Source organism: Ziziphus jujuba, chromosome 11, assembly GCF_031755915.1.
Source record: "Ziziphus jujuba cultivar Dongzao chromosome 11, ASM3175591v1".
NCBI classification, from domain to species: Eukaryota; Viridiplantae; Streptophyta; class Magnoliopsida; order Rosales; family Rhamnaceae; genus Ziziphus; species Ziziphus jujuba.
In genome coordinates this window covers 18,074,858-18,145,092 of record NC_083389.1, presented here as the reverse complement: position 1 = coordinate 18,145,092, position 70,235 = coordinate 18,074,858, and the positions used below count along the sequence as shown (strand labels likewise).

The 70,235-nt window shown below is 32.0% G+C and overlaps 6 protein-coding genes and 1 long non-coding RNA gene across 23 annotated transcripts; 5 read left to right on the top strand and 2 right to left on the bottom strand.

Moving 5' to 3' along the window:
• The first annotated feature begins 2,890 nt into the window (after positions 1–2,890).
• LOC107432898 (L-ascorbate peroxidase 2, cytosolic) lies at positions 2,891–6,055 on the top strand. 3 transcript variants are annotated; one of them, XM_060812490.1, is made up of 10 exons: positions 2,891–3,056; positions 3,289–3,447; positions 3,566–3,740; positions 3,846–3,911; positions 4,716–4,740; positions 4,852–4,934; positions 5,034–5,113; positions 5,296–5,398; positions 5,499–5,557; positions 5,700–6,055. In XM_060812490.1, exons 2-10 carry the CDS (start codon positions 3,329–3,331, stop codon positions 5,716–5,718), a joined length of 729 nt encoding a protein of 242 aa, XP_060668473.1. In that variant the 5' UTR covers positions 2,891–3,056; positions 3,289–3,328; the 3' UTR covers positions 5,719–6,055. The 3 variants fall into 3 exon arrangements, with proteins under 3 accessions (XP_060668473.1, XP_048320651.1, XP_048320650.1); XM_048464694.2 differs by having other exon boundaries at positions 2,895–3,126; positions 4,716–4,764; XM_048464693.2 differs by having other exon boundaries at positions 2,897–3,056; positions 4,716–4,764.
• Positions 6,056–15,230: 9,175 nt separating this feature from the next.
• LOC107432897 (probable LRR receptor-like serine/threonine-protein kinase At1g67720) lies at positions 15,231–22,900 on the top strand. The gene is made up of 15 exons (XM_048465433.2): positions 15,231–15,753; positions 16,431–16,959; positions 17,295–17,800; positions 18,001–18,133; positions 18,257–18,328; positions 18,444–18,512; positions 18,589–18,660; positions 18,872–18,940; positions 19,462–19,616; positions 19,713–19,954; positions 20,774–20,900; positions 20,969–21,037; positions 21,159–21,345; positions 21,629–21,764; positions 22,300–22,900. Exons 1-15 carry the CDS (start codon positions 15,675–15,677, stop codon positions 22,633–22,635), a joined length of 2,781 nt encoding a protein of 926 aa, XP_048321390.1. The 5' UTR covers positions 15,231–15,674; the 3' UTR covers positions 22,636–22,900.
• Positions 22,901–34,948: 12,048 nt separating this feature from the next.
• LOC132799860 (uncharacterized) lies at positions 34,949–36,111 on the bottom strand. Of its 2 annotated transcripts, XR_009634772.1 has the most exons (3): positions 35,973–36,111; positions 35,349–35,387; positions 34,949–35,221 (listed from the first exon to the last, which is right to left on the bottom strand). It is a non-coding gene; the product is annotated as an uncharacterized LOC132799860 (long non-coding RNA). The 2 variants fall into 2 exon arrangements; XR_009634771.1 differs by having other exon boundaries at positions 34,949–35,387.
• A 3,288-nt stretch (positions 36,112–39,399) lies between these two features.
• Positions 39,400–45,539, top strand: LOC107432900 (protein EMBRYO DEFECTIVE 1674). 11 transcript variants are annotated; one of them, XM_048466044.2, is made up of 7 exons: positions 39,400–39,592; positions 39,720–39,812; positions 40,663–40,784; positions 43,010–43,151; positions 43,268–43,341; positions 44,176–44,320; positions 44,668–45,539. In XM_048466044.2, exons 3-7 carry the CDS (start codon positions 40,759–40,761, stop codon positions 45,118–45,120), a joined length of 840 nt encoding a protein of 279 aa, XP_048322001.2. In that variant the 5' UTR covers positions 39,400–39,592; positions 39,720–39,812; positions 40,663–40,758; the 3' UTR covers positions 45,121–45,539. The 11 variants fall into 11 exon arrangements, with proteins under 11 accessions (XP_048322001.2, XP_060669026.1, XP_048322000.2 ...); XM_060813043.1 differs by having other exon boundaries at positions 40,617–40,784; XM_048466043.2 differs by having other exon boundaries at positions 40,614–40,784.
• Positions 45,540–48,527: 2,988 nt separating this feature from the next.
• LOC107432899 (receptor homology region, transmembrane domain- and RING domain-containing protein 1) lies at positions 48,528–53,274 on the top strand. Of its 3 annotated transcripts, XM_016044103.4 has the most exons (7): positions 48,597–48,735; positions 48,921–49,069; positions 49,275–49,505; positions 49,777–50,172; positions 50,774–50,871; positions 52,595–52,653; positions 52,833–53,274. In XM_016044103.4, the coding sequence occupies exons 2-6, from the start codon at positions 48,946–48,948 to the stop codon at positions 52,616–52,618; spliced, it is 873 nt and encodes a 290-aa protein (XP_015899589.3). In that variant the 5' UTR covers positions 48,597–48,735; positions 48,921–48,945; the 3' UTR covers positions 52,619–52,653; positions 52,833–53,274. The 3 variants fall into 3 exon arrangements, with proteins under 3 accessions (XP_024922596.3, XP_024922595.3, XP_015899589.3); XM_025066828.3 differs by lacking the exon at positions 48,921–49,069 and having other exon boundaries at positions 48,528–48,735; positions 52,878–53,274; XM_025066827.3 differs by lacking the exon at positions 48,921–49,069 and having other exon boundaries at positions 48,528–48,735.
• Positions 53,275–54,455: 1,181 nt separating this feature from the next.
• On the top strand, positions 54,456–60,941 carry LOC107432901 (nuclear transcription factor Y subunit B-8). Of its 2 annotated transcripts, XM_048465272.2 has the most exons (7): positions 54,456–54,766; positions 54,970–55,242; positions 55,425–55,554; positions 55,835–55,840; positions 55,964–56,038; positions 56,188–56,238; positions 60,471–60,941. In XM_048465272.2, exons 2-7 carry the CDS (start codon positions 55,028–55,030, stop codon positions 60,513–60,515), a joined length of 522 nt encoding a protein of 173 aa, XP_048321229.1. In that variant the 5' UTR covers positions 54,456–54,766; positions 54,970–55,027; the 3' UTR covers positions 60,516–60,941. The 2 variants fall into 2 exon arrangements, 1 of the variants encoding a protein (XP_048321229.1); XR_009634860.1 differs by lacking the exon at positions 56,188–56,238 and having other exon boundaries at positions 54,471–54,766; positions 55,425–55,840.
• LOC107432896 (zinc finger CCCH domain-containing protein 63) lies at positions 57,306–63,796 on the bottom strand. The gene has a single exon (XM_060812693.1). The coding sequence runs from the start codon at positions 63,357–63,359 to the stop codon at positions 62,100–62,102; it is 1,260 nt and encodes a 419-aa protein (XP_060668676.1). The 5' UTR covers positions 63,360–63,796; the 3' UTR covers positions 57,306–62,099.
• Between the last annotated feature and the right edge of the window lie 6,439 nt (positions 63,797–70,235).

Sequence of the window (70,235 nt, the reverse complement as noted above, 5' to 3'; positions counted from 1 at the left end):
TATCAAAGATTTCTATTTATTTTTCTATTTTTCGAGTACACATTGATTCTTTATAAAATTTGCATGTCTTTTAAAATTTTTATTTTTTTTTAATTGAGAGAACAGGCGACGCATTCTCTTCAATAAGGGTCGCCCGTTCTTGAATTGTGAGATCAAACGACGCATTATGGTCGAAACAAAAAATAATCTTTAAATAATCTTTAAATAATTTTTAATTGTTCATTGATCTAAAAACAAAAAATAGTTTTGTCAATGCTCTTCTCAATTATTTACATATATGTGTATAGACGAGACACAAAATATCTCAAGACCTAATTTGAGATAGGATACCGAATATAGAATTCTAATTCAACAAGCATTTATTGACCAATTTATCTACATAAGTATGTTAAATGAGCTTAACTTTCATGTGTTTGTGGCCAATGACAGCTTACTTGTTTTTAAAAATTAAAAGTCTATTAAATTGCTTTTTCTTTAAAAATTTAAAAAAAAAAATTGAAGGAACAGGCGACGCAATTCCATTAAAACAAGTCGCCTATTCCATGTTTTTTTTTTTTAATCTTTAATTAGTTTTGTTGATTGCTCATCTACAAATTAAAAAAGAAAAAAAAAGCATTTTGCAAAGTTAAAAAAATTACTAAAACCAACTTTCAAATTCAAAAAAAGTTAAAAATTGGTTGGGTGAAACGGCAACACAACTATTGACAAATGAGTCGTCTTTTCGTATATTTGGCGACTCTTTGTTAAAAAAATGCGTCGCCTAAAACTATATTAACTGATTTTTGTAATATTATTACATCCAAGTCATTTAGCCTGGTGGTGTGGTGATTCCTTAAGAGTGTAAAAGGTTTTGGGTTCAAATCTTGGCATGGCCCTATCCAAGTCATTTGGTCTGGTGGTGTGGTAATTCCTAGAGAGTGTAAAAGGTCCTTGGTTCAAATCTTGGCATGGCCTTATTTGATTTTATTTTTTTTTATGGGTTTGTAAATGTTTAAATAAAAAAATTGAAAAAAAAAAAAAGAAAAGGTGACGCAATTGTTGAAAATTGCGTCACATTTTCATCTTCTTAAAAGAATGCGTCGCCTAAAACCATATTAGCTAGTTCTTGTTGTATTATTACATCCAAGTTATTTGGTCTGGTGATGTGGTTATTCCTTGAGATGTGAGAGTGCCTGGGTTCAAATTTTGGCATGGCCTTAATTGATTTTTTTTTTTTTTATGGGTTTGTACATGTTTAAATAAAAAAATTGAAAAAAAAAAAAAAGAAGAAAAAGCAACGCAGTTGTTGAAGAATGCATCGCCTTTTCATCAATTTGGCGACTCTTTCTTAAAAGAATGCATCGCCTAAAACTATATTAGTTAGTTCTTGGTGTATTATTACATCCAAGTCATTTGGCTTGATAGTATGGTGATTTTTTAAGAGTGTAGGAGGTTTTGGGTTCAATTCTTGGTATGGCCCTATTTGATTTGATTTTTATTTTTTATGGGTTTCTAAATGTTTAAATAAAAAATTGAAAAAAAAAAAAAAGGCAACACAGTTGTTGAAAAATGAGTCGCCGTTTCATCTATTTGGCGACTCTTTGTTAAAAGAATATGTCGACGCAGTTGTTGAAAAATGAGTCACCGTTTCATCTATTTGGCGACTCTTTGTTAAAAGAATATGTCGCCTAAAACTATATTAGCTAGTTCTTGTTGTATTATTACATCCAAGTCATTTGCTCTGGTAGTATGGTGATTCTTTGAGAGTGTTGGAGGTCCTAGGTTCAATTCTTGGCATGGCCAGATGCACAATCTAAATAGTGCGTTGCCTATTAACTTAGCTCAGTTATGTTGCTCTCGATAGTTTTTTGATGCACAATTTTACTGACACATTAATCTCAAAATTGTGATTTTATTTTTTCAGATGCATTTGTTTCGTAGCATCGCTAAGTGAGTGTTGCTATATATTAATTTGATGTGTCGTATATTTATTGAAATTTTACTGATGCATTAACCTCAGAGTCGCAATTTTATTTTTTCAGATGTATTTGTTTCGTAGCATCGCTAAATGAGTATCGCTATATATCAATTTTCGCATAATGGGTGAGAAAGCAAGAACGAGATAAGCATCAGTAGTCACCACCGCAAGGAGAAAATTTCAAAGTAAATATTGATGCTTCCATCAAAGCATGCAATTAGAGGATTGGAGTTGGAGTTGTTGTACGGAATGTTGTTGGAGATCTCATGGGGCTTTAGCTAAACCCTTTGTGGCTTCAAGATCAGTCCTCCATGTTGAGCTTATTGCTATCCGTGAGGCAATAATTTTTTTATTTAGAGGTAGATTTTAACTGTAGGGAAATTGTGAATAATTGCTTTGGTGCAGTTCATTTAGTAAATGAAGAAAGTATTGGAAATCAATTGGATCCATATTGTTCTCTAATAATGCAAACCTAGTTTGCTCCTTTACTTATAAGAAAACTAATCTGTAGCTCATTGTATTGCTAACTATACAACTAGTTTAAATACCTTTGAATCCTGGCTTTAAGTTAGCCTACAGCGGCTAAATCATGTTCTTCAGGCTGATGGTTGTATTTCGGTCTCTTAATTTATAAAATCTCTTTTTATATCAAAAAATAAAAAATGAAAAATAACTCCTCAAACTGACACAAAGCTCTCCCACGGATTCGTAGCAAAAAAAACAAAAACTCTCCCACAGATGCGAAACCGCCAGTCAAGCAATGCCATCCGTAATCTGTGACACGTGTTCTTCCATAATTGGTTTTCCGCTTTCATAATTTCCCGCTTCTAGGCGGCTAACCAACCGCACACAGTCTTAAACCAAAGCATGATACCGGCCGCTCAGAAAAAAAAAAAAAAAAAAAAAAACGTGGCAAGTACCCAACCGGATAATTAAAATGATCAGCGGGCCAAATTGAGCGCTAGAACCTTCTTGTCCTAAACGCTTTCACCATATAAATACGGCCCACTTCGGCCTGGACCAACTGAAACTTGTGTTCGTTCGACTCGTGGCATTTTCAGTTTCTCATCCTTTCTAGCGAGATCGTCATCCAGAAAAGGTCTGCAAATTTGAACTTGTTTTTTATCCCAATTTACCATTCCTTGCTATGTTTGGTTCCCGAGAAAAACGTAAGAAACTAGTGCAAAGGGAAATAAACAACATTATGCTAATTTACTACACATATCTCTCTCGTGGCAGAGTAATTTAAGTTTGAATTTGATCACTCAGTTTCCAGTCTTCTTTTTTCTTTTTTCTTTTTTTTTCTTTTTTGGTTACTTTGAATTGATCAGAAATCTGAATCGGCGACAAGATCGATCGTATTTCTTCGTCATGGGAAAATCATATCCGGCTGTGAGCGAGGAATACCAGAAGGCGGTAGAGAAATGCAAGCGGAAGCTCCGAGGACTCATCGCTGAGAAGCACTGTGCTCCTATAATTCTAAGATTGGCGTAAGACGAGCTCTGTTTCTTTTCTTCCTATAGTTTAATGGTTTTTTTTTTTTTTAAATTTTTTTGTGGGTTTGAGAATGAATGAGAGTTTGAAGGTTCGATTTTTGGTGATATGCAGATGGCACTCAGCTGGAACCTTCGACGTGAAGACGAAGACAGGAGGACCGTTTGGAACCATCAGGCACCCAGCGGAGCTGGCTCACGAAGCCAACAATGGCCTTGATATTGCGGTCAGGCTCTTGGAACCCATTAAGGAACAGTTTCCCATTTTATCTTATGCAGACTTCTACCAGGTATTTGTTTAAAAGCCCATACAGCCAAAAACTTGAAATCAAAAAGTTTTGCTTCATTATTATTATTATTATTATTTTATTTGATATGTGAACTGTAAATTGAAGTTGGCTGGAGTTGTTGCCGTAGAAGTTACTGGAGGTCCTGAGATTCCTTTCCACCCAGGAAGACCGGTTAGTGAACCTTCTAATTATTCATATTGTTTTATATATATATATATATATATATATATATATATATTGCTGTTGGTAATTTATTCAATTAAATTTGTTGCTATTTATTTCACTAGGTAAATTATAGGATTTTTTTTTTCCCGTTTTATATCGTTCTTTTCTTTTGCGCTTGAATTACTTTAACTATTGGTCGGCCTAAGGAATTGATATGATGAAATTAACTTCCCTGTTTTTTTTTTCTTTTTTTTTCCTTTTTTTATTGTGGGTGAATGTGATGAAATTAACTTAGTTGAGTTTATATAGCTGTCCATAACAACGCCAAAATGTTATTATATTGGACATGATGAGGAAGAGCCAGATAGTGATATGTCTTTGGTTTCTTTATTGGCTGTGCAGTTTGGACAAAATCGCATTTGTTTTATTTCTTAATTTTTGTCACTCAAAGGCTCTATAACTTTGTATTGGTTATTTGCATGTTCCTTAGCCCTAAGTCTAATCTCTAAAATGTTGTATGAGGAAGAGTTCTAGTATATAGCTATCGGTGCAATCAGCAACCATGTCACAAACTTTATATTAGAGACATTTGTGTAACTTTCAAATATTGCTTTCCTGACCTTCTTGCTGACCTTTCACATAATGAATAAACGTAAGTGGAATGATGTGCCGTAGTGTCGAAGATTTGTTGCATGGTCAAAACAATTAATTCTGTTCTGCACTTCTAGTTATTAATGGTGTTATTAGCATATGGAGGAGATCCTTTAATATTACTTTGCCTCACTAATATCTAAAAATCTTTTATCTCAGGACAAACACGAACCACCACCTGAAGGTCGGTTGCCTAATGCCACTAAAGGTTTGTAATTAAATTCAAGATCATTACAAGTGTATGATGACAAACTGAATGATGACCTTGATATGATTGTTGACAATAAAAATGTAGGTTCGGACCATTTGAGGGATGTTTTTGGCCACATGGGTCTAAGTGACAAGGATATTGTTGCCTTATCTGGTGGTCATACGCTGGTCAGTCGATTAGTAAAGTCTACCTGCTATCTCATTATTACAGAATCTTACCATCTTAATCATGCATCATATTACTTTGTCTTTGGGATTTTTTGGCAGGGAAGGTGCCACAAGGAGCGATCTGGATTTGAGGGACCCTGGACAACCAACCCTCTAATCTTTGATAATTCCTATTTCAAGTAAGATTTATTCATCATTCTCAGCTTGATTTGACTTGGTGCTATTTTATTCAATTTGATGTTTATACCTGATATAATTGTATAACCATATGTTTAACATTGTTTTGCTATTTTACTTTGGCAAAGACGGTGATGTAAATTGTACACTCAGTAATGCTGGTAATTTTCTTTTTAAAAAATAGGGAACTTCTTAGTGGAGAGAAAGAAGGTCTTCTCCAGCTGCCATCAGACAAGGCTTTACTGGAGGACCCAGTCTTTCGTCCCTTGGTTGAAAAATATGCTGCGGTACTATCTCATTATACTATAGACTTAAATATCTTGGATTCCTAAGAATGCCATGATCGAGATAGTTAATAAAACTTTGGCTGTGGTAATTTTGATCTAGGATGAGGATGCGTTCTTCGCTGATTATGCTGAAGCTCATTTGAAGCTTTCAGAGCTTGGGTAAGTAGATAACAACCTCATTATTTCTTTCTATATATTTCTTCTCTAATTTTTCCTTGAATTAGTATTTCGTTATCTGTGGTCTCTTGTCTTTTACATTGATTGTAAATTTGATTAATTGCTTTCACATTTCCATTTTTAGCTTTGCGGATGTGGAGTAAAGAAATTGGAAACAAGGCTGGTCAAGGCTCTTGCCTGGTGTTTGGTGTTATGTGTAGTCTATTCCTCCCGTTTGGTATCTTAAACTAGATAGTATTGTCTGAGAGCTTGTATCGGTAGCTTTTGCTTTTCTGTTTATGTTCATTGAGCTTGTTTCGTGTTGAATTTGGTGTAATACTTGATGACAACGGGTTATTCAAAGTTGTGCAGTTTGCATATCTGTGTTGCAGAACCTGCTCACTTCCTGAGGGGCCGACTTGTAATTAGATATAAAAGCACGTTCATATATCTTAGCTTGGTTTTCCGGAATGAAATAGTATGCCTTCTGGTTTGTGTTCATTCTAGCTAGTTACATATTTTTAAGAAGCAATATCACTGTCCATCTATTAATTATTTTTTTTTTTTTTTTTTTGAAGAATTTTCATATATACTGTCGATTTTTAATTAGTTATAAATATATTCTTTCAAAAGATTTAAGCCTAAAAATTTGGGCAATAATTTTGTAGCCATTAGTTGTAAGGGTAATTTGGCCCAATGCAATCCAATTTGCTAATATATAAATATACATATATATTATTTTGTCACTTTTGGTGTGTAAACTATAAAGAATACTCATATAGCCCTTATTTCAACTTCTCCAATGTTCTCATTACCCCCAAAAAAAAAAAAAAACTTATCCAATGTCCGCCTCAGTCTTGCATCTCACATGCTGTTTTATTTAAAATAATAATAAATTAAAAATAAATAAATACGCTTGCCCCTTTTTTGGCTAAGCCTACAAGGGAGTTTCGGAGTTGCGCAGCTCGTTAATTATCGAAGAGTCCTTTAGTAATTTTGCCGTGGAAAGTATTTTTTCTTAAAAATTCATATAGGTTTTCTCAACCCAAAAAAAAAAAAAAAAATCTGATTTTGGGGAAACACTGGGTAATAGATTTTTTTTAAGCATCTGTTTTTTAGATCTATCCAAACCAAAATTAAAAATATAAATAATTAAATTATATATATTTAAATTTTATGTTATTATCTGTAATTTTATTTGTAATGCAGTATGCAAATCTTATAACTTATCATTAAGCTTTAATTTACTTTCAAATGTTTACGTATTCTTATATATTAGCTTCTTCTTCTTTTTTCTTTTAAACAATATATACATTTTAGTAAACCAAGTATTTTACATAATGAAAACATTCAACAAGCCAAGGTTGTTGTTCAAAATTTAAAATTCAAAAATTAAAAAAAAAAATTTTAAAAAAAAAAAGGAAGAAGTTCAAAATTGATCAACCAAATCAATTATAAATTAGACTAGGTTTCATATATACGATGGTTTGGTTTTGATTAAAACAAAAACCAATTAATTACAAATGGAATTAGATTGGTTATTTATAAATTAAGTTAATTCCCAACCGAATATTTTCTATATTTTTTCTTAGATATGAATTATGAGGGCAAAATACATTCTAATAAGCAACATAAAGATTTTTTGAAAAAAAAATAATAAAAATAAAAAAGGGTAATGCTAGTGGTACTATAAGACAACCAAATAATTAAACATATAATAAACATATAAATCTGATAAACATTTTGAGTGATTTCTTTGGTATCTCTTTCTAGCGTTATTCCACAACAACAACGAAAGAAGAAGCAAGTGAAAAACAGTTCTACACGTTTATGTAAAAGCTGTAAAGTTGAAAATTTCTAACGGGACCCTATTGAGCTCATTACGCAAATATTTATTGGGCTCCCAAGGTAGCATTGGGCCAAATTAATTTAAGTGCAGGCCGTATTGAGTTTTAAAACCACTCTTGGTCTTTGATCTGAAATGGAATTTCGTAATGAATGAACTGGACTTTTTTTGTCACGAGGGAGCTGACCCTATAAGATTTGTTTTGTAGCTATGATTGTTTTAGCTGTTTATTCCTTTTTATTATTATTATTTTTTATTTTTTTTCTCTCTTTTTTGGCTTTTATCAATTGTAATGTCGGTAAAGATGCTTTTCCACGGTCATTCCCCTGATGGTATTCTGTGGCATGGATCTGAAGAGATTGCACTTGCTATCTTGTTGTTGACCTGGTCAAAAAGATTCAAAGCTCAAGCACTTCTATTCCTATGTATGGGTTCGCTGTATATTCTTTGCTTTACGCTAGGATATGGGTAGCATTTTTGGCTTTACAATTGGTTATTGGCTTTGCAAACCAAAACCAAATGTATAAAATATTATTGGAACTCTAAAAACATGTTTCTTTGATGAAAGAACATGAAACTGTGTTGACAATTAGTAATGGTTAGAACTTTACAAATTAGTTCTATTTTTTCATGCATTGAATTATGGGATTGAAATTTTAATTAATTTAAGTCCCAAGAATTTTCTAGGCTTGTGTGTAGAATTTGAGGTTCGATTTGCAACTGATAAATTTGTTGTTAAAATATAATTGTTGTGATCAATATATATATATATATATATATATATGTATGTTAGAGTTCGAATCTCCTATTTCTATAGAAAAAGTGAAAAATGAAAAACAAATGGTTGTTGGATAGCAATTATTTTTTATATTAAGGAGTGGCTATACGGAGTAACATATTATGAATTGTTACATCAAGATCATTCTAATATATGCACATTGTGAAAAGCAAATTGGTCTTCATCATTTCACTAAAAAGTTGTGCATTTGTACAAAATTTCAACCAAATCATGCCAATTACAAAAAGCTTAATCGGAGCACACAACCACCAGAAATGCCATCATTAAAATATACAAGTCAAGTGGTTGCCCTAGGTATCCTTAAGCACTAAGAAATGTGTATTTTTGTTTATTATACCTAAAAGGTGACCAATGAAAGCTGAGAGTGCCCCCAGTGCCATTTTGTAGAGCTTGATTCCAAACTCCAAAGTCCAGCAGGTAAAAGTATAAAAGCGGAAGCATTAAAAAATGGGATAAATCGATCATCTTTTTATAAAGTTTTGATCAAAGATGAGCATTACACTTTGACAGAGGGCAAACCACTTACTAAAAGTATTTATACAATGAAGCAAGCATGTGAAGCAGTCAAGAGATTTTTTTCATATATGTATATATATATATATATATATATATATATATGTATATACATATATGTAATTAAAGTTGGGTTAGTATAACATGATATTTTTAATATTATTTTTTTTATTTTTTAAATTATATTATTGGTTAAAATTTAAAAATTGATTAGATATAGATTTAGTAATATATTTTAACTTTATTTTAAAAAAAATAAATTCTAATAAGATCTAATAATTAATAAATATAATTTTAAATTTTAAATTTTAATAGGATTTAAAAGCTAAAAAAAAAAAAAAGCATTTGATGTTAATTTTGATATAAACCTGATTTGAACATAATCGATATATATATATATACAGTCATATCATATCAGTATAGCTTGACGGTTTTAACATTAAAATCTTCTTTTATTGGCTTTCATATTTCATAAAAGTTATGATTTAAAATTTAAAAATGATTAAATATGGATTTAGTGATATATTCAAATCATATTTAAAAAAAATGAAGTCTATCGAAATCCAGTAACCAATAAATATAATTTTAAATTTTAGCTTTTAATATAATCAAATAGTTAAAAAATAAAATTTGAATGTTGCTTTTAATATTAAGAACTTGTTTTAGGCTTGTCTATATATACAGTAAAATCTCTCTATAATTAAATTGTTGAGACTAAACTAATTTTATTAATATAATATGCAGTTAAAAATTCTATCTTCTAACACATCCTTTGCAATTCTTAATTAATCAATTTATACATTTTTCTATTATGAAAGAATTTAGAAATAGTTTAATTTAATATATAAATATAATCTTGTAGACCACGGTATTGAAATATAAAAAATTTCATGCAAAAAGCTTTAAACATGCTGGAGAGGCTAAAAATATTTTGGCTTCAACAAAAAATTTTCCATAATCGTTAGTTATTACATACTTTCAAGTTTTAAAAAATAAATTAACATCCCAAACAAATTTATATAAATATTTTATATCATGTTAATCTTTTACCATATATTATTTACAATATCCAGATAAGTATTATTATTATGTGCAAACAAAATTCTTTAGAATTATTTTTAAAAACTTATAACTTATTATAATATGAAGTTTATTTTTATCTATAATTGATTTAAATAAAGATCAAATTTTTTTAGAAAAATGTTATTTTCCATTATTAGTGAATAATCATAAATGAAATCTAGATGCCAAATGATAATTTAAATTATTACTATTAAATAGTTTGTTTTTAAAATCTTAACATAAAAATAATAAAATTATATTTCACAATCAAAATCTAACACATATACTGTTGATAATCATCCATAATAATAAATAATAAATTTTAATTTTTTATGATCAAATGGATGCTATTTCATTATAAAAATATTTCATTGCATATATATATATATATATATATATACAAATTTCAAAATTGCGTTGCCAATTTGGAGACTTTAAATTTGACTGATTCCTATTTAAGCTTCCCATTTTTTTCTTTTTTACTTTGTTTATATATATATATATATATATAGAGAGAGAGAGAGAGAGAGAGAGATACATATATATTTTTTATTTTGATCCATGAACTGCTCCACGTTGTGGCCTTACATATTGATTCAATTAAGGTATTCATGAATGTTCTCTTTATTTAGCATATAAATTTTGTTAAAATGTGCCGGATAACCTTTATATTTACAAGAATTACACATTCATACTTACCAAATATAATCATACCAGATTTACTTAAAAATAAAATTAACTTAATTTTAAAATGATTATTAAGCTCATTTCTTTTTTACAATAAAAAAGTATGCATAAAGTGCTAATGTTTGTTAGCGTAGATCTCCTTGTCAAAAAGAAAGTTTACACATCATTCAAAAAGTTACAGTGGGAAAATTCCTTTTTTTGAAAAGAAAGAGTTAGAACAATTTTCAAAAATAGTAAATGTATTATAAGTTTTAATTTTCAAATAAATAAGGGAGTAATGAAATCTATGATATACATATATATTTGAAAAGAAAAACTTATTAATGGAAAAAAAGGATGCAGAACATAGTTGAAGTAAATCAAGATCTTTTAAATAACTTTAAGCTTTAAAAGTAGGAATTAAAATTACGATTTTAACAAATATTTAAGAAACTTAAAAAAGATTTTAACTAAACAAATTTAAAAAATCAAAATATAAAATTTCCTTGGTCATTTCTACTTCTTGACAAATAGATATTAGGTGTAAATTGTTATTTATTTATTTATTTGGCTGAGAGGACTGATCAACATGTAAGAATTATCATTAGTTGTTATTATTATCTGAATTGTCCTAAATGAAATATCATATAAGAAGTGTACTAATTTTCAATGTATAAAATGTGTAACTGGCATAGTAAAAACTATATAACAAGGAATTTCTTTTATTTTTCTGTCAAAAGATTCAGTTGACAAATGTTAGTGGTGCTTTTCATGGTTTGTTTGATTGACAGTTTGACAAATGGCTCCTTGGCTCTTTGGCTCCTTATGGTGTTCTATACATCTCCATCATGCAACTTTGACCACTTAATCTGTGTTTTAGCATAAAAAGTGAATACATAGAAACTTGTGTAAAATAAACACAACAATTGTACAAGAATTGGAACAAAATATTCACTTGGAATTGGAATCTTCTTTTAGCTAATCAACATCAAACATCCAATAAAATTTGTATGGCATCCCAATGACACCCCATGCCAAATCAAAGCCACACACAAAATAAATAATAATAATTAGCAGATAAATGACTTTATTTATGTCAACTTCACAAAATATTCCAAATTTCCAATGCCAACCACACCCATCTTCTTAATTATTTGACACTATTTATTTTACCTTTACTTGGCGTGAATATATAATATAATAATCTTATGTGAGACCCTCTTCAAGACTATTAGCCTTTGCCTTATCAATAAATAAATAAATAAAAGACCATTAGCTTTAGTTAAGCTTGTATCAAACTATATTTAGTTTTTGATAAACAGTAAATTGATTTTAAAACTAAAAAGTATTTATTTTTCTACTTCCACTAAAAAAGGTGATTTTTCCTATGCTATGATCAAATAAGAGCTTATATGCTCGTAATGGGTTTTTACTTTTTCTCCACACTATCAAAAAATATATAAATAAAAAGGTTTTTGCTTTCCTCTCCCTCCTTCCATCAAAATTCTAACAATTCTCCATAAACATGATTAAAAAATAAAATACTAATAAATAACATCAATAGCTAGAGATGTGCCAAAAAACTAAGCTGGCTAAACTGACCAATCCTATCTAATTAATAGTATTCTAAATGGTGGGAAAAGGCATCGTCTAGGCATGATGCTTTTAGATAAGTCTCTTATAGTAACAAGGTTTAGAAAAAAGCAATCAATGCTGGGTTGAACGTCTAATACGCTCCTAGGTCCAAGGCTTTTTGTTCAAAGTTTTTTTTTTGTCCTAATATTATTTTTAAAAAAATGTTAAAAAACAATTCATAAGAAATTAAAAAATAAAAATAAAAAATAAAAAATATTGTTAAAAAATGAAAACTTTTTTAAGATTAAGTTTTTTTTCTTAAAAAAAAATAGAAACATAATATATAAGGATGAAAGAATTAGACAGAAAATTTAACAAAAAAAGGAAAAAATGAATTAGAAACTTTACTAGCAAATAATACTAGTAATGCACATTCATGGATTGCCGAAAATTGTGATGATGATGAAAATGATGATAAGATGGAGAATGATATGTTACCACTTAAAAAAGGTTCTAAAAATGCTCAATTTGAAATTAAGGAGCCTAAGGAAATTGATTTTGTATCGGATGACATGTAAGATGAGTTGGATAAGATGTAAATATTGAATTAGAATCCAATAAAGAATTAGATAATAGTTAGATTATAGTAATAGTTAAAGTATGTATTAATCTATGAATTCTTAGATACTGATAGAGTTTTAAAACTAATTTATTGTTGGAAATTTGGAAAACATAAATTTTTATAAATCTATTATGATCAATTACATATTAATTCATATTTATTGCCCATACAAAGGTAATATAAACTTATATATATATATATTTTAACATTTAAAATATAAATTATTTTATTTATTTAGTAGCCTTATAATAATTAAAATAATAATATAATTACGAAATACCTTTTTACGCCTAGACATGTATAAACTCATAAGGCTTAAGATTTGATCTTGCCGCCCTCGCGACACCTTACATCTTTTAAAACATTTAAACTTATTTGAATTAGTTATTTTATTGTAATTATATTTGTTAAAACAAAAAAAGAAAAGAAAGAAACTGCTTCAAACCAGAAGCGATTAAAATATAAATAATTAAAATACATATTCAAATTAATAATATTTTTGTTTGTTTTATTTAATATTTATATTCCTCTGCATTATTTAGTTAAAAAATAATAGTTGTAACCAATTTTGTTTATTTATTCTATTCCAAAATTAAGTATTTTCATTTTTAAAAAATGTAATAAGATTTTTATAAAAAGTTTGACTATCTTTTTACCATAAAAATACCAAAATCTAAGGTTTCATCTATTTAATATTTTAAATTCTAAAATTTAATCTTTACAAACTTAAGTCTAAATTTAATCCAAAACTTATTCTCTACACTAATTCAATATAAAGCGATATTATTGCTTTGGATATAATTGGATTTGATAGAAATCAATTTAAATTTTGAAAGAAAAAAATACTATTTTTAACTATTAATAAATAATTATTTATAAAATTTGTATTTCAAATAATAATTTAAATAATTTATTTTTTAAAATACAAAACCAAATTACTAATGAAATGGATTTATTATTGCCAAAATAAACATCTCTACAACTAACTATAATTGAATATTGACTTGATACGTCATGACCAAACCGACCATGTCCGACAGCCTGGTCAATCCCTTATCCCAAATTCCAGCCACTACGGGGACCCTACACATTAAATGAGAAAATTAATAATTGTTTCGCAGGTAAACGCTCAGAGCAGCTTCTTCTTTCATTCCTTTTTCACATCTCTGTCGTTTTCAATTTCCTTAGAATCAACACAATAAATCATTAGTTCCTTCAGAAGAAGTCAAGAAACATAATTCTTTATTTCTCTATTCCTTCATCTATATATATATTTTTTTTCATTTTGATCAACGATGATTGATTCTTTGTTTTTTTTTTTTTTTCTTTAATCAGAGGGTAAAGAAGTTAGTACTAGATAAACATGGTGCATGTGATTGCTTGGATTACATGATCTTTTTATGCTTGGTTTTTTTTTTTTTTTTGGGGGTCAATTATTTTTTTGCTTGGTTGTATGTGTCTGGAATTTAGAACTTATAATATAATTTTCTTCCCTAAACTAGTCTTGTTTGGTCATATTCTGTCCAAGAATATCCACTGCATTTATTTATATTATATTTTTTGCCAAAATCGTGATTGTTTTGATGCCCCTCATCTTTGCATGTATTGCAATCCCTCTAAATCTAATCATATATATATATATATATATATAAATTTCTCATTTTTGCAATTGCCAATATAATGAGTTAAAAAGAAAAACCTTTTTAAAACAAGTAAAAGAAAGTGTAAACTTGCTAGCAGTTAGAAAATAACGAAAAAGAAGAAGGTAATAATAGGGCCATTAAATAATGTGACAGTAAAAAACAAAACATATCCTAAATTTTTGAAAAGGAAATACAATAACACTGTTGTAAAAAATATATATATTTGGTAAATAGCATCATTTAAAAAAAAAATAATTGATCAATTTACAATTTATGGGATTCAAATTTAGATTTCCAGGTGATTATTTTGGAACAAGAAAAACAATTTTGAAATTTTTTTTTTTTGAAAAAGACATTTTTTAAATGAAAGAAAAAGAAGATAAAATTGGCGTCATCATATTTGTATACAAAATTTTATTTATTAATTATTATGTTTTTGGAAGAATACGAAAAGCTCAATAAGACTTGACCATATTATTTGGGAAACAAAAAAATCTACAATTATACAATTCAGATTCAGATTTTCCAGTTCCAGGTGGAAGTTAAAAAAATAAAAAAATAAAAAAAAATTGAAAATTGAAAATATAAAGAAGAAAGAAATGCGTGGAGCACAGTACAAAGGAAGGGAGCGTGGAGGAGAGGGAGTCCAATAATCAACAGAAGGAAGACCGAAATTAGACGGAGTTGAGGCAAGAGAAAGTGAAAGAGGCCATAATAAATTAACCAAAAAAATGATGATAATAATAATAATAAAGCAGGAGAGAGGAGGAGATGATATGATGTGACGTGGAGCAAAAACAAATGGTGGGGGGATGTGGACCCCATCTAGCATGGACGAATCTCGTCCTTTCGATTGGTGCCGTATATGTACCAACTGCTGAACTTTTCCACATGATAGTGTGACATTCCTTCACTCTTCTCCCTCTTTTCTTTTTTTTTTTTTCTCTCTCTCTAACCACCATACCCATGACTGCGCCAGTCGCCTCCTTGTCTTCCTTCGCAGTGCTTTTCACACCTGTGGCTCCCACATTCCCCCTCCCCACCACCACCCCAATACAACACCACCACCAGCTTTCCTACTCCTGCAACGCACCGTCAACAAACCTCCTCCGCCTCCCTTCTCTCTAAAATCGTTCACATTGTCTCTCTCTCTCCCCCCCAAGAGAATCCACTTCTTTTTTTTTTTTTTTTTTTCCGGTTTTATTTTATCCATTTCTCAAAATGCCCTTCTCGTCCTCAATGGCAGTTTAGCCTTCTCTCTCTCTCTCTCTCTCACCTTTTTAATTTTTATTTTATTTATTTTATTTTTATTTTTTTCTTATCTTCTTCTTCTTCAGCCGTTTTCGTTTTTCACTTCGTTTCTCTGTATTTTGTTTTTTTTTGACACTCCAAAAATGGCGAGCAAGCTTTTCGTCTTCTTTCTCGTTTCTGCTCTACTTCTTGTCATGGATTCATCCTTTGCTCAGATGCCAGGTATGATTCATGAAACACATATATATGTACACGTATCCGTATATGTGTTTTGTAGCGTCGTCTTTCTCGTTCCTCTATGATTATTGTTCTGAGTTTTTGAATTCTTTTTTCGGTGCTCTGGATTTGGAGTGCTGGATGTTCTTTCAGATTCTCTGAGTTTCGACCTCCGTTGTGGAAAAAAAAAAAAAAAAAAGATTCTCTGAGGAAATTTGATTCTTGCTTTAGTGGAAAAAAGAAAAAAAGAAAAAGAAAAAAAAAAGGTTCTTGATTACCTAATATTCTTCACGGAAGAACAATCTTTGCTTAGTGTGGCCTATCAAATATAATTCTCTTTTCAGTGTTTAGAATTTTTTTTTTTTCCCTTTTTTCTTGGTTTAAATGATGATTTTAGCTGACCTTAGCTCCTAAGTTGAAGTTGATAGAATTTCCTACTTCAATCAGCTACACTAACTTTAAACTGCGATCTTAATTGTTCTGTTTGGATCGGAAATTTGGAATTTCTTGAAGTTATAAAAGAATTTTCTGGGTCTATGTCATTGTCTGCAGTAAAAATAATAATAATAATAATAATAGTAATTGCCAGAAACAGTTCAAGATTGGATTGGATTTTTATTCTTTTCAAACAAAAGCATTTCCAACCACTGCTGATGTTTACTATAATAATCTTGTCGAAGCAGGGTTTGTGAGTTTGGATTGTGGAGGTAAAGAAGGCTTCAGAGATGAACTTGGACTCGAATGGAGTCCTGACAATCTTAAGTATGGAGAAACAACGAATATATCAGTCGAAAACGAGTCCCGAACACAATATATGTCGCTGAGGCACTTTCCTGCAGATTCAAGAAAGTATTGTTACACGCTTAATGTCTCAAGTAGGACTAGGTACCTTATCAGAGCAACATTCTTGTATGGTAACTTTGACAACAATAATGTTTATCCAAAATTTGACATTTCTATTGGGGCAACCCATTGGTCCACCATCGTTATCTCGGATGCTAATACTATTGAGATGAGAGAGCTAATTTTTCTAGCTTCAAGTCCTACTGTCAGTGTGTGTTTATCCAATGCTACAACAGGGCAGCCTTTTATATCCACCCTTGAGCTTCGGCAATTCAATGGTTCAATGTACTATACAGAATTTGAAGCCCAGTTCTACCTTAGTATCTCGGCAAGGATAAACTTTGGTGCTGATAGTGAAGCTCCAATTAGGTATGCTAAAAAATATCAGGTTTTGGAAGTTCTTTGCGACCTGCTCTACTGAATGCATTTTCATGTGATGCACCATCAAGCCTTATAATAGGAAAAAATATATATATATACGTACGTTGTTTTAAGTATTTTTTATACTTGAAATGCTTTTCAGCTTAACAATCAGAAAGTTGATTTAGAAAGTTAAATTGGTGAAAATGATAATACTTATGTTATTGCAGGAAATAAAAACTTGCAAAAGTTTTCTACCTTGCCACTTTATCGTGATGTGAGAATTATCTTTTTCATTTTTTCTTCGTTTTTATTTCTAAAGAAAACCTGTTTGTTAATTTCAGGTATCCTGATGACCCTTTTGATAGGATATGGGAGTCAGACTCTCTGAAGAAAGCAAATTACCTTGTTGATGTTGCTACTGGAACTAAAAAAGTGTCAACCAAACTGCCAATTGATGTTAACAGGGATGACAGACCACCTGTAAAGGTTATGCAGACAGCTGTGGTAGGAACAAATGGATCATTAACTTACCGGTTGAACTTGGATGGCTTTCCTGGTCCTGGATGGGCATTCACCTACTTCGCAGAAATTGAAGATCTTGCTCCAGATGAATCCAGAAAGTTTAGATTGGTGCTTCCGGGCAATCCTGAAATCAGCAAGGCTATAGTTAACATTGAAGAAAATGCTCAAGGAAAATATCGTCTCTATGAGCCAGGATTTACCAATCTTTCCCTTCCTTTTGTATTATCTTTTAGGTTTGGGAAGACATCTGATTCTTCCAGAGGGCCTCTCTTGAATGCAATGGAGATAAATAAGTATTTGGAGAAAAATGTCGGGTCTATAGATGGTAAGTGCAATGCTCATTTCTTAAGTGCATGTATCATTTTACTTCTTGATCTGAGATCTAGATTTTCGGGTACAGTACAGTTACTACTTAAGAGGTGTGGTGTGGTTTGGGTTTGTTTATGTAGTTTGTTTTCTTAGGCACCATTTTCCGATGAACTTTTGAACAGGCATCTCTAATACTGGGGTTTGTATAAATTGTAGGGGACATTATTGCTAATGTAGTTTCAGGCTACTTATCAGCAGACTGGGCCCAAGAAGGTGGTGATCCTTGCCTGCCAGTGCCGTGGTCTTGGGTTCAATGTAACTCAGATCCACAACCAAGGGTAGTTTCAATGTAAAGGTTAATTCTTTTTTAAGGTTTAATTGATGTCATTATGCTTCTGCCAAATCCTATGCTTCTTAAAGTAGAAATTTCTCCAATCCAATCACAACTAATTTGTTGATTCATATTTGGCAGTTTTTTGTCTAAAAAGAATTTGACTGGGAATATCCCTTCAGACTTGATAATGTTGAGTGGACTAGTGGAATTGTAAGTTTTTGCATAGCATATTGTTTTTTCTGGATGATGGTTATTGTTTGCAAGTCTAGTTCCATGAAACTTGATGTTGATAATAGTGCCATATCCATTTATCTTGTGGTTGCAGATGGCTTGATGGGAATTCACTGACTGGTCCAATACCTGATTTCAGTGGATGTGTGGACTTGAGAATTATGTAATGTCAAGTGACTTTTCCTTATAATCATGTATTTATAAAACTTAAGCTAATCAAAGATCTTTGCTTTGCATAGTCATCTTGAAAACAATCAATTGACGGGTCCACTGCCTTCCTCCCTGTTGAACCTGCCAAATTTAAAGGAACTGTAAGTTTTGTGTTACATGTATGTTAGTTATGTCTGTTGGAGTAATGCAATATGCATAGGTTATTTATGGGGTGGCTGATTTTTTATTTTATTTTATTTTATTTATTTTTTCCTGTGTATGTAATGGTTGTTGCCCTCTTCTTCTTCCTTTTATTTATTTATTTGAGTTAAAAAGCTTATGGGTTTGGTTTACCAATTATGATAACTGCAGGCATGTGCAAAACAATTTGCTTTCTGGAACAGTGCCGAGGGGTCTTCTCAATAGAAACTTAGTTCTGGAGTAAGTATTACTTGCTGCATGTAAATTTGAAGGCCATAAAAGCATCTGCATGTTGAAAAGTGTACAAAATTTAGCATGCTGACATATATTAGTAATTGATCTGTCGAGCATAAACTTTTATTTTAATTTTTTGCTAAATAAGCATTGAATTGTTCTATAAATTATTAATTGTGTCCATGCGTTACAAGCTGTCTTAAAACAATAGCTTAGTTATTGGAACTAACTTAACATTAAAAGGAAATTTCATTAAAGCTATTTAGGACACCGATATGGTAGGATTCATGAGTTAGGAAGAAAGTCCCTAAATACATTCTTTTGGGCCTTCCAATTTGTTACCGTCCATGTAATTAGAGAATGACAGATGAAATGCAGAGATGGTGTGAACTTTTATTGTTATGAGAGTTATAGGGCTAGGTTTGCACTCGTGCTTCATGATGCCTAATGTTGGTTGATCAAAACCATGTATTCATTTCTTTGATATATTTATCAATACTCCTACATCCTTCTTTTGGTCTATGCAGCTATTCTGGAAACATTAATCTTCATAAAGGGAGTGCAAGTGGGAGCCGCGTTAATATTGTTGTTGGTTCATCAGTTGGTGCTGCTGGTCTGCTTATAGCTACTATTGTGTCTTTCATTTTTATTCGCAAAGTGAAGAAAAGACATCCTGAAAGAGGTATGAATCTGGATTCAAGTTAAGAACCTAGATGTCATTGACAAGTGAAAAAGGAAATGAAACTAAATCAAAACAAGTTGCTTAAATTTGTTACAGATCAGCCTAGACATACCCTACCCGTTCAAATGCTTGTATCCTCCAAGAGCAATGCTCCCGCAGAAGCTGCACATTGCTTTACCTTTTCTGAAATTGAAGATGCTACAAAAAAGTTTGAAAAGAAAATTGGTTCTGGAGGTTTTGGAGTTGTGTATTATGGGAAGATGAAAGATGGTAAAGAAATTGCAGTGAAAGCTCTAACCAGTAATTCCTACCAGGGAAAGCGAGAGTTTTCGAATGAGGTACTTATTCCTATTATTGTAACTCATCTGTATAATGAAAGTGTAATTATCTTTCCTCCCCCCTCCTCTATGTAGATCCTTAAACCTTTCTGCTACTTGTACTGCGTTGCTTCTATATTTGGCTTATTTGTACAACCATTCAAACATAAAGTGGTGGTGTGAGATTGTTTGATAACTTTAGCATTGAACTTTGATGAAAACACCTAGAAAGTGAACAGAAGGTGAATTAGAGAAAGGATGGTGCGCAAGGTTATGAGGGAGCCCTTTTACATATTCTGGAAAGTTTGATAGCTATTATCTAGATATGTGTGTCTGGAAAGTTTGACAGCTATTATCTAGATATGTGTGTCTTTTTTTTTTCTTTTTTAAAAAAAAAATAGAAAACCTTAAAATTATGTTTTGTTTATAATTTCTTATCCTTTATTGGCAAGTAGTAAGTAAAAACAGGAAAGAAATTTGAAGTTTTCTTATCTTATTTTCTCCTCTTAATATAATATTGTGGTACGTTAAACTTAAATATCTTATTGTATTGTGTACGTTAGGACTATCTAATGTTTAACTTGATTACATGGTTGGGTCCACTTCTTAACAGCTTAACTTTGTAATTAGTGGTAACTATAACACAGTATTAGAACTCTGTTGTTTATAATTGAACACAAAATTGGCAAGGTCTTTGGGTTCGATATTAACTTGATCCACATAGTTTGACCCACTTTCTACCATGTTAAGCTTTTTGGATTAGTGGTAACTTGACAATCTTGTTTATTAAACCTAATAAACAGGTTCTTAGGAACTGATTCATGCTTCTGCTTAATATAGGTAACTCTTCTTTCAAGGATACATCACAGGAATCTGGTACAGTTTCATGGATATTGCCAAGATGATGGGAGAAGCATGCTTGTTTATGAGTTCATGCATAATGGAACTCTCAAGGAACATCTTTATGGTAAGTTTACTTGTAATGAAGTCAATCTGTTTGCATTTCGATGGCCAACCTTTACATTTTGTTTGTAGGTCCATTAACACGTGGACAAAGTATCAACTGGCTCAAGCGTCTTGAGATTGCTGAAGATGCTGCTAAAGGTTTATAAGCTATAGGATTTTGAAGTACTTAATTTATTTGTTTGTTTGGTTTTTAACTGTTACAGAAGGCTTTCCTTTAAAATAGAGTTGCACTGACTCATGTGTTTCCTTGCTTGTTCAGGGATTGAGTATCTTCACACAGGCTGTGTTCCAGCCATTATTCATAGAGACTTGAAAAGCAGTAATATTCTTCTTGACAAAGACATGAAAGCAAAGGTTTCAGATTTTGGTCTCTCTAAACTTGCCGTAGATGGAGCCTCCCATGTGTCAAGCATAGTTCGTGGCACAGTAGGCTATCTAGATCCTGAGTAAGCCCTTTATATGTTTCCATAAACATCTTCTCTATGGTTAAGATCAGTTTAAGCATCATGTTTTACATGCGATAGAAAAGATTCTGCAACAATCATATATGATTATTCCACATTGAACGGCTTTGTGGGTAGAATACTCCAGTTTATTATTTATTGGTGGTAAAAGGTTTTTCAACAGAAAATCATGCTTATAAAGACAAGACCAAACTCAAGTTTTGGTTCAAATTTCTACATGCTATAACTCTTTAAGATAATATATAATTTTTTCTTCTGTATGCAGGTACTATATCTCTCAACAGTTGACCGATAAGAGCGATGTGTATAGTTTTGGTGTCATTCTTCTCGAGCTGATATCTGGTCAAGAAGCAATATCTAATGAAAATTTTGGTGTTAATTGCCGTAATATTGTCCAGTGGGTAAGTCTTTCGTTAGGAAGGGTAATTTAAGAGCTAAGAGCTTGTTTGGCCATCTCCTATTTAAAATAAAAAATAAAAAAAATTCTGGTTTAGACACCCAATTTTGTGCCTCTCAAAGACGATTTTCATTTTTGAAATTTAAAAAGCAATTTTGAAGTACGTGGTCAAACGAGGGCTAAGCTTATGATTTACATATATATTTTTTTTCCTATGAACAATTCACGTTAATCTATTATCTCTATGCCTAGTTGCATGATAACACCCTTTGATATTATTACCATTCAAGGCCCCGTTTCCTTGTGGGTTTTCCTTACTATTCTGGTGTCCTTGAAGGGGGCCAAAAAAAAAAAAAAAAAAAAAAAAAAGGAAAGTACCCGATGCAAATCTGATACATGGTACAAAAAGTAATATATTGTCATTTATGTAACTTCTGAGAATCTAATATACATTTTATGTTTTTAAATTGGGCGACTCTTTTCTTCATTTTATTGCATTTAACTTATTAGTGACTATGTTATCTGCTTTTATAACTCAGGCAAAACTACACATTGAGAGTGGTGACATTCAAGGAATTATTGATCCCTCTCTAGGCAATGAATTCGACATCCAATCAATGTGGAAGATAGCCGAGAAAGCTTTAATGTGTGTTCAACCGCATGGATATATGAGACCATCAATTTCAGAAGTTCTCAAGGAAATCCAAGATGCCATATCAATGGAAAGAGAAGCTGCAATGGTAAGAGATAGTAACTCTGATAATACATCGAGGAATTCTGCTCATTCGTCACTGATGTTAGGTTCTCTTGATATGGGTGGAAATGACAATTTCTTGTCACTTGACGATACTATCGCACAGCCAAGCGCTCGGTAGTTATTTTGGTTGGTGTATCAAGTACATAATTTTTTATTTTCCGTTTCTTTTCTGGTTGTGTTCTTTCTTTTATCCTGGATTTGCATTTAAAGAAAACCCTCTTAAGCCATTCTGCCATGTGTAGGTTTGGGAACCACCTTCTAACACCCAACCAAAAGAAAGAGGAGAAAAATATGTGTATTATTTTATGAAGTTGTAAATTTTTGTTGACAAGTTTTTTCCATAATTGATGCTGTAATAGCTGTATTTATTTTTTGAGTGATTACAGCTTTGCCATTAGAAGTCGCCTTGTAATTAGAGTTGGAAGTTATATGTGACATGTTCTTAAGATTCCGTGTTCACGGTTTAAATAATAGACTGTCGAATAATCAAAGGAAATCAAGGTATTAAGAGCCCTTTTGGTATTAATTTTAACGAAGTTATATAAAAATAATTTTATTAGATTTGGGTGTTTGATAAAACTACTAATGCTGCATGTATGCAATAAATTTATTTATCAAATATAAGTAATACATGTAAAAATATTATTAATTGAAATATTGATATTATTTAAAAATGAAAGATTAATTTTTTATTAGATTAGTGAATAAAAAAATTATTTATATATTAATATACATCATTTGATAAATATTTTGATACTTTAGCATTACTCAAACTAATTAGTCTTGTTTAGTAATGTTTATGTTTTTATTTTTCTTTGGCACGTACAAGAGGTTTGAAATCTTCACTTTCCTTCTAGAGAGGTTTGTTTATAAAGATTTGGTATGATTGAAAGTCTTGCAAATTTGAGAGGATTATGGGTCCAATTTTCCATCCCAAACCAAAAAGCTCTGAGCAGTACTCATGACAATCTATCGGCGTTACAGGTTTTAGATTACCTAAATACTCCTAGCATAAGAACCAAGTCAAAGCTTCGGGAGTGATGGTGAAGTGTCCGTTGATGGTGTGGTTTCAACTGGTTTGTCTCCAAACAAGACTCTTAACTCCCTATTTTGTCTCGTTGGAACGAATTAGTGTTGGACAAAAGTTTTTGCCTTCCAGTTCAACAGGATCTGTTTCATTGGGCAATGTCTTTTTTTTTTTTTTTTTTTTTCCCCCTCTTCTTTTAGCTTAAAAGGGAGTGTTGTATTAACTAAAAGACGACAAACATATAAAGGCACACTGTCAAAAGGATCAGGTTGTGGTGAATATATCACACTCCTGATTTCAAAGGGCAACGTTTATGGAACGAGGAAATCTTCCAAAAATTATTGCGGCAGGATTTTTAGAACCGCCACAGCTTTGTTACTTATTTGATATTGGAGAATTGTATGTCAATGCCTGCTATGAATTATTCTAAGCAAATTAAGTTGTTTCAGCTTGAAGAATTGCCAGAAAATTGTTGTGCTTTTAAATGAAGACAACTATGCTAACACACCCATTTACTTTATGGTACATGTTGTTTTCAGTTTTATTCTCTAGAAAATTTCTAGAAAGTTAATACGTAGTTCTTTCTAATTTTTGGGTCATGGATAATTTTTATTTTTATTTTTATCATTGATACTTTGGTATGATTTGTTGACTTGTGACTATAGGCTGGGGTAAACTGAGTTGAGCCATTTGCCCCTTTTGGACTGTTGCATTGAAATATAGTGGCTGTTGCATTGTAATCTTTTGAAGATCAATCACTTTTTAAAACACAAAGCTATGACCAACATTATATTTATGACTTTTGCTTCTTTTGATTTAAAATCTCCATAGTATCTTATCTATTATCCACATAGAATAAAATTGCAAGAGTAGTAATCGATGTAGAACTTTAAAATAACAGGGCAATTAATTAGAAGCACCATTATATACCGGTCATAGCAATAAACATCAAATTGTTTTTGAACCATAGAAAATATATAATATCCAATACAAAACGCATGAAGATATAATGGAAATATTTTTTCTTCTAAAGAGTAGTAGATAAAGGAACCCATATGATAGAAAACTATCTCAATGCGTGGAGATTACACATCAGGAAATTGTTTTCTATTACGCGCTTTCAAATTTTTAAGCGCTGACTCAGTGTTTCTGTAAGTGGGTTTATAATAACCAAGACTATACCTCATTGTGTTGAAAATGAGCTGTTCATCTAGATCCAGAATTGAGGAAAGCCATAAGATTTCTGAGATTTATGAAGCCCCACAACTTGAGCTAGTGGCAAATGAATAGAGTGCGATTCATCTTTCCTAACTAAGACTACTGGGAAAGGTGATGTCCAATAAACACATCAAGGAAAACATGGTTCAATCAATCATTTGCTGAGTTTGGTTTACCAATAATCCGGTGTGGGTGGAGACAATGGTCGCAAATATTTTCCTCTTTTGTTTCAAGATGATGGTCGATAGAAACAAAATTTGGAGGAAAAGACCTTGGTCCATAAATGGACACATCTTGTTTTGAGAGAATGGAACCCTAAACTCTCCTTTGAAGACTTGAATTTCAATTTTGCTAAGCTCTCCTTTGAAGACCTGAATTTCAATTTTGCTAACTTCTAAGTCCAAATACATGGACTTCCCCTTCAATTCATGACTAGAACTAATGTCTTGAAGATTGGGGGTCTCTTTCAAGAAGTGCCGCAATGCGAGTCCACCTCCAGAACTAACATCGTTGGAATGAAATACATGTGAGTTCAAGTCAAGGTATAAAATCTCTAAGCCCGTCCCAAGAGGCTTTTTTCATAAATTTGGTAAAGGAGGTACCTGGGTTCAATTCGCTTATGAACGGATGGTGGAATTCTGTTATGTGTGTGGAAGAGTAGGACATGGCAAAAATTATTGTAAAAACTTCTCAGTCAAAACTAATACTCATGAAGGGGAACAATTCAGTCTTTCAATTTGGGCTGAAGTAGACGCCTACATGGTGGTAAAAGAAGGTAACACACTAAAAAGGTTCAAAATACCTAGATGGAGATCTTCGATACATTCTCAAGAGACATAAATCTTGACACCAAGAATGAAGATGCTCATGTGAAAGCCAGAGGTAACGACAGGTAAGAATCGGAGTTGGAGTCTAGGGAGAATGGAGAGTCAACTCAGTCGAGGTCGAACCTAGGTGAGGATCACTAGGTACTATAGGACTCAAGAAACGGCAGCAAGTAGGACCTTACAAGAGAAGGACACAGGGACAATTCACAAGACCTAAGTGCACAACCTATAAGCTATGATGTTACTCCTTAATCAAAAAATACAGATAAGGTTTTTGAATTTGGGAAAAAAGGGGGTTCAAGTCCTCCTAAATTTACTGTGGCTTCCAATGAAGAAAGAGCAAACCCTTAGGATCCAGCCAAAGATCCAAAGCCTAATATTAGATGGATTGAGACATTTTACAATTAAGCCTACATTCCTAAGTGATATGGCTAAGGATGAAAAATCAACAGGCAAAAAGAACAGAGAAGCCCCGCAGATCCCCCACAAAGGCCCTAATTCTAAAAAGAAAACCCAGTATAGTTATTAGGGATGCTTGTGAATCTTCTGGGATGGCTAAGAACCTTTTTTTTCTTAAAATATAGATAATCTTACTGAGGTCGAATCAAAACTATCACCCTCAAAAATAAAAATCAAGGATCTAGCGAAGGAGATAAAGAACCGAGACTGTATGACAGAGAAGCTTGATATCGAGGAAAAGGCTTCAGGTTTGGAAAATCTTAGGCCAAGCAGGCACACCTCATCATGCCCCCCACATCACCATGAATATTCTTTCATGGAACTACCGTGGTCTTGGAAGAGCCTCGGCAGTGCATGGTCTAAAGAGCCTCATTAATAAATCTTCCCCACTTTGTCTTTTTCTCATTGAAACCAAAGCGGATGAAGTCAGAATGTCAAAAAATGCAAGAGGGCTACATTTGGATAATAGCATAGCTGTTGAAGCTGAACAAAAAGCAGGTGGTTTAGCACTGTTTTGAAAATCTATATTAGGTTGGTCAGTCATTCATAAGTCAAAATAGATTATTGGAGTTTGCATAATTCTCCCGAATGGGTTAGAGCGTAGCTCCTGGTTTCGCTATTACCCAGCAGAGAAAGCTCTAAGAAGGAATTTTTGGACAGAATTAGTTGAGGTAGTTTGTTCTGGTAGTGACATTTGGTTGTGCATGGGAGACTTCAATGATGTCACATGCCAAGAAGAAAAGTTTGGAGGGAGAAAAGTGACAAGCAAATCAAATCACTTTTTGAAGAATTTCATTTCTGAATTGAGGGCCCTAAACCTTAGTTTCAGTGGTACAATCTACACCTAGTGCAATAGAAGATAGGGTAAAGCAAACATTAGAGAACGTATTGATAGAGTGGTAGCAAGTCCAAACTGGCAGATCATTTTCCATCAAGCTGGGGTTTTTCACCTCCCTCCTGCTAGCTCAAATCATATCCCAATTCAATTATCCCTGAAGCAAGACCACCCTTTCACCTCTAGACCTTTTCGCTTCTTGGAGGTCTAGACCCGTGATTCCTCTTGTGAGAGGGTCATCAGAGAGGCATAGAATTGCATATTGACAAGTCGGATAAGGGTCTCTTTTTGTACCAAAATCTCTAACACAGCTAAAGTACTCGACTAATTGAACCGAGAAACTTCGGATTTTGTGAGAACAAAATCAAGGCCCTTGAAGTTCAACTTTCCCAGGTTTATAACTGTCCCCCCATTGAGGAGAATTTAAAGTTACAATAGGCAATTCAATCTGACATTGATGAATGAAGGCTAAAGCTAGAGTAAGTATGGAGACAAAAATCTAGAGAACTTTGGCTAAAAGCTAGGGACCGCAACTCTAAATTCTTCCATACTTCTAAGGTTGCTAATAGGAGGTAGAATTTTTTAGCTGCCTTAAAAGATGATAATGGGGATTGGCTTGGGTCTAGAATAGATATTGGAAACTATCTAACAAAGAAATTCTCTAAGTTGTTCCAAGCGGAATCTACGGTGTTTTGCAATTGTTTAGAAGACTATACTTAGGGAGGTGTCACTGAAGTTGATAATGTTTTACTCGAAGCTATTCCTTTAACAAAAGAAATATTAAGAATAGTCAAGAGCATGCATCCCATTAAAGCTCCTGGATCTGATGGGATACCTGCTCTTTTCTTCCAAAATTATTAGAGTATGATAGGGGATGACGTAACTACCATGATTTGAAATGCCTTTAGATCCGCTATCTTTCCACCAGCTATTAATAGAACTTACCTTGTGCTTATTCCTAAGACCAATCAAGTCTTAACTTTTAATCATCTCATACTGATAAGACTTTTTAATACAGTGTACAAGATCTTATCCAAGCTACTAATAAATCAGATTAGGCCCATTTTAGATAAAATCATCTCCCTTTACCAAACTACCTTTATCCCTGGTAGATATCGGTAAAAACCTTATACTAGCCAATGAGATTATTCATTCAATGAAGAAGAAAAAGAAGTGGTAATGGCCTGGTGGGAGTTAAAATTGATATGATGAAAGCATATGATCGGGTCGATTGGGGTGTTCTAACAAGAATTTTATCCAAGTTTGGGTTTTCAAGCAAGCTTATTGATTTGGTGCTAAGATGTATATCAATTGATTCAGTGGAATTATTACTCAATATTAGTGTTTTCAACAAGGTGAACATGGAAAAGAGCATCAGACAAGGGGAGAGAGTCTTTCCCCCTTCCTATTCATCCTTTACTCTGAATTGCTATTCAAAATACTTAAACTGAAAGGAGAAGGAAAAATTCACGGAATTAAGATTAGCCAATCTAGCCAAGCGATATCCCACCTGTTTTTTGTAGATGATATTTTACTTTTTTGCAGGGCTAACCTTGATGAGGTACGAGAAGTGAACAATTGTTTTAATATGTACTACAGCTAGATGGGACAGAAGGTTTAACTTTTCTAATCTGGCTACTTTTTCTCTAAAAACACTCAGAGCAAGATCAAGGCTAATATAAAAAAGATCATTGGAATGGATAAGCTTTCAAAAGATTCAAAGTATCTTGGAAACCCAATATTCATTGATAGAAATTACTCTAAGGCCTATGAGGAATTAAAGAGAAAGGTGGAAGCCAAACTCCAAGGATGGAAAGCTAAAATTCTTTCTCAAGCAAATAAATTCACACATATTAAGTCTGTCATAAGTGCCACTCCATTTTATGTCATGATAGCCTATAAATTCTTGACGAATTGGTGTCGAGACATCGAAAGAATGGCTAATAGGTTCTTGTGGAGAAGAGGGCTATCTGGCAAGAGTTTCACCTCGATCTCTTGGTCGAAGTTGTGCAGGCCATTATTTTATAGAGATCTTGGTCTGAGAAGGCTAAATGATATGAACTTAGCTATCTTGACCAAATTGGGTTGGTCATTAGCTACAGAAGCCGACAAACTGTGGGTTAAAGTGTTAAAATCTAAATATTATGCCAGTAGTTCATTCATGAGGTGCCTTAAGAAGAAACACAATTCATGGTCCTAGAATAGCATTCTCCTATCTACGAAGCTAATCTTAAATGGACTATGCTACAGAGTTGGTCAAGGGAATAATATAAACATCTTGGAAGACTTTGGATCCCCAATAACCCAAACTTTGAACCAACCCCCAGTTCTGATGAAGTTAGCCTTAAATGTGGAATGGTAAATTCCCTTAGGCTCTCGGATGGCAATTGGAATTTGGAGAAGCTGCACAATTTGTTTAATAGAAGCACTGTTGAGAACATCTACAAGATTCCATACACAAACCAAAACCAAAATTTGGAAGACAAGTTAATATGGAAAGGAAATTTCAACGGCTGTTTTACTGTCAAATCAGCTTACAAACTGGAATTTGAGGATAACTATCCGGTATCTGCATGGTGAAAATACCTATGGATCTCGAAAATTCATGAAAGGCTCAAATTCTTCTTATGGAAATTAGCTAATTATGGACTTCCAACTACTTCTAACCCCTTCTCTTACAGCATAGCTATTGAACCAAAAGACTATATTCATGGTTATGGCATTCTTGAATCTGAAAACCACTTGTTTTTTCATTATCAAGTAGCCAAAACAATCTGATTCACTATGCCATGGAGCATTAAATGTGCAGCCTTTATTGAACTTTTATTAGAAGAGAAGCTACATATACTGTCTAACCCTGTTGGAGATCTACCGGTTTACTCTAATGATAAAAATGACTTTTTCTTGTATGCCTCTATCATTCTTGACCAATTATGGAAATAAAAAATAGTACTATAATGGAAAACAAGACTTTCTCCTTAGAAAGCACAAGGGCCCAGCTGAAGTTTAGATATGAGGAGGCTACTAAAGTAATTATTGTTAAGAATTGCCTTGAAGGTTCGATCTCCCCTCCCAGCAAAGTGACGTGATGCAAACCACCACTACATTATATTAAAATTAACACTAATGTAGCAATTAAAAATGGAGTTAGCATGGTAGGTATCGTTGCTAGAGACCACCATGGTGAAATGCAAAAAGTCATGGCTACCCATTTTGAATATGATAACCCATAAGTTGATGAAGCTTTTAGGATATTCCAAAGCTTGACTTTGACTAGAGAGGAGGGTTGGTCTAGAATTTTGTGCGAATCAGAAAGCCACTTGTTTTTTCATTATCAAGTAGCCAAAACAATCTAGTTCACTATGCCATGGAGTATTAAATGAGCAGCTTTTGTTGAACTTTTATTAGAAGAGAAGCTACACATACTATCTAACCCTGCTGGAGATCTACCGGTTTACTTTAATGATAAAAAATGACTTTTTCTTGTATGCCTCTATCATTTTGGACCAATTATGGAAATAAAAAATAGTACTATAATGGAAAACAAGACTTTCTCCTTAGAAAGCACAAAGGTCCAGCTGAAATTTAGATATGAGGAGGCTACTAAAGTAATTATTGTTAAGAATTGTCTTGAAGGTTCAATCTCCCCTCCCAGCAAAGTGATGTGGTGCAAACTGCATTACATTAAAATTAACACTAATGCAGCAATTAAAAATGGAGTTAGCATGGTAGGTATCGTTGCTGGAGACCACCAGGGTGAAATGCAAAAAGTCATGGTTACCCATTTTGAATCGGATAACCCATAAGTTGATGAAGCTTTTAGGATATTCCAAGGCGTGACTTTGACTAGAGAGGAAGGTTGGTCTAGAATTTTGTGCGAATCAGACGTCTGAAACGTCATCCTCAACTTAAACAATTCAAATTTTCAAACCAAACAGTGGTCAGCAAAAGAAAAAATCAAAGACATCTTTCAACTAAAAAGTTTTTTTCAAGTGTTGTTCATCTTATCCCCTAGGAAGTCAAATTTTCTAGCCTATTTTGTATGTAACTCGTGTCTAAAAAATGATATCACAGGCACCTTATCCCTTAATACCTTACCTAGTATTTTCTCTTCTTTTGTTTCCCAGGAGAGTGGCTATGAGACCACCTCGCTTTTATAAGCTTTGGCCTAAAGCTTTTTGCCAGCCTTTGGGTTTTTGGTTATGAAACACGTTATTCAGCCCTCAAATAAAAAAAAAAAAATAGTAGATAAAGACCCTGCTTAATTCACTAGGAACTAATATATTCTAACTTGAAAAGAACATGGATTCCCATTCACCAATTCAAAGACAATGACATCATCCACTTTTAGATTATTGTTTTTCTGCTAATCAACATAGATTCTTTATTTTGGTCTCGACTTCAAAATAGTGGGCCAAGTTCTCCCATCTAAAATATGAAGGTTGATGTTGATAAATCCTTGGCAAAGGTGTTCTTCAATGAGTATTTGGAACATACTGTGGAAAAAAAAAAAAAAAGCATTAAGCATCAGTATCAAACCTAGAGTGGCAATTTACAATGCCTTTTCTGGTATTCTCTAGGATCTGCCTTTTAACAAAACAGGGAATTTTCTATTAAATGGGAAATCAAAATAGAAACAGAGCAAATATCCATATTGAAAATGGGATCGAAGCGAATATGGGGATTGTATTCTTTGCCCCATATCGATCCTATATATATTATTTATAAAATATATTTTATTTATTTTTTACATTTAACTATAATTATAATAATAATTGAGAATAAATTTTATAAATGTATATATTTTTAAAAATATTTATATTTTTTTATTAAAAATATTTATTACTGTTATTATTGTTATTATTATTTTAATAGTGGAGAAACGGAAATCCCTATCCCAATCTGTTTCCCTATCAAAGAATCTTTTCCTCGCTCGAATTAAAAGACAATTGAAATTCGAAGCAAATATGAAAATACTTCTAGAAGGCAGGATGTGGTATAAAGGAGGCCATCTCAGCTCCCATTTATCATGTTGCAATACCTAATTGAACCCAAAGATAAGGCAAAGGAAATATATTTATTTAAGGAGGGGTTTCAGTTTACTACTAGCTAGTTGTTAGAAAACATTTAAAGAGTTTTCAAGCTCATCGTCCAACAATAGCACCCACCTCACTCCCATCCAGGCCACAGTAAATTCGCAGTCCCCTCCTCCAAATAGAATGATTAAGATTAACACGGATTCTTCAATCAGGAAAGCATTTGCAAGGCTCGGGATGTTTGTAAGGAATCACTATGGAAGAGTCTTGAAAGTCAAAGTGGCGAGGAAGAATGTCAACATCCCTGAGGCAGGCGAGGAAGCTGCAATCCTTAAAACAGTTTATCTCGCTATTGAAGATGGCCATTCCTGCCTTTGCTATGAGAGCGATGCGAAAGCCATTGTACAAAGCCTTAACAATCCCGATAAGTGCTATGTTCACTGGTCTAATATTGATTTTATTAGAAAAATCTTGGATTTGTGTCCTAGGTTTAAGTCTATTTATTTTGTTTGGGCCTTAAGGAATTGTAATCAGTTAGCACACCTTACTGCGCATTAGGGTGTAACTAATGATAATTGTGGCTTAATCTTTACTTTGCTGAATTCAAACAAGTTTGTAGAAATTATGTTTTAGGATTGTGGTACCATCACCACAACCTGACTCATGGGCAACGTGCCTCTTTGTGTGTATGTTTGTCTTCTTTTAGTTAATATAACATCCTTTTTTTCTTAGCTAAAAAAAAAAAAAAAGAAAGCTAGTTGTTAGAAAACCACTAATATAAGATGGTTGGACCCCTACAACAAACAATGGGCTTGGAAGCTTCTTGTTTTTGAATGGCTTTACCCAACCTGACCAATTTCAATCGGCTCTTGAGTGTGTCTCTAAAACTCGTCCATATTCGACCCAACCGAATACCCTTTATTTACCCATAAATTCTATTGCTGGCCACCCATCTCTTTTCTTTCTATTTAAATGTTGATACATAATCCCAAGATCCATCATAACTCCTTAGAACCTTTCTAAGTTAACAATAATATTAAAATTATCAAAATATTTATTAAATTTATTATTTATTACAAATAATATGATAATATTAAATTATTTATTTATTTATATTTAAATTATATAAAATATTAATTAATAATATTGTATATAAATTTTGTAAATATTTTATTACTTTAGTATTGTTGCCAAGTTAAACACTGACATTGTTCCATCAAATTTCAAAACTTATTTTACACACCTCATATTAAACTCCTTCTCAACTTTTCCAACTTTGGTCTCCACAGGATCTATCAAATTTTTTCCTTTTTTTTTCTTATTCATTTATTTTTGCCTTGAATACCTCAACATTAAATATCTCTTACTCTCCCAAATCTATCCCCCTGTGCTTTGAATACCACCCTTTTGCTTCATTGTTTTTCATCATCTTTATCAAATATTTTTTATTCACTCACTCAATCACCATTCAAACAAATCTACCCTAATCCAATGCACGAAAACCTCTAATTGCAGAGATGTCCACACCTTAGGAAAAGGGAAAGTGACGGTAGTTGAATTGGCCATTCACCATATGATTGAAATAGCCCTTATTTCTCAGTCAAGTCGACTATCGATTGAGAGCAAATAGAAGGTACCTACCGTAATTTTTTAATTTATTTTATTTTTAATTGACATGGTAGGCTTTTTATTTTCCGTGTCAAAAGCCCATTGATTGGACTATTTGTACTGACCTCTGCCATTCCTAAAGGGGCCAAGTGGACATGGAACATGGACAATTTCTTCATTTTTCACATTAAAAACATATTTCTTCGTTATTATTATATATATTTATTATTTATTTATTGTAAAGGACAATCATCAATAGCAATTAGGTTATAAAAATTTTACAAATCTAATAGTTATAGATATTGTCTTCCATAGTCATTTTTTACCATATCATTTCTTTAACCAACAACTAATGATAATTTCATTTCATAGCTTTTTTATTTTTATTTTTATAAATAGCTATTCTTGTACCCATCATATAAACTAAACATTGTCTTAATTCTTGTACCCGTCATGTAAACTAAACATTGTCTTAAAATTCTATGTAGTAGAATATTATCCCTAATGCTTATCATGTTATCATTATTATTATAATTATTATTATTACTATATATGTATACATATATGTTAAATGTGTTTATATATATAAATATGTAGTTTTGTTAATATGAATAAGGTTGCCCAATTTATGTTGAAGGACATATAATCTATGCTGAGAGTTTGATCAATTATAATTTATATGCAATCATGATGAAGAGCGCGGACATGAGCATTACTGTGTATATATATATATATTTTATATTAGTTAGCATATATGCTTATACACACAATTTTATGTGCATATATATATATATATATATTTGATATTTACAAATGAATTCTTATATTTATTATATACTCATAAAATTACAGGTATAGGTTAATTTTATCTTTTTTTTTTTTTGGGTAATGTAAATAATGAGTCTTCTGGTGAGTATTTTTAGTCTAGGTGGTACAGAATTGTGAACCATTAGGGCCTGTTTGTTTCACCGGATTGGACAGGATTGTGTCCCAATCCGGTGTTTGAAAGGAACAAACGAAGAAGCGGATAAGTTAACCGCTACAGTAAAATAATCCCCCGAGAGGAGGATTAAGCTGACCCGTCCTTCCCCCTGGGTCAAATTTCTGTCCGGAGCTGATCGAAGGCGTTGCTGGTGTCTCTCGAGTGCCTCTGCCCAGATCAAGCGTGCCTCTGCCCAGATCAAGCTCTGAATATGTGAGTTTGCCTTCTTCTTTCTCTTCTCATTGTTTGTCTGCTTCTTCTTCTTCATGTTTCAGTTTATTTTTTTTTTTTTTATTAGATCTGCCCATATTTCTCTTTTTTGATCTGCCAGAAAAGACTTTTTCTTTTTCTTCTTCTCTGTTCTCGTTCTTCTTCTTCTTCATCTACATTGTTCTTCTTCTTCTTGGTTATTCATACTTCCATACACATTCGGGCCATATTTTTCTTCGTTTGTCTTGTTCTTCGATCTGGCAATTTGTTTTTTTTTGCAATTTTATTTTCGATCTGGTGTACAAATGTGGAGGAAAAAATGTCTTCTTCTTCGTTCTTCTCTTCGATCTGGCATTGTTTTTTTTTTTTTTTTTTTGCCATTATTTTTCTTCTTCTTCTTCAACCTGGGAGTACAAATGTGTAGAAAAAAATTCTTATGCTTCTTCTTCTTCTTCTTCGTTCTCTGATTCTGGGTGCTCCATCTTTCAATCTTCTTCGTTCTCTGATTGTGGGTGTACAAATGTTTTTTTTTTTTTTCTTAACCATTAAATGCTTTCAAAATAGTCATTTATCATTCATGTATGCTTGTCTAAACAAAAAAGAGAAACAGAACCAAAAACATAAATTACCATGTGAAGCAAGTTGTTCTCTGACCTCAACCGCCCAGCCTACCGAAAGAAAATTCAATAATTAGAATTTCATGTTTCATTAGAGAACAAATATAACCAGCACACAAAACCATTCAGAGACATCACATAATTTTACAAGAAAATGATACTAAAATACTTAAAATACAAAATTATGTAATCTCAGGGCAGAGTGCAAACATGAATAAAATACTCTAAATTCTAGAAAATTGATTGTTCTTGGAATCAAAATCAAACAAAGCACTTAATAATTGGTGGTTGAAACTAATTAAAAAATGCCTCCTTGTTCCTTTGTAAGGCTGCAGCAACTTGAATACATTTAAAAGACAATTGATCTTTCGTATCAGATGCTTCTTAAACATTTTAAAAAGAATTAATCCCTTTGCAATGTTTATCTAGAGACTATTGGCAAATGAAGAATACAAACTAATAAACATGCCATAAAATTGCGCAATGCAATTCTAGACTGAAGAAGGTTCTGGAGTGATGGACAACAAAGCATGATTACAAAAGATAATGTTGAGGGAAAACCTTTTAAAGAAAGTGGAAAACTGAGATAAAGAACAAAACAGATAGACAAATAAACATGTTCCATCTTTGACATACCACTTCATTTGTCTCGTTTTCCTCTCCTTTCAAAACAGGATTCTGCAGAAAACTGTTGATAATCTTTTCTGTACGACTACCAAAAGGTGAGTCAGCTGAAGTGTTTTTTGACATAAAATTTTCATGGACTGAACCTGTAGTGTTATTTCCATGTCCAAGCATGCCCTGTGATGTGTCGTCTGTTTGTTTTGTTGCCAACTGCATGATACTTCCCATTGGGTTTTGGGTTGAGGAAGCATTTATTATATTCATACCACCTTGCAAAGAACTTGAAATGGCACCTTGGTCGATGGGTAAATTGGGTTTTCTTTTTTGTTTTTCCTTTATTTATTTTTTTTTCTCCTTTCCCTTTTTGGGTCAAACAAACTATGCCATCATCATTTCCTCTCCAGCTAATTTTATCCATCGTCAATTACAAAATATTTTGCTAGCTTTCCTTCAATAAAAACAACAAATTGGCTTTTATGGTTCAAAGAGGGTGAGTTAGAAAGTATTATTCCTTCCCTCGATAAAAAAGCAAGTTACTTTATGGAGAACAATAATGACTTATGTAAACTTTAAAAAAGTATATATAAAATATTATTCAATTATAAATATTTCTTTAAATTTTCCACATTCTTTTTGTCCCAAACCACTGTACATATGCCAAAACTCCTATCAACGATTATAGAATATTACTAATTATCTAAATATAATATTTAAAATATTAATTATAAATTTTAAATCATTATTCGATGGCCCAGTTATTTGTTTCTAGTAATCTTTTCAAGTATACTTGTATCCAACTGGTGGATGGGCTAGTGGGCAACGTTGTGATACAGGGTCATTTAAGCCTGGCACACTTACTATGATTGAGAGGCGACTATCTGAGCTGTGTCCTAATTCGAGACTGCGAGCCAATCCACATATTGAGTCGAAGATGAGAAAGTGGAAGAAGCAATATGGTATAATATATGACATGCTGAACAAAAGTGGATTTGGATGGAATGATTCTCTTAAATGTGTGGAGGTTGATAGTGAAGAAGTTTGGCAAGCATATGTGCAGGTTTTGAATATTATTTGAAAATATATGTTAATTTCAATTTTAGTTTGTTATCTAGCATTTATTTTTTCTTAGCTAAACGTTGGCTTTTTGTATTTTAGATTGCCCCAAGTGCAAAAGGTTGGAGAGGAAAATCTTTTCCTATTTATGAGAAGCTTGCTAATATTTTTGGGAAGGATCGGGCAACCGGACGTGGAGCACAAACTCCAATTGATATGATAAATGAAATAAATCTGGACACTGCAAATGAACCAATTGATAATGTCGATTCTCCAATGTCTGTGAATCGAGGAGGTAGTGAACCATCTACACAAGTCCAAGCAAGAGGTAAACGAAAATCTAGATCGAAGGACGATGACATTGTAGCCGGGTTAGGCAATGCAGCAGAGAAATTATTTGATAAATTGGCTGCAAAGTTGGAAAAATCCGAGGCTTATTATCCACAATATTTAGCTATGGAGCTTGACAGGTTAGGATTTGAGGCCAGTGATAACCTCAGAATCTCTAAGGCAATGAGATCGGATCCATCGAATATAGAGGTTTTTAAGGTTATTAAAACGGATGCGAGGAAGATTGCATTTGCTCGTGACTTTTTGGATAACTAATTTAGTTAAGTAGTGGACTACATATTTTCTGTTTATGTATGGGAGGATGATAATTATGAACAATTAGGTTTGAAACTTATGAACTTGTTGTATGGTGGTGGATGTTTGTTTCTAAATTTGCATGTAAGGATAATTTTATGATTATGTGTTATGTTTTAGAATATTCATATGCGCGTGATTGAGTTGATTTATTGATTTTTTAATTGTATTACTATATTATATTATAATGTATTCTTATATGCAGGAATATTAAATGGCAAAGCGAAGAGTTTATGTTGTGTTTAAAGGTAGAGAACCAGGGATATATAATTCTTAGCCTGAATGTCATCAACAAGTGCAAGGATTTAGAGATAATTTATATCAAGCATATAATACAACCCAAGAAGCTGAAATTGCATATGTTGAGTATGTAGAACAACGGATGCGGAATCGTAATGACGCAAATCTAATACGAAATACCACCGCACATACACATGCTCAAATGAACAATGAATGGCGTAATGGTTTTATAGTAGGTTTTTTATTTGGATTGTTAGCAACAAGTGTATTTACTTATTTGTTTTATAAGTAAATTATCCTTGTAAAATCCAATATATTTATATTTATGTAGTACTTGTTATTTGAATTGCTACATGTGAAATCTCTATACATATACGTATAACTTGGATATGGATATTCTTATATTATCAACAAGTTCTTAATTACATATACTGTTAATTATTTCTTTATTTGTGAATAATTGTTATTTATGATTTACCATACTAAAATTTTATTTTTATTGGTTTTGGAAACAATATATTTATGTAATTTATGGGTTGAAAAAATATTCAATTGTCTTATGCATACCATTAAAATATATTCATTTTTAATTAATTATTATTTATGGCATACTATGTTTTAAGTTAATTTTAAGCTATTTCTAAAGTTATATATTAATATTATTCGTGGGTGTATACAACAAATTTTGTATATTTTGCATGTATGTATAAATATATAAATATATAAATATATAAATGTACAACTTTAATTAGATGTAATAATTTTTTTTTCATATAAATTTAACTTTTTATATTTTTATTTTTTTAAATTAAAAATATAATTACAAAATAGTCCTATCCAGTCTGATTCAGCACCAAACATGGTACAATTAGTCCATCATTTAGTCCGGAACTATACCAAACATAGTACTGCACTAATTATCCTGTCCGATCCTATCCGATCCTGTCCGATTCTGTCCGATCCGGACCTATCCGGCGTACCAAACGCCCCCTTAGCAATTTTATCTTTATAATTCGATAAGAGTCTACAAACTGTCCAATCCATCATTATTCAGCTGTCCCTATCATCTTTTTTCACAGTGCATAGCATTTGAAACTTATACCAAGATTCAAATAGAGTTTACCAAGAATCAAACCTACAATTACTGCAAGCAAATGTGATAGGTCCATCCACGTCCTACCATCTGATCCACTCCTTTGGTTTTGGTTAATTTTGCCTTGATTAACTACATTGTCCACTTCTTCTTCTTCCCAAAATAAATAAATAAACTACATTGTCCACACAATACTATTAACTAACCAGTAATATTATCATAAATTGATATTAAATTAGTTATAATATAAAATATAATTTTTTATTTTTTATAAATAATAAAACTTTTACTTTTTTAAGTTTTAAATAAGCTGCCTTGTTTTTGGAAAATCAAAATTTTAATTTTAATTATGTCATATATATATATATATATATATATTATGTATGAAAATTTTTTATTTGAAACGATAAAAGTTTTTGTTTGACTTGGAGGTGGGTATGTATGGTTTTGCCGCCGATAATAATTTTTGAAACATTGCAGGCCGTATCCCAAAAGCCGCGCGACTCAACATCGCTGTTTGTCGTTACCAACCAGCGCGTCTCTCTCTGGTGGACAACGCTGTCCTCTCTGATCAGTGATCTTCTCTGCTTCTCTTTATCAGGTATAAATTACTTATTTTTATATAATTTTGCTATAATTATTTGAGGACCCTTAGTAACCAGACTCTCTCTTTCATATTTTCTCTCCTCCATCGCTCCGATTACTTGGGTTCGTGAACTCTTTCAAAGTTTCCCTTCACATTTGGAGAGACAAACACTGTAGTAAGGTTTCACACAGTCACTTTCTTCTCGGTTTAGGGTTATCCATTCGTACACTTTCAGGTACAGGAATTCAATTCGTCCACTCTACTCCGTTTACGGTTTTGGGTTTCTGGTTGGCCGGTTCATTTTGATTGATCATGTTTTCATGTGTCGTTTTCTCCACTTTTCCTTGTTTCCTTTGCACCTACAAGAGCTTTTGACATTTTATTTGGGTTTTTTTTTTTCTTCCAATTCTCTTCAGGTTTTTGGTTGTTAAATTTCTGTTTATTTGTTTTCTTTAACTTAATGGCTTCTGTTTCTTTTTTTTTTATTATCATTATTTTTATTTTTTATTTATTAACTTTGTTTTTTAGGAAGCATTTGTTATTGAATTTTTTATTACCGTATATGTGGTTGGTCAGTAACCTGCAAGCAATTTATGGGCTCCTTAGGACAATGGTTTTCTTGCAGGATATCTCCACACCCTGAGTCCGTTGATATTTATACCAACTTAGTAAGAAATTACCAAAATTTTTCAAAATAGGATGTTCTAAATTTAGTTATTCTCTCTTGCTTTTTCTTCATTTTCAAATGAGAGAACCAGTACTTTCCCATTGTGTTTCTTTAAATATGTTTCGATTCTCTTTCACCTCGTTCTATGTTCCATTTATGCTATCTTCAATTATAATGTATTAATTTTTGGCTTGTATTTCTTATATTGTTGCTTGATTGATTAATTCATGGCATCCATTTTGATTGCAATATATTAACTGATTTCCTGCCTTTAGAAATTTGTCACTTGGTGATCTTTCCACTGTGTTTAACATATGTTACTTATTTGTCCGGGGTTTCTTTGCTGATCCTTGGTGGATTTCTATGCAGCAGTTACAATCAAAATTTGGCCATCCTAACTTTGTTTTTGTGGAAACAGACCTCTGGTGAGAACTGCCTTGCTATGTTGAGGTAATGGCAATTAATATGGGTCTCCCACCTTGTAAGATTTTGCTCACAATGAGGTCAATTCATTATGTTGCAGCCAGTGAGGATCTTCAGGTAAGTATATTTGTGAATTTGTGGTTGTTGAATTGTTGACTGGGGATGTTGCATTGTTTAGTATGGCTATTCGTCATTTTTACCAGACTTTTTCTTGATGTTGGGTTTTCTTGATTGAACTTTACAAGATATCTTAGAAGAAAAGGATTTATTAATAGCTACTTGATTCTGCATGCAACTGAAAAGAAGCAAGGAAAGATTGTTGTTGTTACCCTGTTACTTCTAATGTGTTGCTAAATATAGGCTTTATGGGGGTAACATTTAGATATGTATTTATTTATTTATTTATTTTTTTAGTAAGATAAGAAGAGAGGATTTTAGAAACCAAAAATAAGGTACATACTCTTTTTTTTTTTTTTAATCATATGTATGTATATGTGCTAATGGCTAGGCTTTCTGGCGTTGTTATCATATAACTTGAAGGCCTTTTACGGATCCTTTTAAAAAATAATAATAATGATTTGTGTTTTTGTTTGTAGAAAGTAACAAGGTAGAGTAGTGGTAGGAAGGAGCATATATGCGTCATAGAGTGCGAAAGGTATAAAAGGTCAGGTAGGTTAAGGAGAGATCACCATTAAACAACTACCCCTCATAGAATCACTCTAGTTTTAGATCCAAGTACTCAGATTCCTTCACTTGTAATTGACTATCTTATCCTTTTAAACTGGTTACTTATTCTATATAAATTCAATTTCTTTTTTTCGCCAACACTCATGATATACAAGTGAAACTAGACCCCCCCCCCCCCCCCCCCAAAAAAAAAAAAAAAAAAAAAAAGACCAGTTATAACCGTAACACTGACATTTATATAATGGTTTATTACTTTCTCAGATGTCTTGGATTCCCCTACAGGTACTAAAATCCACTTGTGCATGTTATATAGTTCCATCATACATCAAACTAAATCGTTAATTTGTAAGTTCTTGGGATTCTAAAGTTTTAACTATTTTTTTTTCCCCCTAAATCTTTAATTTTTTTCTTTTCCCTTAAGTTTGAACTAATCTTTAATTTGAGTTTCTTTCTATTCCCAAGCCATCAAGTTGAAATTAAAATCTGAGTTAATATATATAAAATATGTAAAGTAGAACAGAGATAAATACAGAATATAGAAATAGTTTGAAGAAGAATTTTAGAAATAATTCCCTTCTTCCAGCTTTATTTTATAAATTTGGAAAATACAGAAATGAAGTAGAGTCATGAACCAAAAGCAAAGAAAGTAAAAGGAAAAGAATAGGGACTTGATATACTAGGAATCTAGCTTTTCCCTGGTCAGATTATGGTGTTCCTTATGAGTTTTTTCTTGGCATGGTTTAGCCAATGATAGCTCATTCCGACATTCCATATCGTACAAACTAGACATCGACACCAAGGATAAGCTTGGATATAACTTATTGTCATCACCAGCAATTAATGCAATGCAATGAGTCTAAGTTTTGGCTGCAAATATGTCAATATGGAAACCTAAAAAGGACTTATAATGTGGCATGCATCTGGAGTTCATGAGCATTTTCCTCTTGTTTGGCCTCCTCATTCCATACATATGTATGATTTCCTTAAGGTTAAAAGGCCAAATATTTTATGAATCCTACACACACAACCCGCGGGGGACAGGTGGAAGGTGAAAAAGGTTCCCTTATAATTTTGAGCTTCCAAAATGATGTTAAGTGATAGCTGAGATTGTCAATGATGTTTTGTGTAGCTGAAGAAGCGTAATTCTATTGTATATAGTTAGCTGAAGAAGAGCGGTTGATATATTTCCCATCTTTTTCTATTAAGTCTGAACAGATAATTTAGAATAGTGCATGTTGTGTAGATAATCAAATAGTGGATATGCCTTGCAGCCGAAAAATGTAAAAGAGTTTTAGGTCATTGGGTACCTCTTCTGCAGCCTTAATTTTATAATTTCTCTTACCTATCAGTTTTACTTTTATGACAGTGCCTGTTAGACAATTATCTCTTATGTATTTCATTAGATTAAAGTTACGAATTCAACATACAGCTGTACAGTAGTATCTATGCATATTAGTTTTCAAAAAATTAGTCTCTATATTTGTTTCATCAAATATGTTTTCTATACTTTGGTTCTTCTATTTTATTTATGCATATTTATTTGTAAAACTTGGATGCCATAAGGCCGTTTTATGAGAACATGTCACAAACATAAAAATTTCACATAAAATGTGAAAAAATGATAAATCCCACCATTCTTCTGTGGCAATTTTCAGCACTAGAAGAAGTTCAACCCCTGCAAATCCCAAATTGGAAGCTCTTAAACTAGATTGGAGTTTGGACCCAGCTGCTCAAATGTCCCAAAGCCTACATTCCTCCACTTCCACAACCAAGATTCTCCCTGCCACCATAAGATCAGTAAAATTGCACCACCTATCCCTTTCCCAAACCCCTATAATACATAGATATATACACATCCGTTTTTATATCATCCATTTTTCTGTTAATTTTTTTTTTTACTCTATATCTTCTAGGTGTTTTTGTGTGACTGGTGGCTAGAAAAGATTAATGGCAAGCGCTTGGCAGTTGGAGGCACTGCTTCTAGAGAGTAAAACCTTCTTCCACTATTTACCTTTTCTTTTTCTTTTCTTTTCCTATATGGAAATTGAGAAATTTATTGTTTTTTTTTTTTTTTTTTTTTATTTAAAAACAAATTTCGGTATTTTAGTATGAATAAAAAGAAATCCATATGTTAGCTTTAATCCTAAATTATGTTGGGATTAGGGCTAGAGATTGTTATGATTACTGTTGTAATGCAATATACGTTGTTATTTGAAATAAAACAAACTAAAATAAAATAGCTATATTTCCTTAAGAAAACTTGGACTCTTTGAAAGTCAGATTTTCTTTTTGGTGAAGTTCTCTTATATTTCATTGATGCTGCTCTTTCCCAGGTAGTTATTAGGAAGCAAGAACAAAAATTTTCTGAATATGCATTCTAATCTAAATTATTAACCATTTTACACTCTTTCTTTCCTGTTTAATTCTGCAGATTTTATGGAAAAATCCCTATTTTGTGAAAGAGTGCAATAGTTCCAATCTCTATAAAACTGAACCTTATATAGGTTTCTTACCTATATTGTAGGCATCCAGCTCTAAACTGGGAGTTTTTGTCCCACATTGTGTAAATTTTGCTTGGAGTAACTGTTGATGAAATATTAATCATTTGAGCCAGCGGACTACGTTTTGTATAGCCAGCCTTTTATTGAAGGTTGAGATGATGATTTACAGTACCAACTTTCATTCATTATTGATATTAGCAGTGCAATTGGCATAGGACTTTAGCTGATTGTAGCATGTAAACTCTTTTTAGTTCTTCAGTTTGATATTGAAGTCCAAAGATTGTTGCCTCTAAATAACACTCTTTTATTTGATATTTCAGGAGATTATTAACAAGAGTTTTTATATCTGCTCCTATTTCTAAACGATACTGTGCCACAAAACTTCAGACAACAGATGGCATGACAATTACAATTAGCGGTTTAATTAATAGGTCTCGCACCCTGCAAAATGGCATTCCATCTAAAGTATGTGATTCCTCTCTCTTACTTTTCTTCTCGCCATTTGATTTTGAAGTGTCATAATCATTTGTTCTAATGGGTAATATTATTATCGTTAACAACCTGGATCCACTTAAAAGCAAGTATTCATAGCGATTATGATAAAAACATAAATAAATTAATAGAATGGACATGTCAAGTATAGGAATTATATCATATATTATAATACTGTCTCTTTGCCCTTATAGCTACTTCACTACCCATTAATTGGTATTTAATTCACTATTTTCCTTTTTAGCATTTTTTTATGAGCACATGAATTTATGGTTAATTCCTTCTAAATGAAGTTCAAATTTTACCTGCTAATATGTTAGGTGTGCGATCAATTTCTGCTTGGTTTTCCATATGATTGGGAGGAATATGCTACTCTGGGTGAAGAATCCAGTGCTGGAGCTGCCTCAACAATAATTTCAGGCAGAAGTGAAGATAATATACCATTTTCTCTGAATGATCTCCCTGAGACCAGGACACATGATCTTTTATTTTCAACTATTCAGAATCTGGATTATAATTTGCTCGCAGAAAGCATTTGCAACGAGATACAGAGACCTTTGGGGAACATTATTTCCAAGAAAGCTGGAGCATCAATCAATTCAAATATGGAATGTAAGCGTCTGGTAAGAAGTGGGAAATCTGTACTAAATGCAGCTCCAATCAAGTGTAAGAAAGTTAAGACTGATCATAAAAGCCATCAACTTACGAATAATGGTGGAGTAGGTGTTTCCACTAGAAGAATGACTAGAATGAAAAGTCTGGCTCTACCATGAAGTAAAATTTATGTAACCTGGCATTTTCACCGTGACTCTCTACTAACAAAACTGGATTGGTGGTAACATGAAGTGATTCAAACTCTATACTTGCAAATCCATTTTCTGTAGAGAATGGGAAGGCAAAGAAATCATGGTACAACAGCAGTCAGAAATACAGTATGATGCTGGAAATCCAAATTTGTGTACAGAAGCATCTCGGTTTTTGAAACTCTGGAATGGCTCGAGACATTTAGATTTTATTTTATTTTTCATTCTTTAGGTGCAGCCTGTTTACTGTATAAACTCTTTCATCAATATGGGAAAGGCTCAATGCTGAAATCTTTGTTTCCATCTCTTTTCACGTTTTACTCAACTTTTCTGATGATTAATATTTTGGTTTAGAGCTGTATTGGACTCGTTCTTTTGGCACGATTAAATTTTCTCTCTGTACAACGAAAATTTTTGTTCAATTACAGTTGGCCTGACAATTTCAAATTGGTTTGAGTCAGATTACCATACAACTTATAAATGTTTGGTTTGTTTTTTTTTTACTTTTTGGTAAATTAGAAAGATGGATTTTATTATTTGAACGCCAAGTCTATTTGAGTTGAAGACTTCAGAGTTATTATCGTGGTTATTGTCAATTAAATTTTTTTTTTATTTTTTGATAAATTAGAAAGATGGATTTTATTATTTGAACACCAAATCTATTTGAATCTAAATTGTGGTTATTATCAATTAGCTTGTTCCAAGACTATGATATTTCAAATTTTATTTTAAAATAAAATTTCAATTAAATTTCTTCGGTTTTATTTTAATTATACTCAATTCCATAGTTTTAGAAAATCATTATTAATTTCCCTTTAATTTTATATTTCTATTGAAATTGATCTGTCTTTTAATTTTTAATAGTTAATTTTAATAATTAAAAATCAAAATTATATTTTTATAATATTATTTAATTATAAAATATTAATTTTTAATTTTTGAATTTTAACTCTGAAAATTAATTGGTAAAAATTGATAATATATATATATATATATATTTATATATATATATATATATATATATATATATAGAGAGAGAGAGAGAGAGAGAGAGAGAGAGAGAGTTGACTAAAGAAAAGGTTAAAAGCACGAAGTTGAACATTCTTAAATTGTTTGATGATATGACTCCAAATAATTTAAAAATATTCAACCAATGAGAGTTGACTAAAGAAAAGGTTAAAAGCACGAAGTTGAACATTCTTAAATTGTTTGATGATATGACTCCAAATAATTTAAAAATATTCAACCAATAAAAACCAAATACATGTATGGTTATGTAAACATATATTATATCTAAGGAAGGTTCATAACTTCACGGACAAAAGATAAATGCCAACATTGAAAGTACAAATTTATGAAATATCAAACGAAATGGATAATTTGATTGGTTAAGTATTTTTATCTGTGTTAATAAAAATACCGTTTGAGTTACATGAAATATAAATTTTTTTTTTGAATAATTTGTAAAATTAAGTGAATTATTAAAATAAAATTTACGAAAACATAAAGTAAAATTATAATTAATAGCAAAAAAAAAAAAAAGAATATTTCACTTTTTTATTTGCATTTACAATAATTCTTGTCTCATATGGGTCTCTCATGATAAGTATGAATGAATGGGAATCAACCTCACTTAACATTGAATATTTAACTTAGGATATAAATTTTATCATATAAATATTTTAATTAGTAAAATAAATTCATGATATAACCATTAGAATAACAAGGTCAATAAAATAATTAATAAATATATATTAAAAACAATATATAAGGACTTGTTTGATATCATTTTGCAAAATATCTTTTCATTTTACAAATTATATTATGATTCAGGAACTATTTCTTTGAAATATAAAATTGAAAATAAATAAATAAAATACTTCCTCAAATATACATAAATTTATAAAATATTATATAGATTTTTTAGATATATATGAAAATTTTTAAAAGCAAAAATATTAATATAATTATCATTTCAAATTAAAAATATATATATATATATACACCCCATATATAATGTTTACTATTTTCAATAATAAATATTTTTTTCCTATAGATTTATATTATATTTAACGTTTATCAAATATAATTTGTCATTTTGATTCTCATAAAATATTTTTAAATATATAATAAGACATATTTTAAATTTTAAATATACAAAATCAAATGCAAATAAATAAAAAAATATACAAAATCAAATTTATTATTTTTATTTTACAAAATTGATTTATAGAAAATTATTTTGGAAAATATTACCTAACAGATCCTTAATAAATCTAATGCTTGTTAATAATATATATGATGTTAAAACTTTAGAAATATGATAGATATTATCTAAAATGTATAAGTTCTTAACTATGGTGATTAATTTTTATTTTTGTAACAAAAGTGGCAAAAACTATAAATATATAATTTCTCAGATATTTTAACAAACATTCAATTTTTTTTGCAATTTTTATCGATAATTGTAAGCATTATAACTATTAAAAATTCGAAATTTTCGTTGATATTGATGACAGATAAATTTTTATCTACTTATTGATGTCGAACATATGGATGATAATTTTACCTTCCTCACTCGCGTTAAACATTAAAAAAATACTGAATTGTCAACAAAAATGAAAAAATATTGAGGAGATTTGCATCCATGGTCACTCAAGCAAAAGTCATTTCTATTGTTTTTGGTGATAAATAGGCATAGAAACCTTTTTTACCCTTAAGAAAAAAAAAAAGAAAATTATAAAGTAAAAAAAAAAAAATTAAGAGAAAAATCATTTTTTGCTTGTATAATGATATAAATTCGAATTATTTCATCTCCAATATAAACAAATAAATAATAATAATAAAACTTTCATCCATGACCCAAGTTTCAATTTATTGTCTTTTTTTATTTTAATTATTTTCCCCCTAAATTACAGCACACTGTCAATTTACTCGCTCTACAAAACTTTTTGTTAGATTTTAATGAAATTGAATAATCAAAATTAAAATTGTTTTTTTACTTCAAAAATAGACTGAAAGCCTCCTTGGCCATAGCTGTCATTGTCTATCGGTGACAGTCACCTTATTTCCACAAGCCCATTGGGCTTGTCAGCCATTCCTTGGCTGTCATTCTCCCTGCTTAGCTTCTTTTTTTTTTTTTTAAGCCAAAAAATAAAAAAGTTGCGCATTATTTTATTCTTTTGACGACAAGAGAAGTTTCGCATTTTTTTAATCGGATATGCTCTGTATGCCCTTTTTTATTATTATTATTGTTGGTATGCTTGACCAAAACTATTTTGAACGGCATCGTTTTAATCGGACGTCCAAAAACTTTGGCATTTTAAATCAAACGGTGTAAAAATTCTGAACTTGGCTCAGGTCACTTGAGGCGTAATCCAACACGTATGCCACGTACTTCTTAACGCCAAAGTAAATAAATAAATAAATAAATTGTAGTTGGAATGCTTGGGCTACAGATTGAGTCCGATACTGATACTAACGAGGTCTTTGAAAAATTTTTCGTTTTATTTTTACTTCCTAATTGGATAATTTCGCAGAAGCAAAGCAAAGAGTTTGGGAAGCATTTGAATTTTGATGCAAGAGGTAACTGAAGTTCTTGTTTCTTTTTGTTAAATTAATTATTCTTTTACAAAAACACAATAAAATTTTGGTTCTTCTTCGTTGTTGTGGTTCAATCTTATAATGTATTGAATGCAATTATTATTATTATTATTATTTTTCTTTTCTGATTTGTAATTTTTTTTTTTTTTTTTTTTGGGTATTCTCAGTTAATTGAAGCTGAGAAAGAGAAAGATGAGAAAAAGTGTGCTTGCATTCTTGTTAGTGTTTTCTTTTAATGCTCTTCTTCGATTAAGCTCTGCTACCGTTCTTTTCAGACCTTTATCCATTTCCTTCCCCGACCTTCCTGCCAAATTCGGTAACTCTCTTTTCTCGGCTTTTGGTGGTGTTTGGTTACTGAGAAATTGTAGGAAACCCGAGTTTTTACTTGCAACCTTGTTTGCATCTATTCAGTTTTTTCTCGAATTTCTCATTTTAAGCTGAGGTTGATTTTTCTGTACTAACTAATTCTATTGGTAAGAATTGGATTTTTCAGTTGCTAATATATATATATTTTTTAATAGCTATGGGTATCAATGGCTCTGGTATATGTGGAGCTTTGCTTGTAGCAGAGCCTCTGGACGGTTGCTCTCCACTAAGAAATGATCTTAGATCAAACAAAACTGATGGTGGATGGTTCGCCCTGATTGCTAGGGGTCATTGTGCTTTTGAGGACAAAGTCCGAAACGCTCAAAATGCAGGATTTCGTGCTGCAATTGTTTATGACGATCGGGAAAAAGGAAATCTGGTTTACAGTGAGTTTGCATAATTTCTTGAAAATTTCTTTCTGTTTGCATCTGTTATGTTTATTTGCTTGCACTGTAATTGAGTTCTCTGTATATGTAGTTTCCACTTGTATTGTATGAATAGAACATTACAAGAGTACCTCAAAGTTTGCTATTAGACTAGTATAGGTATTGAAGAAACTTGTAAATACTGCCATGATAGACTTTGGGCAATGTTTGATCATAACTGATGGAAATTGTAGGTCTTGAGGTGCTGCAATATATTTATGTTGTTTTGCAGTGATGATAAACCGCAAGAATATCTCAGTGCATGCAGTATTTATTTCGAAGATCGCTGGTGAAATTTTAAAGGAACATGCTCATGGCAAAGAAGGGGAATGCTGCATTTTCCCTTTCCATAATGGAACAGCCTGGACCGTTTTGGCAATATCTTGTATCTCTTTTCTTTTCATTTTAGCTATTTTGACAATAGCGATATTTATCCCTAGATACTGGTTGAATTCACGGGGAAGAAATCATGTCCCTAAGACTGTGGACTCTAAGATGGTGGAGGCACTGCCCTGCTTCGTGTTCAGCTCTGCTCATTTGAGTGATTTGCATGCTGGAGAAACTTGTGCCATCTGCCTTGAGGATTACAAAGATGGGGAAATTCTTAAAGTTCTACCCTGCCAGCATGGTTGGATTTTGCCTTAATTATCATAGTCATATTTAAAGTTGGTGTTGTTTTCGTTAGAGTTGTATTTTCAGTCCCATTGTCCCCAGTAGATGTGGTGTCTGTTTGTGTGCTTGTGTCCCCTCTCATCTCAGGGGCATGTATGAAGCCACTGACTGCATTAATGTGTCAAAAGAGAGTTGCATTGATCAAGTGACTAAGATGTGTGTCATGCAAGTTGAATGTGCATGTAGTAAAATTGCACTTTAAAGTATGTAAAACCAATATCAGACCACCTCATATAAAATTCTTCTGTTAAGAAAATTGGTAGCATAAAATGGCATCAGACCAGCAGTTTATTTAGTAAAGTCTCATTACATATACAGGAGTACCATGTCCATTCTAGGAAAGAAATAGGGAAGCGTCTTCTCTCCCTTTATACATGCAACATAGTCGTATAAAGGATATATAAATATATCTTTTCTAAGTGATAGATCAAATGCTGTCAATTATAGGTTAGGATCAGAAGATGGCTATTATTGGTCTGGAAAGTAGTAGCATTCTTTATTTTTCATTGTGTGCATCTAAAGTTTACAGAGTTGATCAACTTGAAAGGTATTTGCAGAATTTCATTCAAGCTGTGTGGACTCATGGCTGACTAAATGGGGTACATTCTGTCCTGTATGCAAGCGTGATATGAGGACAAAAACTGAATATTCTGAGGTAAGTAATCGGACTTAGTTTTTTGTGTTTGATAATGCAATGCCAAATTCTTGAATGTCTTAAGCAGAGATGTAATTATTGGTTTCTTGCTGGGACTGGAATATTTATAACACTTGTGTTTTTGTCACAGTTATAAATTATTATGGTGATAAAGACATATAATTCCTGTGGTTTATCTATTGTGTTACCATGTCAATATTGCAAATGCATATATTTGCTCAAATTAAAATATAATCATGGGACCTTAATCTCAAGCTCTGGTTACTTATTTTGGATACTGTTCTGTTCTTTGATCGCTAGATCTTCATCCCAAAAAATACCATAGAATGCAATGAGAAGAAACGTTTTTTTAAATTTTCCTTTGAACACCCCTTTCCAAACTCCTAGGCAGAATCAAGAAAAAGGGGTGAAAGGCATTGTTCCTTTTTATTTTACTGTAACATAGGAAAAGCAAAATTGGTTTGTGAACATATTTGATAGAATAAATTAAACTAGCCTTTACTTGATTTTATACTTTTCTCACATGGACTCCTATATTTCTAAAAGTTAATAGAGACCAAATCCTAAATTTCATTTTGTTGCAATGTCCAACCCCAAGATCATTTTATTGCAACATCATCCCTTATGCATGGTCTGTTATTACCATAGAATTTCAAAATCACATGTAAAGGGTGAAGATGGTGCAGCAAAAATGAATTCTATGAAAATTAAGGTCTGCAATTTCTCAAAATATAGGTTTCCATCTAAAAAGAAATGCGAAACAGCTACCCAATTTTTATTGGAGGGTTTAAGTTCTGTGCATTGTAGATTTTTCTCAAAGAGTATTTCTGTAATTTATTTCATGAAAATGTAGCAGTGGTCATGTGTTACACTAAGTATGATTAGCAGATTGATCCTAGACATTCTATCAAGAAGGGTGTTTCAGAATATTGAACTTCTAAAAAGTTCATGGTATAACATGAGAGATAATTTTCAAACTACCTTAAATGCAGGAACAGAAAAGACATGGTATAATCTTGTGCTAAAAGCAACCAGTGTTTTGGTTGATCTGCTGGTGTTTTTTCTTTGGTTCCTTGCAGTTATTGTTCCTAGCCTGCTTGCAACTTTTATACAATTTCTTGTTTTGAAAATAACAATATAAATTTTCCAAACTTGGCTAGGAATTGAGATTCAATGAATTATAGGATAACATAATAGAAGGACAAGGAATCACACATGATACTCCGTACTCAAATATGATCTGAGTTAAAAATTTAGATATCCACTGTCGTCATTGTATGCTTTTATTCCTTTAAAATCATAAGATTGGTGGCTAAAAAGCTCTGTTGAACAGAACAGTCTGACCCCATGTTGAACAATGCGGTGTCTAGGAGGCAGGCCCCTCAATCATTTTTAGAGGCTATTGAGTAATTCCAAATGAAAAGGCTGGCCTTAGGTGACAGGTCGGCTGGCCATGGTTTCTTAATAAGGATACAGGATGGCTAGCACATGGTTGTTTTTTCTTCTATCAATAGTTTCAAGTACGAATTTTTGGCATCTTATGCTTGCTAAGATAATTGCAGATCCTGGCAATAAAATGTTTGTGCTAGCTCTTTGGAGGACCTTGAAGTTAAAATAATTTTTTGTTTTTCCACTATTCTGTGAGTGGGTAGACTTTATATTAGTGTAGCATTTTATTTTATGTTGTTCATTCTCACTTAATCCATTATTTAATTTTTTTCAGGTCAAGAGAAGAACCTGGCTTTAGAATCAATTAATGAAAATAAAGTTTGCCTTGCTAAGGTATGGAGAATTACTCTCTATAGAGTAAAATGTTTGTATCTATTTTTAAAAAAGTTGAAAAAATCTCTTTTTCCTAGTGCCACATGGAGGGTTTGAAATGTCTAGAGTCTGAGGCATTAAGTTTGCATCGTTGAAATTGCCGATTCGTTTCCTGATTAGTTGCCTTTTCTATTATTTAGTCCACTGCCTCGGCTAATATGGTCCTTTTTGGATCATGGTCTCAGTGTCTATGGAGTCACCCACTTCAACTCTACATGGAATATATTGTCTCTTTAAAGGTTCGAAAAAGACATCCGGATGATGCATCAATTTGCATGGAGGCTCTTACATTTGGTTGAAGCCACATAATTTTTTGGTGGTTTCATCCCCAACATTTGGATTCCAATGTGAAGTCCTGGAGGCTGGAGATGAATTACTGTCTCTTGATGGGTCTAGTTTTGTGGCCCTATTATATTGGAACCGTGGCGCTCTATGATGTTGTAAGATTGTTATTTGACAAGATGATGCTGCACTTGGTACCTCGTATAGATATGTTCAAACTCTGTTTCTGTTATACCCAAAAAAAAAAAAAGAAGGGGGGAAAATCAGAACGGAAAAATGAATGTCATTCTATATTGTCTTTCCAGGACACATTTTTTACTTTTTTTTTTTTTTTTTCATTATTAATCGGTTTAATCAAGTTGCAAAAGTTTCCTAATGAATTTGGCCAAATTAGTCTAGGCATACGCATTTTTTTGTTTCTTGTTGATTACAATAATTTGTTGAAATATGTTGAGTATAGTTAATTTCCTCAAATTCATCTGTAAAAAAAGAAAAAGAAAATTATAGTTTAGAGGATAAAACCGTAAATATTGGGTAAAATGGTACTTGCTCTAATTAAAATATGAAAAGATGGGTTGGTAAGATGTTAACTCTGACCAAGAAGACGGTGAAGATTGGATGTGCTTTGTCCCATCTACTCGGATTGCAAGTGCATGCCAATATCTGGCCTTCCAAGGGCCAACCTTTGGGCTTTCATAAACATAAATAAATAAATAAATAAATAAGCATTTAAGTATTTTTTATTTATTTATTTTGTTTACAATATAAAACTGATATTGTATTTTTCAAACGCCTTTAATAAATTTATGGACAATTACATTATTAAATAAATATAATTTAATAAAATTATATAATCATTTAAAATAAATTAAACTACTAAGCCTCAAACATATTCAATTGTATATGTGGAAGTTTATGTAATTATTCATTCGATAATTTAACTTAGGTCCCATTTGAAAAATATTAACATTCTTAAGGAAATTAATTTTTAATATAAAATTTTCGGTAATTAGTTTTCTATGAATAAATGTGCTGAATTTTTTTAAATGTTTTTTTTTAATTTTAGTGTTTTGTTGGTGAAAGAAAAGTTTAAATATACAAATAATTAAATTAATATATATATTAAATTTGAAGATAAATTTATCTTTAATAAAATATTACGATGACAATATTTTGGTGGAAACAACTTTCCACCCCACTTATCGATAATCTCCATGGATTCATATTTTCTCAATTTAAAACTTCCTAAACAAAAAAAAAAAAAAAAAAAAGTTCACATTTTGGAAATCTTTAAATTTCCACTAGCTTTAACATAATTTAAACGGACAGTATATTATTTATAAAAGAAAAAAAAAAAAAAAAGAAAAAGAGAAAGCAATATGCAATGAGACGTATACGACGTCGTATAAAGGAAAAAAAGGCGTGGAAAACACGTGGTCTGACGGGATCGAGGAGAGTAGAACAGAAGCGGAAGCGGAGGAGAACAGGGGATCAGAATTTTGAGGGAATATAAAAATGGAAACGAAGCCAACACAATAAACAAAACGAAATCACCTGAGAAAGCCAAAGAAAAAACAAAAAAAAAGAAAAAAGAGAAAAGAAAGGGGAAAACCAATAAACCAATATATAAAAACCAACGGTGTTGATAAACTTCAGTCTCTCATCTCAGTCGTCTCCTATCTCCTCTCTTCTCCAGCGTCCGATCCTCCTTCCATTTCCACCAGATCTAAAGCCCCTCCATCTCTCGCGCCCAAAATTACAAAATCCCCACCAAAAAATTCCTTACACACAGGTATTTCCCAAACGCATACATACACAAACTCACTCTCTCTCTTCTTTCTCTCTCTATAGTCTCTCTCTCTTCGCCTCTGCTTTCTTATTCTTCTTCTTAATTATGGCGGAGCTAGGGTTTTGGATGCTGCGGGCTTTTAAGTCTCGCTCTTTTTCCGGTTGGATTTCTGATGTTGTTAAGGTGTGACCAAATGTTGTTGTTAGGTGATTTGGTCGTGGTGGTCGTTCTTTTTCCGACTAGGGTTTTTACGGTTCTTCTGCCATGGCCGAAGCTCCGGTGAGTCCAGGTGGAGGAAGCCACGAGAGTGGAGACCAGAGTCCCCGTTCTAATGTCCGAGAACAGGATCGCTACCTTCCGATTGCCAATATCAGCCGGATCATGAAGAAGGCGCTTCCTGCTAATGGCAAAATCGCTAAGGATGCTAAGGAGACCGTTCAGGAATGTGTTTCCGAATTCATTAGCTTCATTACCAGCGAGTATGAAAATTGGATGGCTATTTCGGTTTATGTTTTGTGTGTGTGTGTGTGTGTGTGTGTGTGTGTGTGTGTTTGTGTTTTTGTGTTTTTTTTTTTTTTGGGTAAATTTTTAATTTTTTTAGTTTTTATTTTGTCTTTGGGATTTAATTGGAGCATTTTGGGATTGGAATAATGATGCGTAGGGCGAGTGACAAGTGCCAGAGAGAGAAGAGGAAAACAATTAATGGTGATGATTTGCTTTGGGCTATGGCTACTTTAGGTTTCGAAGATTATATCGAACCGCTGAAGATTTACCTGGGAAGATATAGAGAGGTAATTCTATCGCAGAGGTTTGGATTATTCCTTTTTTCTGCTTGTTTGCTGACATTAAAAAAATGGAATGATATGATAAGAAAATAAAAATTGATCTTGTTTGTCTTTGTTTTCTGGTAAATGGTGCTTTTGATCTCTTTAGTCTGTAATAGTCAATGTAATGTTCTTTGTGTAAATTCGTTTGGTTTGTTTCATATAGAAGAAGTTTTATTTATGGGCACTAACTAAGTGATTTTCTTTTGGTTTTTTGCTTGGTTATTTTCGGGTCTGGATGTTGCAGATGGAGGTAAGTTAAATTTGTCATTTTCAATCTACCCGGTTATTTATCTAATTTTTCGGTTTTTCCTTTTTACTATTTATCTTTAAGCACAAACTGTTGATCTAATCTTGCAAAACGTGCATTTGATAGGGTGACACCAAAGGGTCATCAAAGGGCGGAGAGGCATCTGCTAAAAAAGATGTTCAACCAAGCCCAAATGCACAGGTTTAGTATAATCTTATGCTAAGCTAGAAATCTCAATAAGATGTGTTCCCTGTATAGTTTTTCATCTTTGCTTCAATGGCCTCACATGTTATTTATATGCTACCTTTTTCAAACTTTCTTATTGCACGTTTTGTTGGTAAATCTGTCAGATTGCTCATCAAGCATCTTTCTCACAAGGAGTTAGCTATACAAATTCTCAAGTAAACTCTCTCTCATAATATCTTCCCACCGTGAAAAATACTTGAATAAATTGTTGTAGGTTGTCATTTTTCCAATACTTCCGACTGATAAAGGGACTTGATTTCATGTTTGTTTGCTTATTGTTCATGCAGGTTTCGTGATAGGTGTCATGACATTGTAGAAAAAACTTGTTTATAATTTATAGAATCTTTTCTATTTTATGCATCTTGATATTCTGAAATAGATCTGAAGGAGCATTTAGGTTTTTTTTGTTATTGTCAAGATATTTTGATAATACGTTTGCCATGTTGTGCGTTTGGGTTCTTTGAATTTTAGGTCTCTTGTCCAGAGTTTTGATCTAAGGGTAAGAGGTGCTATAAATGTAGAAATAATAACTTTCTAATTATGGAGCATGCTCATTTTTGGAATTGATAGGAAATGTTTTATTTTATTTTTTTTATTTTTCTTTTTGCTATTATAAAAGCTATACTATGCTTGGTATTAATCTAATTTGTACAATTTGTTCTTTTTAGATTTTGCAATGAATACTATAAGATTTTATAATTTTTTTCTTCTAATTTCACAATAGAATGTTAATTAAAATATACTCTGCATTGAAATTATTATTTGGAAATTTTCTTGCTCTTCTTATAGATTATATATTTTTTAACTGATAGAGTCATGGAACATTCTGGTTGTGCAATTTTATTTCTATTTTTCAATTATTTGTTTTTGAGGTTCCTACTTCATACCAAACAAAAAATAATAGTCAAAAGCATAAATAAAATTGGATGAAATTTTTTGTCATCTAGTTTTCATAATCCTTTAACTGGTGAAAAAAGAAAAAAGAAAAAAGGAAGAGAACACAGGCAACACATTCTTCTGGTTAGGGTTTTAGGTTGTGTACTGCCAAACACATAAGTCAGTGTAAACTGAAGTAATTTTTGTGCTGCTATTGAGTAAATTAGTCAGTGTAAACTGAAGTAATTTTTGTGCTGCTGTTCACCTTCAAGTTTGGTGACAAGTAGATGGTCGATTATATAGTTCAAATATGAAAGGATGTAATATTTGGCATATGAAGTAAACTTTTTATTTTATTTTTATTTTATTTTCTGTGTGATATAATGATATGGCTAAAATGTTAGATAAGCTGCCAATTGATCTATGAAAAGGGGTCACGCTTTATGTATTTTTGCTTCACATTTTTCAAACAGACCATAAATAGTTTGCTGTTGAAGTTGCTGTAGAAGCATCAATTTAGGCTTTTGGCAATGATGCTCTTTATGAATGTTACGCATTGTTGGGAATCCAACTTCTTCTGCTATGCTTTTTGTAAATGTTGTACCTAATAATTTCAGCAGTATTTGTACAGTTATAGGATGGCTCTGAAAGGGCTAAATTCAACTCTACTGAGGGGAGAGCTGCTACTTTTTAAGGCAATCGATTCTTCTGCTAGCATCATAGAATACATCCCCACTTATTGATTTGGTTTGGACCATTAATGTCCATGGTATTAGTCAATGCATTTAGATAGTTGTCAAGAATAGCGCTGAGGTAGGGTGAGGCTGGTTTTTACTCCTTGACCCTACTCCCTAATCGGGGCTAGAGCCCCACCCAAACCCTTTTTAGAGATGGGTTATTAATAGTATAATAAATAGATTGAGATGTATTTATATATGTGGGATGGGAAAATAATAACTTACCTGTTCTGTCTTGCCCCTGTACAAAACCACCTAGGGCAAGGTTCCTTGGGGAATTAGCCCCCTAGGGTTTTTTGACATTTCTAAACAATGCTTATTTTGAGCTTTGTAGAAAGTGCTAATCCCTAGGTATTCTTGTTGTATGCTTTATTAAAGGCATGTCTTTTTTTCTTGTTGGAAAAAGCCAATTGAGAAAGCAACTTTGTAATGATGGAGTTGTTAATATGGTTAGTGTTAACACTGTTGACAATAGTTTGGTCCACTACCTCTTCCTGAAATAGAGATAAAGATCCATTGGTTTTCTTTGGTCTCCTTTATTTGCAAGTAAACATTCCATTTCAGATTTATGGTTTCCTTTTCTTTTTCCCTTATTAATGTTGTCTGTGCCTTTGCCATCTTGGCACGGCTCCAAAATTTTCATTTTCTTTTTTTGCAAGCCTTAAAATTACTTTCTTATACTTTTATGTAGTAATAAATTAATCATGCAAATTTTCAAAATAGTAAGTCAATAAGAATGTTCTTCTTAAGCTTGTTAAGAATGATTGTTCTTGTAATTTAGGGTATGTTTGGTATATTGATTGGCTATTTCTAATGGAATAGGAATAGTTATTCCTAGTTAAAAAAGATGCCTAGAAAAGAATAACTATTCATATGCATTCGTGTAATTATAACATTTTATTGAATTCAATCCTGAGCCTTTATAGGAATTCTTCCCCCCCCCCCCAAAAAAAAAAAAATACAAATTTGGTTAAGTTAAAGTTTAACTATATTAGAATGAACGAATGCCATTCTAGAGTTTTAAATAGGAACAATTATTCTTTAAAATCAAGGAATAGCTCTCACAATGGTATGGGTACTCTTGGGAACAAGAAGTGTCCGAAACATTGGAATAACTAATCTTTGAAGTGGCTATTTTATTCCTTTATATATTTTGTGTACCAAACATACACTAATTTTCATATTCATTCTAACCAACGTTGTAGCTTTTTCTTGGATTGTTCTATTATGCTTCCTTATGATTATTCCTACTTACTTCTCTGGTTATTAAATTTTTCCTCGACATTCTTTATTAGCTTTTGGGTTTAAGATATCTGACTGTTCTGCATGGACTAAATTAAAAAATTTATCACAGAGGGCTTAAATTATACTAATATGAAATGTAAAATATATTAAACAAGTTTGATTCTATTATTTGCATGATCTTTTCAAGAAATTTGTAGTGGTGAAAGTTTAATATATAAAGCCACGATTTAGTAAGATCTTGTTTGATGGGTAAAAATGAATTTGTGAGTGATAATAAATTTGATTGTGCAGTAGTTGTCCATTAGGGGAATCCCATTATCACATAAATTTACTTTGCTATAGAAAATTTAGATTCATTTTATTTTGGGCGTGTTATTCTAATAAATTTCAATTGGGTCTTATTTATTGCATTTGATTTTAATTGGGGATAAAACAATTATAGTTGCATTTCATGTAATTTTTTTCCATTGATTCTATAATTCTCCATTATTAATTGTCCTTGGTTGAAACTGTTCGTTTATAAATCAAAGGCGTATATCATAGATAGCATAGAGCCTGTAAATTTGGTTAGAACTCCATTCCAGACATTCTTCCTGTGTAATCATGAATTTGTGATGAGGGCCTAGTATTTGGAATTGGCTTTTCAAGTTTATGGTGTAAATTTTGTTCTGGAAATATGAAAACAGGCTTAATAATCTTTCATATTTCATTTTACCTGTTGAATGCTATATTTTTTGTAGAATAAGCAAAAAGCTGTTAACTCTTTATATTTCGATTTTACATCTTATTGAATACCATATTTTATGTAAAATAGGTAGTGTGGTGCTATGATTTAAAAACACTCTGACATGAATGTTATCTACTTGGCTGCAATCGGGTTTATAATTTTTTAAAGTTTAAAACGTGCATGTCTATTTGGATATTTGGCAGAAAATTTTTGTGCATTTTTTCTTGCTGGAGCATTTAGAATGGGTAGATTGTGATTTATTTTCCTCCTAAAATAATTAAAGTTTAATAAACTTGTTATGCTGTTATTGTTGTTGGTAGTAAAATGTGGCGTGTCAGAGATATGACTCTCTTCTTGTGTGTGACCTCTGAGCCTAGCTTCATAGGTTGGACAATTATGGTAGTCATTCCTGAGAAACAAATTTGTTGATGCATCTTAGCTATTACATCTTCTTGTCAAACTGCAAATAGATTTGTATATGATTTGAGATCCCCACAACTGATGGATAATTAGATATGGTAAAACTTCTAATGTCAATATAATATTTAAAAGATTCTAGAATTGGAGTATATTTGTTAGATGTACCGTGAGGAGCAGTTTGGTTTTGTTTACCAGTCTTTTATCTTTATGTATGTGGACATCTTATAGGTCTCTCTTATCTTTTGACCATCTTTTTTCAATATAACATCAGATTCTAGTCTGCCTCCCTCAGATTCTTTTTTTTTTTTTTTTTAATAAATAAAAGAAAGTGCATTTAATTTGTTTATTCTAACATTGTATTTGTTTTGTGTAATGAATGCAGTCACAGGCCCAACATATGATGGTTCCTATGCAAGGAACGGAGTAGCAATGCTCTTTTCCGACCAACGTTCATTTAATTTGTCATTGGATGAAATTCTGTTCCAAGTTCGCAACAAATTCTTATTAAGTTACTTATCTGATGTTGACACTGACATATGGGGTGGTTTTGGTGCCGATGTCTCAATATATATCGTGGTCAGTGGTAGTAAAGTTTGTATATTGGGAAGTCAATTAGAGTCTTATGGCTATTTGAAGAAAGTATTGTAAATCTTGGGAGGATCTAATTTCGTGCTATTTGTAAACTCGTTATTGCTAGGGCTAGTGATTTTATGAAACTGATAGGGCAATTTGGCGTGGTTCCATTTGCTAGAGGTGCATGTTTTCTCTAAAACATGCACACTGTTACAGCCGCGGGGGTAAAGATTCTTGCCACGGGTTTCAAATGGCTAATTTGTTGATGGAAAATTATATATGATTGTGTTATTGGATTGAAAATTAATGACTAAAATTCATGTAACTACACCCAATAAGATAATACTACATCATTTGGTGTTCAAAATTTAGAAAATATGTTTGGTGGAGAGGATGAAAAGGGTGCCAGTTAGTTGCTTAAGAACTTGGATTAAAAAAACAATATGGGATCAAATAAATTATCTTGGGAGACAAAATAAAAAAAAAAAATGATCTTCCAAACTGGCTTCCAGCTGTTGGTATGAAGATTGCATAAGATTTGTGATGGAAGGGTTCGGTCACTTGTACCTCCCTGTTGTCAGAGTTCTGGCCTTACTGGATTGACCATTGTAAGAGATGCAAACCGCTTGTTTAGATTAAACGTCTATAGAATTTTTCTTCACAGTGGAGTCAACATAAAGTTCAGACCGCGTGTAGCAAATTATGATTTACGGACACATCAGGAGTGTTGACAAACAGTGTACAGCAACTTATGATTTACAAACAGCAGCCCGAAGTCACAATGTTCTCCTGAATTCCCTAACAAGTAATGTAGCATAGCAACAGAAATATTGACCATAAAAAACAAAAGGAAAAAAAGTGCATAGCAACAAAACTGTAACACCATTTGAAATTTATCCAAAAGCCGATGATGGAGGGAGTAAACAAAAATAAAAAAATCCCAAAATGGAGGGGTAAGAAGTTATTGCCTCCATATATCAAGCACACCAAGTGGCCCCTGCATCAATCGGCTTCCCTAATTTTGAAAACTTTTACCCCTACTCTTTCTCATCAGCTAAATTTTAGTGACAAGTTTAGTTTATGCATACAAAGTCTACAATTATACAGTATATTTCCCTAAACCCCCTTCCTCAATCCGCAGTGTATGCACCGGTGGATAACAGATTCATCATCGAAACCTATAAATATAATCTAAAACAACTAGATATCTATAAACATAATCTAAAAATTAATAAAAAACAGAGAATTATATTATGAAAGGGATTGTCTATAATTTTACATAGACATGAGTTTTATATTTCCAAATGAATGTTGATTTATACAAGTCAGAATCAAAACAATTTACAGTTCTTTTGAAGCTAAGATTGCTTCAATTTGTCATTTGAAACAAAAATAATCAGATCTCCGAAAAAAAATATACAGGACCAAAAATAAAAATCTAAACTTTAAGTCGCTTGTGAAGATCCTCAATCTTGGGGTCTCTATCCCACTTCCACACAGTTAGCGTACCAGTCCAATCACCAGTGAAGAATAGCCCTTCATCATTAGCAGATGTCTGAATGGCTCGAATGTCTTGTTTGCCAAAAAGCCTTCCCCTTTCCAAGAAATATGGCAGTTCATACAACCGGACAGAATTATCTTCACAAGAGCACAATAAGATAGGTTTGTCATTGGCATCGTGGATCCCGAAAAGTGAAAGCACACCACATTCTTCATCATGAGTATAAATTACTTCCACAGTCCCATCTTCTTTGGTTGTTGACCAAACCTTGATTGATTTGTCCATAGAACAAGATATCAAGCAACAATTCCAACAAATCACAGACATAACAGCAGCAGAATGCCCATTCAGTGTCCCAACGCACTGCAAACTACAAGTATCCCAGATTCTAATAGTGTGATCCATGGACCCAGAAAACAACCTTTTGGCACCAACAACAAGCGAAGTCACCGCACAAGTATGGCCCTCCAGAGACCCAGTTAATGGAAAACCAGGATTTTCAGGATCTGACAGCTTCCAGACGCTTATAACCCCATTCTGTGCTCCACCAAAAAGAGCATCTTGACCCACAGCAAGAGCATAAACCTGACCAACAGGTCCGCTGAGACTGAAATCCAAATGGGTTTCAAAATTCCATGCCTTAACGCAATCCACAGTACCCACAAAAATCCACGAATCTTTACAGATCAAACATCCAATTTCAGTTCCAAGGTCGAACTTCTGGGTGCATTTACCAGAACGGTAATCCCAAACCCTTAAACTGCCATCTCTATCCCCCGTGAAGAGCTTATCCGAGCCTTGAGGAAGGGCTATGCCGGTGATACCATTCTTGTGACCGGCGAGTTTGGAGGAAATCGAGAAATCGTCTGCGCAAAACCAGGAATGCAAGTTGCGGCAGCAATCGCCATAGAAGCAATTGCCGGATTTCCAATACTCACAGGGCCTGACTGAAGAAGAAGTAGAAGAAGAAGTCGACGGTGACCGTTTGGTGGGTTTGTGCGGATGGGCTTCAGAAATCGCAAGGGGGCGTTTGTTAGGGATTGGAGCAGGCTGGGAAGGAGATTGAGAAAGTGGATGGAAGAAGCGACAAGGGTTTCTGACGCATCGTCCGGCCAGCCAGTAGGAACAAATTGTAGTCGCTCTTCTTCGCTGCTTTCGCTCAACTACACCCACTCTCGTCGCTGCCAAAACCGCCATTCTCAACAACAACGAAGATGGAATCAGAACGATGAGGAAAATCACAACGAAGATAATCGGATCGGAGAGAAAATCAAGAACGAAGAGAGAATCAGAGGAGGGAAAAACAGAGAGAGAGAGAGAGAGGTAGAGTTGCTTGGTGACTAAGAATGAGAGGTTGGAAGCCCTTTTATAGGTATCAGAGGGAAATCCAGAGACAGAAGGAGTGAGGCAGAGTTGCTTGGTGAGTAAGAAGGGCTTTAGATTTGCCGTTGTTGGTAGGATTCAAGGGAAGCTTCGCGCTCCTGACCGTTGCATTGTGGTCTTGATTTTTGATTTTTGATTTTTTTTTTCCCACCCCCCTTTCTTAGCGATTAGCATTTTTATTTTCTTTTATATAAATACATGTGAATTTTTTTCTTTTTTTTTTTTTTTTTTTTTCCCCTATGCTCTTAGGCATCCCTTATCCTCAGTAGATTCGAACCCCGGTCACTAGTCTTGGGCTCTAATCCACGGAGCTACCACACTCGTGTGTAAATATATGTGATTTTTTTTTTTTTTTTTGCTATGCCTCCAGGCATCCTTTACCTCCAATAGACTCAAACCCCGATTGGGTGGTGGTGCTCTTATCAACGGAACTACCACACTTGTCATAAACTTGTCATAAATATATGTGATTTATGAATTATAATTTTGCAAATTTCCCCTTTATTGAATCCTTTTTTTCTATTTTATTTTTTTTTATCTAAAGTTTACGATTATGCAATTAATAATTATGAAATATATTTGCATCTTCTGATCCGAAATTGAAAAATAAAAAGTTTGCTTCCTAGCCGAATTGGTTTTTATATTTTCTTTTTCCTTTTTAATCTATATATATATATATAGAGATATATGTATATATCTGATTTATAATTATGTAATTTTTGGGTTTATTTAATCCTTCTTTTATTTATTTATTTTTTAGTAAGGGTATACGATTATGTAATTAATAATTATTCAATTTTTTGTTTGCTAATACCTTCAAGAAAAGAAAATTTGATTTTAAATATCAAAGTATTTACTTTCCTCATTTTTTTAAGAAAAAAGGTATTTATTTTCCTTATTTTTGTTTTATTTAAAAAATTTATTATATAAAATTTTGTTTTTGTTTTATGAAGTTAAATTTATTATGACATAAAAAAATGTAATACTACTTTTAAAATCAATTTGTAATTATTCACAAGTTAATTAATTTGCAATTTAATATTCTTGAAAAATACAAAAAGTAATGGTTATTTTACTGTGCAAATGTGCTGAAAGGGACAAAGATACATATTAATATAGTTTAGAGGTCAACAACATTAAAATTCCAATATATATATATATATATATATATCTAATAATGTTTTTAATTTTTTACATAAGAACTGTTTTAAAAAATATAAAATAATATTTTTTTAATCTGTAATCACATAATAATTTTTTAAATCTGTAGTTACCTAATAATTACATTTTTTTTTTAAAAAATAAAATAGTTACACAATGTCTATATAACATATATATATATATATTGCGAAATATATAACATATATAGTTTTTTAAAATATATACATATATATATATATATATGTATATATATAATTTATTGTTTAAAATTCAAAATGTGTGTAATAAGCTCATAGCGCGACATGCGTAGCCCCAAAGAAAAACCGAACAGTAAATTCCCAAATTGTCTATTGTTAACCATACAGCTATTTTATTTTTCACTCTCATAAATTATTATTTTTATTGCAAGAAATAGTTTAAATAAAAAAAACAAAAAGATCATGTCAGTTCAATAGCTTTTTTTTTTTTTTTTTTTCTTTGGAAAGTTGTCAGTTCAATAATATAATCAGTGCGGTTTGGATAATCTTATGAAAACAATATGAGGCAAAAAATAATTAAGTGCATCATATTTTTATCACTAAAATATTATGTGATGATATGTAAATTCTAATCAAATCAAATATTTATAATTCAAACAACAATGTAAGTAAATCTCGACTGACAAAATAATTTTGGTAATTAAAATTATCATTACTTATAGTTGAAGGCATTTTTATAGTGTGATTTCTTTTTTGTTTTGAGGATTAGTATTAGATAAGTAAATTGAAAATACAAACATAATTATCTACATAATACCGTTAAATAATTGAAGATCCAAAGTAAAATGAACAAAAAATTTAGCATGAATTTAAAAGCTATATAAAAATTATTCTAAAGAGATGACTGGTCATGCGTACATGGAAGTTAATGTGGCTGCATCTATGAAACATGGTGATGTAAAGAGATTCTGATTAGTAATTGTTACAAAAATACATGAATATATGTGTATATATGTGGAACAATATTGTATACAAAATACAGAAAAGTAAATAATCTAAATTAGAATTAAAACCTGTGTATTTTAGATTTGATCTTCTTGTTGAACAATCTGTCAGAAATCTATGTTATATTACAGTATCTTTAAAATTATTTCCATTTCATCAATACTGATATTTTTCTGACAGTCATTTTCCAAAATACAACAGAATTTTAAGTTCTCAAACACAGCACTTTACCTTTGAATTTTCAAAATACCTTCACTTTACCACTCTCAAAAGCCAAAAAACACAAAAAACAATTTTTTTTTCTCTTTTCAAAACTCACGTGTGGGAAAGTAAGTCTAATTCTTTTTCCTTAATTCCACATTTTTTTCAAAAGTTTTTTCCTTTTCCAAGTTCCCAAAACAGAAATAATTAAAACCCATTTAATGCCATTAAAGCTCATTAAGGCCCATCAAAACTCATAACCTCAAATCGTTCAAATACCAACAAAACGTTACAGTAATTGCATTACGTCTGCTTTAATAGTTGAAAAAGATAAGGAGTTCTTTGAAGGCAAACTATATGCAAGTATATATTGTAGCTGTAGATGGTTTGGATCAAAAAATAAATGGTCTCTCTGTGAAAAAAGACAATGCATAGGAAACTATAAGAAGCCATAAGTCTTCCCATTTTCCTTTCCTATTTCCCGATAATAGTATTGAGTTTCTAAATTTTACTGATAATGCAATGTGTATCCACTCTTTTCAAAATCAGAGTTGATTATAGTTTCATTTGTGGCATTACAAATTGCCAATTTGGTTCAAATTCTTACTTTAGGTGACAAGGAGCTGGAGGAAACTGAATATTGAAAAAGAATCAGTGAAAATTTTTTAAGAGATGAATAGAGTAGAGTGACCAATCTCATAAAGGAAAAGGTAAAATATATATTTTTACGTGCTTGAGATTATATCCATGTTGCATTTCCAACTAAAAGATTTTAGGTTAGGTTGCTAGTCAGCAATATTATTAGGCTCAATTTTGTTCTGTCTTGAGCAGTGAGAAAGTATAGTATATGACATGTGCTTTATATATCGGTCTTTCCTTGCTTTGAGAAGTCATTTTACATAAATCATTGAGGATCAGGTTCTTCCATAAATTGAAATTTGACAATCTCATGTTAGAGAGCAAGCGACTGGAATTAACTGAAAACGGTCTTGCGGAAGCTAAAAAAATCAGTATGATCTCATGCTAGAGAGTAAGCAATTGGAATTAGCAAGGCATTTGTGGAAGAATCATCTTAGAAAAATGTTGACATATTATCTCTATCTGTTTACCTAAGTATGTACTTCTAAAGGCAGGATTTTCAGTTTAACTCTATGAGGAATTGGATCGGGTAATTAATGACATCTGTGAAAAGTATGAGGTGGGAGAAGTTGGGGTGTAAATGAGCAGAAATAAATAGAGTATTGGTATTCTTAATTTCAGCTCCCATGATTTTAAGAGTACTTCAGCTAAGCTTAAGCTCAAAAAGTTTTAAAATAACTCGTCCAAACCGGTTGTACTCGTTACATTATAAAAATAAAAAAAACTAAATCTTTATTTTTTAAAATAAAAATTTTAACATAAATAATTAATAAATTGTATTTATTCTATGAATTTTATCATAAAATTTATTTAATTTTAAAAAGTTTATAAACCTAAAATATAAAAAAAAACATTATTTATCCATTATAAATGTTCAATATGTTTAAATCTATAATATAATTTTTATATAAATACAAATAAATGCTAAATTCGAGCTATTCATGAACTACTCAAGCTTAATTTATTGTTTAAAATTGGTTCACTTGTTCAAGGTTGGCTCATTTTATTTACGAATCAAGTTCGAACGAGTTAAAATTGAGTCCATCATGAGCTACTTGAGCCTATTTATAGTCCTAGGAAGAAGCTTGAAACTATTAATATGGAGACGAAGGTTTGCCTATTTAATATAGGGATATTGGCAGCCAAGCACCCCGAACTTTATTGATGTTGACATATTGCGTCCTAAATTTTATTTTCTAGCATTTTGCATCCCAAACTTCCTCTTTAAAAATACATAACGGAATGATTAAATGCCTTGCACGTGCTCATCAAACAAGGGTAGATCAATTAATTTTACTATTATCAATTTAGAAGTTAGGGTTTCTATCGAAACCCCTTCTCCTTCTTCTTCTTCTTCTTCCTTCCACGTCCGTATCTGTTCTCTTTCATTCCTCACTTTTTTCACTTCTCACGTGCTCTTTCAAATCCAAAACCCCTTCTTTTTCTTTTTCTTCTTCTTCTTCCAAACCACCACTCTTAGTAATACCAACAATTTCAAAGCTGCAAGGGAATGAAGTTCTTTCTGTCCTCTTTCTCTGTATCTGTCCTCTTTTTTTTATTTTATTTACTCTCTCTTTCTCTGTAACTCTCTCTGTCTCTTTCTCTCTCTTCTTTTTTTTTGGTGTACTCTCTCTTTCTCTATAACTCTTTCTATCTCTCTCTATCTCTTCTCTTTCTCTATCCTCTTTTTTTTTTTTTTTACGTACTCTCTCTTTCTCTGTAAAACTCTCTGTTTGTCTGTCTCTCTCTCCTCTTTCTCTGTCTGTGTTCTTTTTTTTTTTTTTTTGGTGTACTCTTTCTCTATATCTCTCTCTGTTTGTCTTCTCTCTCTAGCAGATATTTTAGGAAAGCAAAACTCCGTTTTATCAATGGATCGAAGCTTTTTTTTTTCCTTTTTTTTCCCTCAACTTTTTTCCTCCACATTTCCTGAACTCCAAACAGAGCCTAAAAATTATAAAATGACCTGATCTACCCTCGTTTGAAGTACACGTACGAGGCACTTGATCATTCCGTTATGTATTTTTGACAGAAGAACCAACGGTGCAAGTAAAAAGGAAGTTTGAGGTGCAAAATGCTAGAAAAAAAATTTAGGGTGCAATGTGTCTACCTCGATAAAGTTCGTGGTGCTTGGCTGCCAATATATCTTTAATATACATATCCCGTTAATATATATTGCAATATTTTTAGCTAGAGAGCATGTTAATCGTCCATTCTAACCGTCAGGCAGAAAATGTCATAGGAGAGATAGGAGGCAAAATTGACTAAAACATTATCGAATGTAAAGCAGAAAGATAATTCTATTTGATATGAGTTAAGTGAAGAACATACTGCTCTGGTTTGCACCAAAAAATAGTGCAAGATTAACATTGTTTTATTGATTATTTTCTTCCTGCATGATATGCATTTGTTTGCTAGTAGATAACATAAATCTCGTACTTATTTTTGGATGCTTCTTCATATCCATTATCAATCATTTTTTAATATTTTGTTTTAGGAATCATTATTGTTGTTGATGTAGCTGGAGGAAACCTTTTGGTCTAGTGCCTGGTTCTCTTTCTTTTTTCTTTTTTTTTTTAATGCTTTATTTTGTTTCCTAGGTTGGATTTTCTTTTGGTCATTTAATCTTCTCTTATTATTGTGGTTATTTATTGTAAAAAGAGAGAAATCTTAACAGCTGTTGTAAAAAGTAGCCACGTTAGAATGTTTTTGCTAATATGGCATGAACAGTAACCACTTTCTGTTATTAGAACAAAATATACAGCTTTGTCTCTTATATTAATATCAAAGTAGTTAATGAAAACAGTTGTATAGAAGTTTCCAGAAAACTAAACAGAGTTCTTTCTTCTCTCTCTTCTCTCTCTTCTCTGCTTTTCTCTTTTTCGTTTCTCTTCCTTCTTAAGGTTTTAGATTTTCTCAAGGTATCAGATCTGATATTTGATCCATAGATCTGAAAATGGTGAACTCAGAGGTTACAAAAATGGCAGATTCTTCAGGCAACTCAATAATGGATCATTTTGATGCTTCGTTGATTATGACATCTCCGTTTCCCAGCAGTATTCTGAAGTTGACAGATGAAAATTTTCTCATCTGGAAGTCACAGATTCTACCAATTTTGAGAGGTTATAAGTTTGAAAAATTTGTTCTTCTTGATGAGCCTCAATTTATGCGTGATTTTGTTTTTGGTGATCTGGAGGTAAACGACGACAATCTTTCAAATTTTTCATCTGAACAATAGCTATGGATCTTGTAAGATCAATTTTTGCTTGGCTGGTTGGTTTCGGCCATTATAGTTGAAGAACTAGGAGATCTAATTGGCTTAAAAACTTCCAGATGACTCTGGGTTACAATTGAAGAAAATTACGCCTCTCAATCTAAAATTGCAATGCTTTAGCTTAGGAATCAATTGTAGACCACAAGAAAGGATCTATGAAGATAATCGACTACTGCAAGAAAATGAAGAAAATTGCAGATCACTTGTGTGCTGGTGGTTTCTTTGTGTCTGAAAATGAATGGTTATATGTATTCTAATGGGATTAGGACTAGAATATGAGACCATTTGTGTCAATTATACCAGTCGGCCTCCATTACCAAGCTTACAGGAGGTAAAGACTTATCTTTCACATTATGAAGCAACTCTTAAGCAAAATACTACTTTGAATGTGTTTAATTCTGCAAATCTTGCTAGTGCCTTTAATAATCAATTGCA

Coding starts and splice junctions, on each gene's coding strand:
- LOC107432900 (XM_048466049.2), top strand. CDS start 40,759: ATGTTGCAGCCAGTGAGGATCTTCAG. Junction 40,785..43,009: donor CAGCCAGTGAGGATCTTCAG/GTAAGTATATTT, acceptor GGCAATTTTCAG/CACTAGAAGAAGTTCAACCC. Junction 44,321..44,667: donor AAAATGGCATTCCATCTAAA/GTATGTGATTCC, acceptor CTAATATGTTAG/GTGTGCGATCAATTTCTGCT.
- LOC107432901 (XM_048465272.2), top strand. CDS start 55,028: ATGGCCGAAGCTCCGGTGAGTCCAGGTGGAGGAAGCCACGAGAGTGGA. Junction 56,039..56,187: donor AACCAAGCCCAAATGCACAG/GTTTAGTATAAT, acceptor TAAATCTGTCAG/ATTGCTCATCAAGCATCTTT. Junction 56,239..60,470: donor TTAGCTATACAAATTCTCAA/GTAAACTCTCTC, acceptor TAATGAATGCAG/TCACAGGCCCAACATATGAT.
- LOC107432898 (XM_048464694.2), top strand. CDS start 3,329: ATGGGAAAATCATATCCGGCTGTGAGCGAGGAATACCAGAAGGCGGTA. Junction 3,741..3,845: donor CTTATGCAGACTTCTACCAG/GTATTTGTTTAA, acceptor TGTAAATTGAAG/TTGGCTGGAGTTGTTGCCGT. Junction 3,912..4,715: donor CTTTCCACCCAGGAAGACCG/GTTAGTGAACCT, acceptor CTTTTATCTCAG/GACAAACACGAACCACCACC.
- LOC107432896 (XM_060812693.1), bottom strand. CDS start 63,359: ATGGCGGTTTTGGCAGCGACGAGAGTGGGTGTAGTTGAGCGAAAGCAG.
- LOC107432899 (XM_025066828.3), top strand. CDS start 48,594: ATGCTTGGGCTACAGATTGAGTCCGATACTGATACTAACGAGGTCTTT. Junction 48,736..49,274: donor TTTGAATTTTGATGCAAGAG/GTAACTGAAGTT, acceptor ATTTTTTAATAG/CTATGGGTATCAATGGCTCT. Junction 50,872..52,594: donor CAAAAACTGAATATTCTGAG/GTAAGTAATCGG, acceptor AATTTTTTTCAG/GTCAAGAGAAGAACCTGGCT.
- LOC107432897 (XM_048465433.2), top strand. CDS start 15,675: ATGGCGAGCAAGCTTTTCGTCTTCTTTCTCGTTTCTGCTCTACTTCTT. Junction 17,801..18,000: donor AAATGTCGGGTCTATAGATG/GTAAGTGCAATG, acceptor TATAAATTGTAG/GGGACATTATTGCTAATGTA. Junction 18,941..19,461: donor AATAGAAACTTAGTTCTGGA/GTAAGTATTACT, acceptor TGGTCTATGCAG/CTATTCTGGAAACATTAATC.